Source organism: Electrophorus electricus, chromosome 7 (genome assembly GCF_013358815.1).
Source record: "Electrophorus electricus isolate fEleEle1 chromosome 7, fEleEle1.pri, whole genome shotgun sequence".
Classification (NCBI taxonomy): Eukaryota; Metazoa; Chordata; class Actinopteri; order Gymnotiformes; family Gymnotidae; genus Electrophorus; species Electrophorus electricus.
In genome coordinates this window covers 24,766,663-24,838,751 of record NC_049541.1, presented here as the reverse complement: position 1 = coordinate 24,838,751, position 72,089 = coordinate 24,766,663, and the positions used below count along the sequence as shown (strand labels likewise).

At 47.3% G+C, this 72,089-nt stretch overlaps 1 protein-coding gene across 1 annotated transcript; it reads right to left on the bottom strand.

Annotated features, from left to right (window-relative positions):
• Nucleotides 1–16,677: 16,677 nt before the first annotated feature.
• On the bottom strand, nt 16,678–41,212 carry cdh6 (cadherin 6). Its single transcript, XM_035528341.1, has 12 exons — nt 41,144–41,212; nt 31,550–31,900; nt 29,354–29,648; nt 28,915–29,034; nt 27,607–27,780; nt 26,896–27,089; nt 26,552–26,802; nt 24,099–24,235; nt 22,738–22,859; nt 21,326–21,443; nt 20,941–21,192; nt 16,678–18,984 (listed from the first exon to the last, which is right to left on the bottom strand). Exons 2-12 carry the CDS (start codon nt 31,769–31,771, stop codon nt 18,476–18,478), a joined length of 2,394 nt encoding a protein of 797 aa, XP_035384234.1. The 5' UTR covers nt 31,772–31,900; nt 41,144–41,212; the 3' UTR covers nt 16,678–18,475.
• Nucleotides 41,213–72,089: the final 30,877 nt, after the last annotated feature.

The following is a 72,089-nucleotide window of genomic DNA, read 5'->3' as shown; positions in this document are numbered from 1 at the left end:
GCCGCAAATGGCATAGATGTATGAGGGCACATCTTCCAGGTGCCTGCTCCCTCTAGCATCACGTCAGAAGTGTTGGGAGAACTGGGGCATTAAAGATGCATTTGTGTCGTCATGTTTTATTCAGAGAGATTTCTGCCGCCTGGAACGCTGGCCTATCACTCCCAGATTGTCGTAAAGACAGGTCGATGGTGCTTAAACATGAGTGTCCTACAGCTTTCATGCCGTGTTCCCAAGGCAGATTAATTTTCGGTGTCGGATGCCTTGTTAGGGTCCTGCTTTGTTTCATCTGCAGCTAGTCTGTCATCAGCCCTTACCTACCTCTTTCCCTGGAGGCTTTCCTTAGTTACTAAGAAGTGTCACAGCACTTGTGTTGCTTCAGCAATCACTTTAAATACTCCCGGTAACAGAGGACCGACCTTATCTTGCCAGTGCTTTCGGGGAACCGCGATCTCTTTAACAGAATTACCGCGGCCAATGCAGATCAACCTTGTGGTGACTTTTAAGTGAACTGTCAGCACATCCTAGGTTGTGGTCTTGGAGTCTAATTGGCTGTCCTGAGTGCGGTGCAGTCATTCATACAGATGTGTGTGTAGTGAGTGGGTGTGTGTGTATGCGTATGTGGGTGGGTGCGCAGCACGCACTCAGACTGGCTGTGACTTGTCTATGATTAATGCCGCAGCCCGCTTTGACCCAATCTAGCGATGAAGGCCGAAACTCACTCTGGCCAGGATCATCTTCCTCCTCTTCCGCTCCTCCTCCTCCTCCCCCTCCTCCTCGTGCTCCGGGGAGTCCGTGGAGCCAGCGGCTCTCCGGCTCCCCTCGGCAGCCACGGGTTTGTTACAACGAGCGCTCGCAGCGCCGGAGGTGGAGGATGAGGAGGAGGAGGCGGCCCGTTGCCAGGCAGGCCATCTTTTGTTCAATTATTCTTTGGGACGACTTCCCGGCCCATTCTTTCAAACCCGCGCCTAGAACTGCGCCGCAGACGAGGCAGGTGAGAGAGGAAAAGGGGAGAAACTTTCATCCCCTCCAGTCAGCTCGGCCGCCCCGATGCGTGGCGTCTCGACCGGTGGGGCGGGCCCCTCCAGCCGGAGGGGGAGGCGGCCCCGACGGGTCCCTTGGCAGCACGCGTGCGATTCTCGATGCCAATTATCAGCCCTGACTCCCTGTCAGGGCGTCGCTGAATAAATAATGACGGCCTGATGGATTTCCATGTCCTCTCCTGCTATCCCTCCGCCTCCCTCTGCCTCCTCTCTCTTCTTGCTCTCTCTCCCTCTGTAAAACGAGAGCTGGTCCTTGCGGTATCGTTCTGTCATCCTATTCCACTCCTCCCTCGCTTTGTGCCAGAGGCTTCAATTTGCTATATGTGTTGCAAACTTGTGTTCTCCCACAGGTGCTCATGCCCTTCCACCCCCTCCATGGCTCACTCCGAATTGCAACTCCTTGCAATATGCCGTGCCGCTAAATATTACTGGAATATCCTTCTATTTAGCGAGCCGTGTTATCATATAGTTTCGGCGTGCGGAGGCTCGCTTGCAAGCCTGGTGCCCACTGCACTGGAGTGCGCACACTGGAGAAAGTTGTGCCCTTTCACAGAGAAGCAAGAATTTATCAATGTCAAAGAGCTCCTGGAATCTTTGCAGGTCTGGCCTATTTTTGGAAAGGGAGTGGGGTGTTGAAGGAAAAAAGCTCAGTAGCATATCCTTCTCTCTCTCCCTCTCTCTCTCTCTGTCTGTCTTGCTCTGTCTCTCTCTTACTCTCTCTCCCTCTCTCCCAATTTCTTTTTCTCCATTTCCCACCATGCATTTCCGTCTCTTTCTAACCCCCCCCCCCCACATCACCACCCACCCGTCTCACCCCTCCTCTGCTTTAAAACGCATCCCACATTGCCTGGGTGCCCCTGTCACATCCGACTGCTGCCGCCACGCCACCCCCCCCCTTCCCCCGCTTCCCCCTGGGGCCTTCTGATTGGCTGCAGCTTCAAAGAGTAGAGTCCAGTGCAGGTGAGTGGGCGGCAGGCCTTGACTGGAGAGGGACTGCGGTAGACAGAGGCTCCGCAGCTCTGCTCGCATGCCAGCATCGCGCTACAGGGGGGTGGGGTTGGGGGTGGGGGTGGGGGTGGGGGTGGGTAGCCTGTGAAGTGGGCCAGCACTTGCATCCCTCTGTTCCCTCACCAGTAAGTGCGAGCGTTCTGCTTGGCAGCATCTCGCGGCATAATCGCCGCTCTGTCTCTCGTTCCATCGTGACAGCCGCGCATGCACCCACGTGCCTGGTGTGTCATTGTAACGCTTTACCGCAATGATGCATTTCGGGCGAAAACACGCTAGTGTTATAAGGGCAGAAGTACCTGCAAGATTAGCTGCTGTTCATCTTTAGGCCTATCTAGTGCTACACTGCCAGCAAGTTTGAAATGTGTGTGTGTGTGTGTGTGTGTGTGTTCAAGACCTCCCTACTTTCATGGAATTTCATGAGCCCTGAAGAAACAGGTTTGACTATATTACTGTCAGTCTGGGCTTGAAAATGCTGAAATCTTTTTGCTAAGATTCCCCCCTTTCTGGTTTCCACTTGTGCATGCTTAACTTTGCACTTAATCTGGGGCACAGCCATCCCATGGTCCCTAAATAATTCAGCTGTACAACTTTATCATGTGCGGGAGTCTAGTCCTGGTGTGAAAGTGGATGTGGTAGTCATGAGCACATAGATTTGCCGCTCCCATATTCCACAGCCTGGTGGGGTTTTCACTAACATAATTTGTTTTGCTGGGAAAATCTGGATAACAGCTTGGTTTGAGGTAAGATTTTTTAAAACAGCATGGCAGCGTCCCCGTGATAATAATGACCACATGTAATATAGTGGAAACAGGTGCAGAGGAGGGAAAAAATCAATTGCATGATATGTCGTTTTGATTTATGTTGGTCTTATGATTATGAATATCACATAAATGTATTATAGTCTAAGATGCCATTTTCTTTCATACTGATGGATGGTGTTTGAATAACAAATATAGGGCAAAGGAGCTCGTCTAGTTCATTCCCACACGTTCTACTGCATCACTATATCAATGGAAACTGCAGGAATGGTGTAGAATTCAGAAAATGGCACATGCTGACAGAAGAACAAAATCATTTCACAGGAAACAGGCACTGCTTGATTGGTTGCATATTTGATCAGACCGAACACTGGACACCGATAAACTGTTCTGATAAATTCATAATGGTTTTTGTATCTCATTTTTATGTAAAAGGGGAAAGTAGATTAGATGGATTAGGTTTAAAGTAGACTGAGGTGGGAATACGTCAAGGCTCTTACATCCTATTGTGGTTCTGGGTCATCTGATATGAGCTCCATGCCTAAAATTGGTTGTTACTGATGTAAAATTTTGAAATATTACATAATATGTAAAGGAGACTATAGAAATCCAGTCAGGAATAACAGCTGTCATGCAGTTTTCTAATTCTCTAAACTCAGAGAGTGATAAATATCAAGAACACACCTGACAAACATTACCTGGTAAACACCACCCAGTAAACACTACATGGTTAGCAGTGCTGTACATTTACTGTGCTTCACTGTGAATTCAAATCTAATCACACATTCTTTGCTTGTCTGGCAACTGGGCCATAATTCTAAATGTTTCATTTTGAAACATTTATCCAAGCAGAGAGGCTGCAAAAGAAGAGAATGCTCTTTTTTTTAGGAAAAGGAGAAGCTTTGATCGAGTTTGATATGGAAATGAGTGAAAGGAATGGCTGAGGAGTCATTAGAGGGTGGATGTCATCATGGATGTGTCCACCATGGGCACAAAGGAAGGGGCCAGTTGTTTCAGAGCAGTTGCTTTGGGGAAGCATAATGTAGATGAAGTCCGAACCTCTCCTCTGTTCCTTGCCATCTCTCTCAACCTAGACTTGATCAGGTCTCACTCTCTCTCCAGGTAGATCAATCATGTCCAAACATGCAAAGCTCGGATGAATTTGTTGGTTTTGGAAGAGTAGTTATCACAAGACGAAATGATCTGTATCCGTGCAGAAGAGCTCGAGTTCGTCGACAGTGTTCAGGACGTTTATTTAGAAACCTAACGATACTATGAAATATGTTGTAGATGAATGAATGTCCCGAAAATTTGCTTTCTCACCAGCAGAGGACAGCGTTCGTCATAAATTTGAACTCCGTCACTGAACACGTCTCTCGCGAGCCCTCACGGGCTGCAGGGGAGCGCGGGCAGCAGGATCCTTTACCTGCGCGTGTAAAAAGCTGTCCGCGTTTCGCGAGGCAAGCTAATGGAGCTGGCCGTGCTGCAGCCAGTGCATTAACTTTGGCTATGGCTCAGGAGTCAATAAGTCTAAACCCAGCCGAAGGCTCGCGCCATTGTGCCCTTGAGCACTTAGCTCCGTTCTTTCAGCGCTACAGTCCCGACAGTTGGTTAATGCAAGTCATTTTGGGCGCGTGCCAGCCAAACGACAAAAATGTAAATACCTAAAGCACGGAGAGAAACGTGCTTACGGTAGTCTGCGTGCGTGCGTGTGTGTACATACATATATATATATATATATATATATATATATATATATATATATATATATATATATATATATATATATATATATGTATATATGTACACACACACACACACACACACACACACACACACACACACACACACACACACACACACACATATATATATATATATATATATATATATATATATATATATATATATATATATAAAGTACCACCCACCAAAGTAGGATTTTGCATGTACACCCACTAACCATTTTGACAGGTGACAGAGTAGTGGCAAGGTATTGTTGCTGGAGTGAGTCAGTGTCTTTACCATGCAGCAGTGTCACTGTTGGGTTAAGGGTGCCTGCCACCCATGAATATCCACTGAATGGCCACCGTATGGTCAGAAACGGACTGCCGATGAGGCGCTGAAGGATGATGAAGCGTGGGTGATTTGCAGCAATGCATGCACCGTTGTCACACCCGCGGCGTCTCTATGAATAATAAGCGTCTGTGTCATTCCATAGACCTCTGCTGATAGCTGCCTTGCTTCCGTGAGACCCTCTGGGCCGCAGCTGGGGAGGAGACGGGCGTCGCGTTGGCCCCTCCCTCTACGCCTGCCCCGCCGTCACGCACGTTTGCTGCCCCTCTCCAGCTGTAACTGTTTGGGTGGAAAAACAGTGTCAGCCTGTCTCGCCAACCCCCCCCCCACCCTCGGGCTTGATAAGCAAACGTTCTCTTCTGCTGACACCAAGGGGGTGGTGTGTGTGTGTGTGTGTGTGTGTGTGTGTGTGTGTGTGTGTGTGTTGGGGGTGGATGGCAGAGGGGCAGAAAGGAGCCAGAAGGCATGGGCTGATGTTGAATTGCTATTCAAGCTCATACACAAACAGATGCATTCTTCTCTCACTGCATGTGTGTGAGTGTGTGTGTGTGTGTGTGTGTGTGTGTGTGTGTTTGTGTGTGACCGACTGACAATTAGATGCCGTGGATATGAAGCATGCACTCCTGCCTTAATTTGTGTCCTCGGTCATGTGACCTTTTGCTCGAGAGCCTCCAGAGGACCCAGGGGTTATCAGAACAGATAAGGCTCTTCCAGGCCACCCTGTAGGAGGACATCCATCAGAGGCACACAGGAGAAGTGAGGACAGCGTCAGCCTTCATCCAGAGGCGCTGCTGCCGGCTGCGTGCCCACCGCACCACAACCACCTCACCAGGGCAGCGTTTGGACAGCCACGTGGCCGAGCGTCCCCCATGTATGCGGCGTCCATCGACCGCGTGAGGATGTGTAAATACCAGTGCAGCCAAACCGCACGTTCTTCCAAAATACGTCAAGACTGTGAGCAAAGAGCGTTAAGATTCGAAGCCTCGGGATCAACATCAAAAGGGTTCTAAAGCAATGCTATTTACGTTTGCAACACATGGCGTCATCCGGAGTGACTTATTTGTTTATGAAAATGACGGCATGTGCGCTTCCAAGGAACTGAACCCATGGATTACTAACACCTTGCTCTACCTGCTCGGCTACAGGAGGGCTTAAGAGTTTCTGAGAGTTACAGAGAGACGTAATATCAGCTCTCATATATTACAGCAGAGATTTAAAATTCAATACGAGCACACAAAAGAGCCTGCTCGAGTGGTGGAGTGTAATCGCTCGCTCGAAAGGCCTGAATGACAACTCAAACCTTACCGCCGCCCTCAAATTCGTGGAAATGGATGAAACCCCTTTTTATTCACTTGTCACTGCCAAGGGGGAGGTGTGGGGGGGGGGGGGGTCGCCAGCTCCTGCTCCCTACTTTATGACCCTGGCTCCGGCCGCAAATGCCGTTCCGTCTCAGATGTGGACTCAACCCGGCGGGCTCCGGTTCTCCTATGGCTGTGCCATCGCAAGAAGCCCACTCGTTGTCCACTTCATCTCCCTAATTTCCACACGCGGTGGATGTGTGGATTATGGCCTGACACAGACAGCACCTACTGGGGAGCAGATGGTCCTGTGTGCCATTCTAAGCTCCCCGCTATTACAGAGACTACAGAACGGATCATCTCCCTGATGCTGAATAATATTACATTAATTTCTACTTTCCAAGCGGAGCGCTCTTTCTCCAGCTTCCATTGCCTGTCTGCCACGTGAGTCGGTGGACTGCGTTTCCATTTGAGGATTGACGCAGCGAAGAACAGTTATTGTAATTCTGTGGGCAAAGGCGAGGAAACGTGGCACGCCTAAAGACCAAAATGGGCAAAATGGGCATCTGGGCGAGCCTTTCTCACCAGCCGCATGCCCGTGGATGGCAGCGATTGGTGCCAATGAGGCGGGTGCGTTAAGCGGGCAGGAGGAGCCCTTTGAAATCCTCTCGCACCTTCTCGCGTGCCTTTTGTTTTGCCAAAGCGCTTACGCCCGGCAGGGGAGATGGGGAAAAGAATGGATGCAAACTCAGACGGAGACGTGCTCTCTTGCGAGGAAGGCACTCACGCGCATTTGACCGCGCGCATTAGCACGGCCTAATGGCGCAAGCCGCGGGTAACGATTTCTCCACGTCTGCAATTAGCAAGCCTTTGTGCATTGTAGGACTGTGCCTTCAGCATTGGTCTCCTGTTTCCAAAAAGGCAGAAGTTAAATTTTTTCCATCCACTGACCCTTTTGAAACCATTAATTTCTGAACGCTGTCTGTGCTTCTGAGCCATTACCGAACCGCTAAACCAAATAGCCGAAATTATTGAGAGTGCTAATTTTAAGAAGCATACTTGCCATTTGGCTAATGTTTAGGTGCAGAAAAGTTCAAACAGCAATGGGAATCATGGAAAGATAAAGAATCCTTATGTTATTTAATGTATGCCTGTCCAGTCTATGTTCTTTCAGCAGACCTGTGCTGGTGTCGGTGATCTGCAGGGCCCTAGGTAGTCTCCCCGGAGCTGTGTGCCCTCTCGCAGCTGTGGGCCGGTGACAGGACCGTTTTGGCCGCTCCTGTCTCGGAGCGCGGCCACGTCTCCTCCGCGGAGCTTCATCGTTCGGCGGTGTTCTTTTTTTGCCGTAACACGAGAGGTCGGGGGGCGGAACCGTAGCTGCCAGCGGACCCCTGCCTTCGCGCGGCTCATCCATCGGGGCGTCCGTTCTCCTGCCGCCGGCTCGAGGTTAACGAGCAAACCGCCGTTGCAGAGACCACAGGGAGAGCACAGAACATGCCCGGTAACGCTGCGCTGATCCGATCGGGCCACGGAGTTATTGGAGCTTTCTCAGCTGGGGCCCCAAGCACGGAGGCGTGTGGGGTGTGTGTTTGGGGACGACGACGATTGGAGAAGTGAATACGGGGGATGATGAGAGGAGGAGTCAAGTGCAGGTTTGTTCTCTCAGGGAAAGCTGGGATGGGGGGCGGGGTATCTGTGGAGTGTGATGGATGTCAGGGTGGTGGACAGACTATGACAGTGACGGAGGAGGAATGGCAGCGGTAGGCTCAGATATGAGTGTGTGGGGGTGTCTGGGTGCTTGTGCATGCGTATGCATTGTGTATCTGAGAAACAGCGGAATGGTGTGTGTGTGTGTGTGTGTGTGTGTGTGTGTGTGTGAAAAAGAACGTGTAGGCGTGTGTGTTTGGGCATGTTTAGACTATTTTTCCGGCACATTAGCATGACCACCTGTGTTCATCTCTGTGCCTCTCCCCCACGGTGATAAGGTTCCAGTCTATGATTGAAAACAGCGCTCACATTAAACACAAGATAGTGCCTGCATTACACCTGTTCTGTGTCAATAACTTTAAAAATTCTACAATTTGTTTACCATCCAGCATGACCTTTGTATCTGTGTGCTCGTGCACGTGTGCGCGTGAGCGTGCGTGCGTGTGTGTGAGCGCAGGGCAACACAACCCATGCGTGATTCCCCTCCTCCCCTTTTTTTTTCACGGTTTGATTGATGCAGCCATTCATGCTAAGAGCACGCTGGGATGCCTCGGGGTACGGGAGGCAGAGGGCTACCGCCAGACAATGTAAATCAACAACAGAGCGCTCCTCGCCTCGCCTCGGCGACACCCCTGACCGCACCGCTCTGGAACTTCCAGAGACACACACATGCTGCTTGCTTAATCGCCGCCGCTCTCCCTGACCACACTCATCAGGCTGCTCGCGGCCAAGCAATTAGGACTGGATGCTTAAGTTTTACGGGGAAAATTGGGAAAATCCTTGTGCGGCTTATTTAAGAGTTAAAAAAGGCCTGGACTGCCCAGTCTCTCTGGCTTTGTTCCAGTTCATCTTCCCGATCTTTTCTACAAACCCTTTCAGTTTTGCGACACACTCCGCACACACAAGTGCTTTTTTTTTCATGCAAACCCCTGTATAAGCATCAAGCTCTCTGCATTAAGAAAAAAAAACAAATCTTATTCAAGATAATAAACAAACAAATAAGGCAGGAGTCCAAAGGACTGTGGAGGAAAAGTGATTTGTTTGTACATTCATGTTGTCTGTAGGCCACAGGCTGTGCATCCTCTGGAACAGATTTACAATCTCCCATTTATTGGTTGAATGAAAGAGGCTGATAAGCTACACGGTTGCGGGTGCCACTTTGGCTCTGAGGTGCTTGCTACTGTGCTGTCCAGCAGGGTGCACTAAACTCCAGCAGCGGCTGGATTACAGCACTAATGCCAGCTATGCCGTTGATAAACATCTACAACTCGCGTCAGCGGCATATAAAATAACCAACTGGTGCCAATAGGGAACTCGGTCACGGAAATTGAGCTGGTAAGACTCTGGGAGAAGAGTAAGCTTTGGTTCTGACAGTGCGTATTATGTTCTATTTTTCATAGGTTATGGTATTCAAGAAGACAGATTACTGAAAGGGTAATTGGCCAGCGACGAGGCCTGCGTGTGGGTGGGTGGGTGTGGACGCTCAGAGTCTTGGCTCAAACCGTATCTGTTAGCGGCGCACCGCCGGTGGCCGGGCGGGCTGCTGGCGTGCTGCCCGTGCCCACACAGATAGCCTGCCGCCCTCCGCCGTACTCCTCCCTGAGCTCCCCGCGGGAGAGCGGTCCTGGCTGTGCAAGGACTGCCACCCTCCCTCAAATCTCCATCAGTGTGTCTCCATCCCAATGAGATTAGAGCCCAACTTTGATCTCGCCCGTGCTGAGGTTTCAGACCCACTTTGATGTGTTCCCCCCTTGTTAACGACAGAGGCGATGGTAGATGACAGCATCCCTTCTGGGCAGGGGAGAGGAGAGATTGAGCAGGCCTGAGGTCCTGAGTGAGAGAACATGTTTGGGGATGGTAGACGGGGCAGGGGGCGGGGTGGGGGGATGAGAAACGCTCTCCGGTGTGATATAAAGCAGGCCGGCGGGACAGGACATCGGGACAGATTGATAGGTGCTCCTTTTTGCTCTCTTTGAGTGTGTGTCCCCCCAATCCCTGCTGTTTCTCTCCAACCTCAGGCGTCTCTCGCCAGCCTTGTCAGACCGCCGTGGCATTTTCATGGGCGTTTTGTGGAGATGAGAGATGGAAGCTCTCATTTATTTCATCTTCTATAGGAGATGTTTAAAGTGCTCCTTCGGGGCTAAAGTCTCTCCGTTTTGCCTCTCCTTGTGCCTGATCCCCCCCCCCCCCCAACGCCATCCACCTTTCTTGAGGTAGAATATCTAGAGTTTAATAACCAATCTTTTAGCCTGTGCTCTCTCTCCCCTAAATGAATACGGCAGTAGTACAAAAGATGTAAATAAGCCTACCTTTCACCTTCTGGCGTTCGGCAGCGTGCGCGCTCGTCAAATTGGCTGCGACTTCTGACATTTAAAAAAGATTCGTGCTTCAGAGGTCACAAAAGAGGGCAAAACAATTCTTGAAAACTAAACCGAACCCCCCCCTCCCAAAATAATCCTGAGAGATGCTGGGTTCCGTGGCGACGAGTTGGGGGGGCCGAACAGAGCGCACGTGCGGCTGCTGATTTCTCCCCACGCGACATGGCTGAGTCTGAGAGCCGTGTGAGCACTGCCGGCGCTACGGCTGCAGGAGGCTGAGGCCCTGCTCCTAAGATCTCTTTCCGTCACGGGTCTCTGCGAAAACCTCAAAGTCACGTTCCTCAGCCATCATCGGGAAGCCCACCCCCACTCGCCAATATTTCACCAGCTTCCTCGACTAATTACATCTGCTGTGCATGTCCTCTCCACAAATAATGTGTTTTTCTGATATGTTTAATGGCAGCGTTTTATCAAGGGAGTTTGTGAGTATTAGTGAAATGATTCATTTTATCACTTCATGTGGCATGCAGCATGCCTAATGAGGTATTTTCTTTTCTATGGAGAGTTGGATATTCAAATGTGGATCCTCATTGTGAAACAATGTCATGGAGAAACTGGGACAGTCTCTATCGGCTGAGCGAAGCAGGTTTAATTTTCTGCATTCCTTGCCGCATGTCCTCCACACACCTTATCGCATATAAAACCCAATAACACTTTTAAAAGCCGTGGAACGGAGGAATGGAAGCATTGGGAAACGGCACGGATAAAGACAACGCTCCATTCGGTATAAGAGTGCTGAAAGCAGAGGTGGACAGAATGAGAGGCCACATCGAGGGATCTTATTTCAGAGATGAAACGTCCATGTGCAAGAAGACATGCAGGATATGGGAAGTCACTAGAAGATCTGGGCCACGGCAGCAGATTTCGGACGGAGGCAGGTTGATTCACCGGTGAGACCAGCGGGAAGCTTGGACAGCAGGGGGCTGGACCCCCCTCTCACAGGCTGGACTCCCTCTCACTGGACCCTGATCAAGTTTCCTCACAAGCACCGAGGTCCAGGTTTGCGTCCTCGGTAGTGTGTTGCAGGCGCTTTTCACTGTAGACATGCCTGTGTGCGGAAAGACACCTGGAGCTGCTCTTGTCTCAGGCGATGCTTGTGGGAGATCTCCGGTGTGTGCCGCCCACGTCCGTGCCCTCCGAGAATGGCATGCGCTACAGACTACAAGTGACGGGCCCCGCTGTGTGCCTGCGTCGTCGCATTCCCCTCCCTCGGACCTGGTCGGTGGCGCGGAAACTAAGCGATAAACTCGAAACCCGAGCCGTGGCCCTCTCCCCAAGGTGCAGATTAGATTATTAACGCACTGCTGGGTTGGCTAGAAGGGCGTCTTCAGATGAATCAGTGGAGCACTTTTACAGGCCGCTAGACAAGGACCTATCTGTCATCAGCTGACTTGCAAGGCCCATCAGAAGATGTGAAGCCCTGTAATCCCGTTTGAAGTGATATGGTCTGGATATTAGTTTTAAGTAAAAAATCATGTTAGGCACACAAGATGTTTAATACAAGCTGGAAGCAAATTTTCTCTCTTGTTCTTTTTGAGAGAATTAAATTCAGCGATATCCTGATGATGTAGACCAGAGAATAGCATGTCGGGAATGTTTAAAAGGAATGCGACTTCAGTGCAGCCTGTTGGGGTAAAATAAATATTTCCAAGTGCATAAATATCTGAAATAAGGGGCTATTTCTGAAAGGGATTGCTAATGGACTTCGCTTTTAGATGCTCCCATCGGAATGCCAGTTTGGCTACACGTACACAAGGGAGATGCGGCACTCTCGTCTATCTTCTAAGTAGCCTGTGATCTGTACTCATCCTTTTTTCCCTGCCCATTGAATTATGGATATGGGCATCAGCTATGCCGGAATCGGAGTGACCTCGAAGCCCACGGCCTCTTCGGGGTTGTTCCGTGGTGAGGTCTGGGAGCCCGAAATCGCATTTCACAGGCTAGGCTGGTGCGCATGAATTATTCTGAATTATTTTGGGAATTGGGGGGTGGGAGGTGGGTGGGGGGTGGGAGGGGAGAAGAATACGGCGGGCAAAATGAAAAGTGGCGAGGCAAGTGCGGTGCGCCAGACCTGATGATCTTTCATTTCTCTCCGTGCCGACTCAACCGAAAGTCACGCGCTCGCTGAAGGGAGGTGTTTCGGTGAATCTCCCCACCACTCCGCATTTTCAATGATAATCCACTGTGTGTGATGACAGTGCAGATGGTGGGCTATTCCGCGGCAGCGGGGCAGGAGAAAAGCAAAAGAAGAAGAGGGGAGTTTGGAGAGGAAAATCGATCGGTGCCTCCGTTCGGGTGAATGGAATGAGGATATGGCCTACGGTGACAGGCTTTTTAAGACCAAAATAAATGGTACTCCTGACCCTTTCATCTGGGGTGTAAGACCAGAGCCTACGATCTATTGGAGAAAGATGTTAACACTTCCGATCTTCGTTGTTTTGGAGAACGCTTTTATGTCCGTCGACAGAAAACGGTGTTTGCCTAACCAGGCCGAAAAAGTTCACGAGTTCAAATAAAAGCCCGTGAACTTTTGTGAACTGTGCGCCCCATGGAGCCGAAGTACTCATCGATTCCTGCCTCCTCTGACCTGCTGCGAAGGAACACTCAGGCCATAAACAAAAGACTAGGGCAGGACTGACAAGCGATCACCACGTGATGCCTCCAAGGTCAATTCCACCCAGAGGGTTTCTCTCTTCAGACGACCGAGCTCCACCGGGCTTGTTCTGCCACAACCGCTCTGCCGCTGCCCGATCCGGTTCACCGTACTCCTATAAAGCCCTCGGAAGGGAAGCAGCGGGAATGGGAAGACTCACAGAGAATCCTCCAGACTAAATGCCATTTGGAGAAAGATGGGAAGATTATTCTTCTCAATCCCGGGGTGGGACTTGACCATCCAGGATCATGCTAAAAGGTGCATTGTAAGTGGCAATTTGATGCAAATAAAAGCTGTAAAATTCATTGCGGTCAGACTTGGGGTGACAATAAGAAAAGAAAGAAAGCGAGAGAGAGAGAGAGAGAGAGAGCGAGAGAGAGAGAGAGAGAGAGAGAGAGAGATGATCCCAAGAAAATAGGAAGGAAAAATAAATATTTGGAAGAAAACTATTCAAATGTGAGGTGCACGAAAGGTGCATAAAATTAAGAGATAAATGTTTCACATCTGCAACAATGCAGGAAAAAGCACAATAGTCCACATTAATTAGAGTAATCCATCAAATGCGTTCACCATGACGCGCCCTAATGATCGCTTTGAGAAGTTTTAATGAGCACTATGCACACTACAACTTTGTTAGTTAAAATGTTGACGTGTGACTACACACGATGCTCAGGAGCCCACTTTGGGCCAAAGCCAAATGTCCTTTATGCCACGAAAAAATAATCTCTTGCTTGTTAAATGAGTCAGAACTACAACAAATAACGGCAAATGAGAGCAGCGTTAGCGCACGGTCGTTCAGTGTAAAATAGGATGTGACAGGGCGACATCAGGGGCCCATGGGAGTATAGAAAACCACCTTTCGGGACTCCGCTCCGCCGTGCAGTTGCAGTTGAACGGCCCGGACATATGCAGAGTTTGTGTCGCAAGAGAACGGCGTCGGTTGATCTCGGTGGGGTAATCGGCAGTACGGATTCATTTCTAATGACAGCGAAACGTTCGCTTTGCTGGGAGAGACACCGGTGCAAGCAGCGGGCGGAAAAGAATCGAAGCCGAGGAGTACCGCTGCTTCTTACGGGACACACCGTGTCTGAGATTAGGGCTAAACACAGAGATGGAGCTAATTAAAAAAAAAAAAAAAAAAAAAAAAAAAAAAAAAAAAAAAAAAAAAAAAAAAAAGCAACATGTTTTTTTTCGATTCCACCCGTAATGAATGGCCTAACCTAAGTGGCAGGGCGGTTAGCCGTGATTCAGAGCAAGCTGCAAGACCCCATTGAAACGGCACCCCCACATCAGTGTAGCAAAAAGATTACTGTTAGATGGCTTCACTTTAAAGACTTTCAAATACGTGATATTGGAAATCTTTTGGGAATCAGGCTGCAGTTTTGTGGCATCCCGGCTATCGTGCACCTGATACAGCCTAATAAGGGCCCGACAGCTGCTGTGTTGAATCAGGTGCAACGGAGTTAGGAGAACATTTCATTGTTCAGGGCTCTAACAGGCTGGAGAGCCCTGCATTTTCCTCTCACTTGTTACCTTCGGTCAGTTTAACATCACAGAGAGTAACCAGACAGATTATTATATATATTTTTTAAGATCGCGGATTGCGCGCTCCCGCGATCGTACGCCGGTACCGATCTCGATTCTGCGTTTCACCGGTTTGGCGATCCGGTCTGCTTCCATATGCTCTTTTGTTGCTGTGAGTCGATAGTATGGTTTAGCGAAGTCTGAGTGAAATGGTCCAAGAGTCAAAGTCGCGTTCACATCCCAAAGAATCTGGCGCCAGGATAGCTTTTTGGCACTAACGAGACCAATTTGCCTCAAACTGCCTCACTGGGCTCTCTGCCATTTTTACAAGCAACTGTTATTTATTTATTTATTTATTTATTTATTTATTTTCCGGCAGAAATGTTTCAAGTTGAAGCTGTTAGCTGCAGCAATGGGACATAGAGGGCCGTACTAATTGAGTCAATACCAAACATTATTCATTAAGAGAAGACAACAGCTAGTTGCGTTAGAAGTGTAAATGTTACCATTTGTATTAAACGTGTGATGCCATTTAAAGGAACAATGTCATTTTTACAACCAAAAAATAGCAAACAGTATTTATGAAAGTGATTATTATTTTGGCTGCTCACCTAACATGAAGAATCAAATTGCTTTATAGCCCTCAAATGAACCAGTTTATGTTCCATAGATCATGGCTATATTCAAAATGGCCTACTACTGCATACTCCGTTATGCATACTGCATAACGGTCCCCGTGCTAGTACGCAGTAGTTTCCAGTATGCAACAAACAGAAACATGTGAAGGTTCTGGTTACTTCTGCCTCACTCAAACACAGCCCGGGTCTCCCACATGGAAGTGGCCTTTTATAAAACAGATTTAGTATTGAATCTCGGAACCATCCGGGCTATTAGGAGTCAGTATAATAGTTTCACACTGTGAAGAAGAATCGTTGGAAAAATGACTTTTTTAAAGGAGCAATGTCATTTTTTCCACAGTGATTCAGAAATCTTATTCATCACCTCTTAATCTGCACTTTATAGAAAAATATAAAAATAATAATCACTAAATATAATTATATTTAGTGTGATTAATAGTCATCAATATTGTTTGCAACTTTATGTCGGTAGTAATGACTGCTGTTTAAAAAAGAATTCAAACTGTGAGTGAACAGGATGTTGAAATGCAGTTCTTGGGAGTATATTTATTTATTTATTTATGCTAAAAAGCTAATTTCTGTCATTGTTGCATAATGTACTTTGCATCAACTCAGTAAAAATAGTGTATTAGTTTTTAAAACAGTTTAAAAAAAAAGAGAAGAAAGTTAGTAATTGACTCAGGACCCTTCAGCACGAGTTAAGAGTTCTGCTCCGAAATGTCTTCCTCAGAGTACACCACAGGCACTGCTTTCTTTGTGAAACCTCCAGCCCCCTGTCGCTCAGTCCCGGCCTTCAAATCCCAAACCTGGTCCGGGTTTTTGCAATTTCCGAGCAATTAGCTCAGCAGGCTGGTCACTCTGTCAGCCAAGTCGTGTGTAAAGGCAGGATAGCAAATCTACAGGAAAGGGCCCCTTGAGGGAGGCTTGAGTGTGAGGGCTCCAGCTGATGACTCAAATCAAGGGCAGTGGAGTTGGGAGATGCTTTGCCTCCGAATCACACGGCGTTCCTCGGACCACAGGCAGCATGCCCTCAAATTAAGCCCTTAATACATTTGTACAGAAAGCCAGGCGGTTGCCATGCGAAGCCGGTGCCACCATACATATTTGCTGTGCGCTCGCCATGTCGGGGGCGATTGAGTTAAAATGGGCGTCGTGTGAAATGTCACCATCTGCCTCGCGACGGCTGATCCCCCGATCAATTTAAACCCGAATCCCCCTTCCCCGCGCCTCAAATCCAGTAGCAAGCACCGAGATCTCAATTATAGATTGGTCTAATTAGCTGACATTCTGTGACAGGCAGCCGGCCCGGGCGAAGCTTCCAGTGGCGGCCATGGAAATCAGACCCGTGGAGAATCATGTTTCAGTCATATCGAGGAGTGATAGCGGGTTGATGCCGAGGCCATACAAACCTAAGCTGTTTTCAATCATACACCCAAGTTTAATGATTAATCCATCCTGCAGACACTGGAAACGCGCGACCTGATTAGTTGGGTTTGGTCAGGCGGCTCACGGTGACCTCGGTTTAGTGCAGGTGCTTTAATTTCTCGACGGCCTACTGAACATGCGTCTCAGCAAAAATGAACTTATCTCACAGACGTTCTGTAAAAAGAGAACATTTATTGTAATGAAAGTAATCCATTTGTACATCGTATGAACTGCAATGGATTCACTTTTTAAAGTTGCACACCTCCAAAACACATTTAAAATGGTAATATTGGACAAACATATTTCAAGAATATTTAGTCATTATGTTATGTAATATAAATATTTAGTACAAAATATCACAAGATTTAAAGCAAAGTAGTACATGGACATCGCCTAGTTTCCCAATCCACTGCAACAATGCACTGTTTCATAGAACCACGTTTTTACAAGTTAGCGTCATTTTTACATCACTGACAAAGCACAGGAATATTGGATGTAAAATCTGTATGCTGCGCACGCCTAAAACACAAATATTTACCTGCCCTTGCACTGCTGCAAGCCCAGTTCAATCATATGTATATTTTCATCTTTTCATCCCCCTCGATAACTGAGGTGGTGGATGCAATTCCAGACTCATTTTGCGGCTGGCAGAGAGGGCAAAATAACAGGGCGGTGATTTATTTTAACATCCCGGTCATACCTCACCGTCAGACTGCTGTGATTATCATTCACAGAGGGGATGAATCACCTGTGTTTCATTACTTACAATGGCGGCCGATAGTTTCTTTGAAGAGCAGAGGATTGGCAGAGGAACAAATTTATTAGAGAGCATAGGTGTGGAAAACACTCCTAGCTTTTTGACCTTGTCTTTCATAAATTAAATGCATGGCAACCATATGCATCTCCAAACCTTTATCCTACTGTTTTGGCAGAGCATACTGTATCTGATGGTTTTTTTTTTCTTTTGCTTAGATATTTGAATAAGATAAGTTAGTTCCACTTGTCTGAGCAGTAAAAGTGGGAGAAAAAAACGTATGGATGTTTGGTTTCGGCACAAGTCATTAGGTGAGCACGTAAATATGTTTGTCTTGCGAGGGGGGGATACAAATTTGGAACAGTTCAGGCAGACATGTGCCAAAATGCAGCATAAATCCAAGTAAACCACATTTAGTGCTTATAATGAGTAGATGATTGGATGCTTCTGGCATTTTTTCCAGTGGATGATGAAAACCAGCACCAATCATCAACTACCCCCCCCCCAATAAAAATTCTTGAAGCACGGTCTGCTCTTGAAGCACTATGTACGAACAGATTTAAAAAAAGTAAAAAATGAGCACATGATTGACGTTAAAGAGCTAAACTGTGATCTCAAACACACAGCCGCTAACACTTATATAGAGAAGTTTGTGAGCTGCTTGCCACACGCCGCGGCCTGGTGGAGAGGAGACCACATCGCTTTCGTGTTACTTCCAGACACGCTCGTGGAGATGTCGGTAAAGCTTTGGTGGCAGCTCGCTAGCCAATTCACTTCACGCTGGCTTCCAAAGGCTTTTCAAGTGATGCGACCTCTCGCCGCTGCTAAACTGCTTTCGGCAGCGTTTCTCAGGACGGAGTTCTGAAAACGTATAGTGGGCGTTTTCTAAAGGACATTGGCAGCAATACGAAAAGTAACATGGCCGAGGAGCGTGGCGCGCTTTGCCAATAAAAGTCGGATTATCCAAAAAATATGCCACACAGCGATAACCTTCCTCCCAGAGAATTACGCGCAGAGGAGGAGCCGACGCAAGTCCACGTGGAGTTCTCTTGCACTCCTTAATGCTTTAGCCTTGCAGAGTAAACGGTCAACAGACTGGTCCCGCGGGGTGACTGCCTGTGTGTCGGACAGAGTTGGGGTCTGAAGACAAGGGCACTTTGTTAGTGTGGAGCTCCGTCTGCACGCTCCGCGCTCGGGGGATGGCGCCACGGCTCTGTTAGGAGTCCCAGTCATCGTCGTCCCCCCCGTACATGTCGGCCAGCTTGCGGAAGCGCGGACCCCACTCGCTGAGGTAGTTGTAGTCGTGGGCTCCGTTGGACGAGGCCGAGCCCAACGAGCTGAGCGACTCGGCCACAGAGCCACTACCCTCGTAGGCGTATGTGGCCAGGGAATCGTAGGGCGGCGCCGCGGGACTTCCGTCGTGCTCCTGCACTCGCTGGCTGATGAAGTCCCGCACGTCACCATCATCCCGGGCCGGCGCAGCGGCCCGTCGCGTGACGGCCGGCGCATACAGCGGCTCCGAGGGGAGGATGTCTCGCCGCAGTTTGCTGCACTCCTCCATGGCCTCCGGGTGGCGCAGTGCGCCGATGTCGAAGGCCTGCGTGTCCTCCTCGCCACCGCCCTCGTCGTTGTAGCTGACCACGTTGTCTCGCACGTCCTCCTTGGACATGATCAGGGGCTCCTTTTTCTTTTGGCGCTTCATCGCGGCGAACAACACCACGATCACTGGGGAGAGAGCGAGAAGCTTGTGGTTATTGCGGCAGATAACAGGCGAGCACCAAGGAGAAGAATGCGGACCCGCGGCGGGGTTTTCCCACTTCACCGACTTCTGCATCGTTCCTTTTTTGAAGCCACAGTGGTCAGTCTCCTGCACAGGCTGCCCAGTTAACCGGCCCTGATTAGGAGAAAAAGCCCCTGGAATTACATTCGAACGCTAGATCTGAATACCAGTGGTGTCGAGAAAGAGACAGACACGGACGACAAGGGGAAAAAAAAAAAAAAACGGAACGTGGAGGGTTTCGGGAGAGAGGAGATTTAATCTTTCCTCGCAGCTTCGGAACAGGCAGGCACTGTGCGTGGCAACAATTCAACAATTTCAACAATTATGCCCTCCGTGTGCACGATGGCCTGTCACCTGGGCTGGAGAACCGGTAAAGAGTAAAGAGGCAGGTAGTGCTACCGCATGCGCCTTTAGTAAGGGGCACCGCACAGACGCATAAAATAGGGCTTATTTAATATCGCTGAGAATGAGCTGACTGAGTATCCAAAGGGCTGGGGCACACTTCCCTGCTAAGAGCGGTCTGATTAAACGTAGGCACAAGTGCTTTCAACAATTGGCAAAAATTTTGCTCCGCAATGCAAAGCGATAATATTGCACTTTTTTGTTGAATTAATTTAAGACGGATTTAATTTTGAAATCTAGTCATTGTTCTTCGGAGTCCTGATTCAAGGGCTAACAATGAGCATACGAATCACATGGACCGTTTAGGCGTGCGAGATCTTCTCTCCCCCTGTTCACATTTTGCATTCAGGCCAGATGTGCACGTTTCCGACCACCGGAAAAGTAATTAATCTAATGCGCGAGCAGAGAGAGGCGCAGACTGACGGGCAGGAAGCACCGTCTCCCTGAAGGGAAACTGAAGGATGGATGAGTACTCAGACACGGCACCAACAGATCTGGAGACAGAGAGAGCGAGCAATGATCAGACTGCTAAAACCATAGAAACGGTGGGTTCGGCCCAAGGAGGACGTGGTATTTTGACTGGGGTTCTTATGGGAATACTTGGAGGGGGTGGGGATGGAGGGGGGATTTTTGATTACCATAGCAACAATGCAAAGCATCAGGGCTGTGCCTTCGATATGTCTCTGATGCGACAGTAGCCTTGGTGACAGCGGATCGAACGGTGCTGTGGTCATCGTATTTCAGGATCATTTTTAGCTATGTTTAGCTTCACAAGCAAACTAGTAAATTGCTAGATGTGTAAGAACCCCTCATTTATTTCCTTATCTGTAGATCAGATGACCTCATACTAGTTATCTGCCAAACTCATTAACTGCTTCTTTATTTACTATGCACCTTATCTCTTAATTAATGAGTCTGTTCTCACTGCCTGCGGTCGTTTATAGAATGAAGTTGAGTGATTTCTTCACTAGATGTAAAAAAAAAAAATGTTACCTGTAATTTGCAAGTCCATGGGCATGATTAAAACCATTTACCTAACAATTATTAGTTTTGCACAGAAAGGCGATGGCCTTGTCAGTCCATTTCCACTGACGTAAAGCATGCGCCTGGGTCTATACCAGTGGTCAGAGCCCTCTTCCTGCAGAGTTCAGTTCCTGTCTGCATCTAACGCAAGGTCTGCCTACATCAAACATCTGATCCAACCAATCAAGGTCTGGAGAAAGTACGGATTAGCAGGATGAGGTGTGTGCGATCAGGGGCAGGGCTAAAGAAAGACCACGAGGAAAAGTGCTGATCGACACCAGTAGTCGGATGGTTCTGCATTCATAACCTTTGGCTACACTTAGATTATATTTCAATTTCATAAGATTAAATAGCAGGCAGGTTGTCCAAACGATTAACTTTGCCATATGATACCAATTGTTGGCGAAAGTGTCGGTACACTGGGGCTAAACTCTGGCCGGAGGGGTTGGGGTTGTGCGGCGTGCCGGGCCACTCACGGAGAAGAATGAGGATGCAGAGCAGGATGGCCACGAGCGCCCCGGTGCTGAGGCCTGCTGCTCCCCCCAGGGCTTCTGCGCCGCATGCCTCCATGTTGCCACTGTGGTCGCACGTGCACACGCGCACCGTCAGCGTGCCCGTGCTGCTGCGCATGGGGAAGGTGGCATCCGAGATCACCACGGCGACTGCGTGCGCACTCTGCTGTGTCCGCCGGAAGCCTGTGCGGCGGGTGAGGATGCTGGCGGTGTTGTCTGTGGAAGAGGAGGTGGGCAGACAGGGCAAACTGAAGCGGGTACAGGCTGTAAGCCGAGTAGGCGGGGCTAAGTGTGCAAAGCCGAGGGGGCGGAGCCACTGTAGGGTGATTGTCCTGGACAGGCCACTCACCGTCATTGTCTCGCACAGAGAAGTTGGCCCTCACGGAGCTCTCTGGCGCCAGGCTGAAGTAGAATCGGTGTCCCCCTGGCGGCTCATCCGGATCCACTGCGGTTATTGTTTGGATTTTCTGACACAAACCATCGACAAACATTTTCTTTACGCATGGAGCAGCACGCACACACTTACACAGACACACACACACACATTCTATTCAGCTACTTGCTGAGTTTAGTCAAATGGTTTGGGGGGAAAAAAAAAATAAAATAAATATATATATATATATATATATATATATATATATATATATATATATATATATATATATATATATAAAATTTGTGTCTATATATATATATATATATATATATATACAAAAAGTAAACACAAATAGAGTATGATGAGTCAGGACAATAGTTTTTTCCCACAAAAGTAAACAAATCAGAAAATGCAGTGAAATATTCAGTCTCAACTCCTACAATCTCAACTCCTACAACTGCTCACACGCGCATACACTTGCACAGTGAGTTCATCAGGAAGGAGTAGACAGCTCGGCGACAGAGCTCAGGGTTGTCTCGTGAGGCCACCAAGGGCGATTCGAGGTTAAACGTCTCGCTGCGGGCCACATCAGCAGAAAGCTGGGTCTAAAATTGAATCAGCAGTCCTCCGGTGCTAGGCGGGTTTCTGCCTGTTGGGCATAGCAACTGGCCTGGCTCCTGCCACCACTGGCTTGCTTACCTTCCCCTAGGTGGTACGGCTAGCCTGATCAGTGGGAAGAAAAACATGCGCGCGCACTCCCATGCATGCGGTGGGCCCTAATCAGCTTCCATTTTATGCACAAGCAAAATGCATGATGCTGTGTTCAATCATTACCATCAAATGACTGTTTAATTACATAATTTTTCATTTTAGCCAGACTTGAAGTCTGAATCAGCTGTGGCGCGTCTGGGCGACTGGTAGGAATAATGGCACAGTGAAAAGTGCATTTGCAGGTCTCTTGGTGGAGGAGTGTTTCTGGGGGCCGTTGCCCAGTGGACGGGTCAGCGAGCCATGTGATGATGGACAGCAGGTATGGCGTGCGATGTCAGGCACCGGAGGAGAGGTGGACAGTTATTATAAAGTGCCTGTGGTAAGTGACAGCCTCTGTCATCTACCGTGACACATAATCTCATCAGGCATGACAAAAAAAGGACCCGGTGTCTAATCCGCAGAGGAGAAATACTCATCACTGATCTTTGTCATCACCTGAGGGGGGCACAGAGTCCCACAGAGGTCACACAGTGTTCCAACACTCGCGCCTGCTTTAGGCTGACACGCTGGCCCAGTGGCCAACGGGTTGAGGTGATCCAGTTCCTGCCAATCTTGCACCAAAATTGACACGTTCACCAAAAAAAGCTTAACTGTCTATTTGGGTGGCCCTTTACCTGACCGGCCTTGCCGTTTTCGCACACAAAGGTCTCGTAAACGGAGGCCAGCGTGGGGGCGTTATCGTTGACGTCCAGTACGCGGATGTACACGGGCACTCTGCTCGTCTGCTGGGGGTTGTCTGCCGGAAACAGAAGGGAGTCCTTTAGAATGCGGCACGCCAAATTGGCAGTGCATGGGAACGTCAGGCACAGGCCAGTTAAAACAAGCTTGACGGCCAGACAGTATTTGCACTGCAAATAAGTTGTAATTTCGTTTTGTATATAAAGGAGACAGAGTCAAATATTTTAAAAATGTAAACCTGCAGTTAGGATCATGTTGCTAGCACTAACATGCAGTTTTTTTTCAAGCTAAGATGACAATAGACTCCAGATACTCTAAGCAATATTCAATAAATTCACTTGCTTGACATAATACAGTTAACTAGCTCAGGAAATAATATATGTGCACGTTGCATAGAAAAACTCCCATTTATCATATAACAACACTAATAAGCGAATTAGCAAACTCTTAAAAGGGAAGGCCAGCTAGCAGGTATGCTGTCATTTCTCTGTGCTGCTGAACAGCAACGTTTGGGAAAGGCTTCCCTTGAATACCAAGTTAAAACACCACCTTAAACATTCTTCCAAGATCGTGGGTTCCTAAGACCTCCGCATTCCCTGAACTACAGTGAAGATAATGGCCGGCAAACTTAATATTCCCAGTCACCACGGGGTCAGACTAGAGATGCAGCGCGCCCCGAGGAAGGCTAGCGTCAGAGGATTCGAGCTTCTGTCTCACCCCATCGTGAAATAAACGTGATTGAACGCTGAGTGTCAAGTGTGAGCACCACTCTCTTCAATATTACCATACGGACAGTGAAATAAACTTGTTGTTTTGCTTGCTCAAAATAACATTATACGAGCACAAAGCTCAAAGCCTATGCATCTACTGTGATTATACTAAAAATATTGAATGGTCATGTCATATCATATCATCTCATACGATACTACAGCTCAATAAGTAACAGCAACTAAACATCAAAACCATTATTGAAATCCAACATGCAACTAAGTAACGTAACTGGATTGTATCATGCGATATTATGTCTTAAGTGACAGATCATTCTAATGGCAAAGGATCTAGTCAGTCAGTAGTGTGTTTCTTCGGTGTTCAGTACTTTGGTATAAACTCCAAAAGATCCTTGTTCAGATCTTGACTCACAACCAGCTACGGCTTTGGGTCCGGGCCAGAACTTATGGCTGACTTTGGGCCAGGCTGGAGCCAGATACCCCGCTTTTTCATCTTCTGAGACATGGATTAGGGCAGAGAAATCTTGAAATGAACATCAAGGTGGGACCTGAGTGTGTGCGTGACTTACTGAATTCCGCCGCGATCACAGAGATGTTATGCCATGCAAGGTCCTCTCGGTCGAGAGGTTTCTGCAGGAATATAGACCCGTTCCCGGAATGCACGTTAAAGATCCGGTCCACGTCTGTGTGCCGATCGATTGTGTACCTGGAAACGACACCTTTCACTGAATCAATACTCTTAACTATGGAGTGATGTAGCCATGGTGGTGCATGTGAAATGAACAATCAGGCTTCGTGTTGAATTCCCCCGTGTTAAACGAACAACTGCGAAGTTGAATTAACTCCTCCAGTGCTCATTTAAATTCCGCTTGGCACGAACACAGCTGACGTTGATTCATTGCGGGAGATTTTCACCGGGCTTAGGGAGAGCTGGTTAGAGCCGGCTCGACCATACGGTGACAAAGCCAGGGCGTGGTGACCGTGCCCACCTTTGGACCCGTGCCGTCTGGGATGCAAACGTGCATTCAGATGCAACTCGGCATGGCAGAGCATGCGTTTACCCTTCGGAATCGCTGTTGCTCGGCCCTCTCCTTCGTGCTCCTCGGGGAGCACACCTGTCTGCTCCACCCGTCCAGCGTGTCCCTCGCATCCCTCCACCCTTATCCGGGGTCACGCCAGAACACGCATCTGCGCTCCGCTTAGGTCGGGGCTCTCGCATGCATGCCCCGATCGCCTGACTGAGGAGCCTGCTCACGTATGCACGGTTACCATCCTGAGTGCCCATCTCAGTCACAGTGCCCTCTGTCATACTGGCTCTTTGGTTGGGTGGGCAGAACACGTTTGCCCACCTGGGGTTTAAAGCCAGGCCTGTCTGATGATCTGCTCGCTATGCATACTGAAGTTCCACATACTGAAGTAAAAGCAACAAATAAATAACCCAACTTTAGTAAAAATGTGGCAGGTCGATGAAGTCCTGATACTTCCAGAACTGTACTATACTTACTCAGATAAAACAGTATCTAGGAACACAGGAAGTTAAGTTTGTTAGGCGATGTTCTTTTGATGATATTTTTGGTCTCACATAAACCCACGTAGCACCAACATGAGAACATAATGAACCTCCCCACCACCACCAGTAACAAGTAAAAAGCAGATTGCCTTTCTCCCAAATATATAGGAGTATGACGTAATGTGCTATATTACAATACTCCAAAAAGTAAAAATTAATCAGGATTGTAGTTAAATACTTTAATTACGGAGCAATCACACAGCAATCATATATTAATCACGTTAAGGCTCTGAGAATCAGTGAAACAAACACACACACACACGCACGTACGCACACACACACACACGCACGCACGCATGCACGCACACACTTGCACACACGTGCGCAAACACAGAGGCTGAAGGCCACTCATGCCCTGTGCCCAATTGTTCTCATCTCAGCAGGCGCTCACAATATTGCTCCTTCAGACTCAATCATTCAGGGGGACTGCTCAATTTGCTAATTATCGTCCTGATCTCCGGCAGGGACATGGCTCCCGTGTATGCCCACCCGCCCTGGTGCCTTTCTGATAATTACAAGCCCCCGAGTCCCACTCTCTGTCTGCCAAGGCGCTTTAATTGCGCTTCCGCGCTTTGCACTTATTTACCGCCGTCTCCGGAGGCGAGGAAGACGAAGGGCTCGTTTATTGGAGCGGCGAGCCCGCATCGCCTTCGTCGTTGGCCAGCACTGGACAGCGATAATATCCTCGTTTATTCTTATAAAGGAAGCCTATTACGATTATCTCGACGAGTGCCTGCAATCAAGGGACCTTTCGATTTGAAGTAGCGCGCGGCACGGGCACGCTGTCGGGCGACTGTGACAGGCTGCGGGGCGCAAAGTGAAGCTGTGCAGGCAGAGGTCTCGGGATCGATGAGGACGGATGCTTGCGCACGCTGCTGAGTCAACACTCACATTAATGCACACGAGATTACTGTGAAAATGCTGCATGTAGATAACATTCATCTCACAGAAAACAGCAGACATAAATAATAATAGCAATAACAATAATGATAATAATTATAATTAGCCAGCTATTATTATTCTGCATGTACACTTCAAAAGATTCCATAAAGAGGTTAAAGTACTGACATGGTTGTGAAAGTCGCAGAGGAGATCACGTTCTCAAATCAGGTGGAGTACGCAACTGAAACAAACTAACCAATTTTTGTGATGCTTGTATGTATTAATGACCAAAATGTAAAAAAAACAAAAACAAACAACAACAAAAAAAAACTGATTTGGGATTAGGTCTTCTCTGGTAACACAACTGATGTTCTACATCAGCAGTTTTACTTTAAAACGCTTGACAAATATGACCCATTGTGTTTGTATTGTATTTGCCAAAACACACAGAGCTCAAAATGATTTGACAGTATCTCAGGTCACTGAGACCAGGGGGCTAGCACACTGCAGCTGTGGGAGGGGACCTGGGCATAGGGCCGGGCGGGGCGGTCGGAGCTTGGGGCCGCTTACTTGACGGGGACGCGGCGGATGTCTGGGTCAGCGGCGCTGACGGAGCTCACGGTGGTCCCCACGGCGGCATCCTCCTTCACCTCCAGGACGTAGCTGGGCCGCTCGAAGCGGGGCGGCTCGTCCACGTCCTCCACGCTGATGCGCACCATGGCCAGGTCCTTGGAGTCCACGCTGACGTAGCGCGGGTCCGGGTGTGTGTTGCGCACCTGCAGCTGCAGCGTGTATGACTTCTTCCGCTCGTAGTCCAGGACCTGCAGCGCGAGGGCGGGTGGTTAAGGGCCGCCCTTCTTCAATGGCCTGCAACTCCTCTAAAGGCTGGCAAAGGTTGCCATGGAGTCGCTTACCTTCTTGACGGTGAGGACTCCCTCCTGGGTTCGCCCGTCCGTGGCTATGTCGAACGCGTCCAGGCCGTCGCCGCCGACCACGGTGTAGTCCATCTCGGCATTCCTGCCGATGTCGGCGTCCAGGGCTCGCACCCGGCCCGCCACGGCCCCGGCCCCGGCCGGGGCTAGCTCAGGGACGCTGAACTGATAAACACCTGAGGGCAGAGGACCACGGGGGTGGGGGTGGGGGGGGGGGGTTAGAGGTAGGGAAAAGATATTGAGGAATAATTGGGCTATGCTTGTTCTGTCCATTGTGATCAGCATTATCACCCTGACCCGATGCGCTCTGCGGAAACCGGAATGCCAGCTTCCCCTAGTCAATGCCCCCCTGCACCCCCGCACCCTCTGTGATCCCGAGCACACCCATCATGCGTTCTGATGCTTGTATTAATCAAAATGTACCAAAAAGTAATAAATTGATATTGGATTGAATCCCATATCTGTACCACTAGCGTTGTCCTATATCAGCAGGTTCACTAAAATGACCCATTGTGTTTGATTTGTGCTGGGTTTGCTAAAACACAGAGCCAGCGATTGATCAAAATGATTTAGCAGTATCTGCGTGACTCCTTAATCACTCGTTTAGAAAAGCACATACGGACAGAAAATAGGTAAACTAAAGCAAGACTAAAGAGCCTTCGCAAAACCCCAGTGTGTGTTGTGCGGACTTACTCTGGGAGAACTGGGGGGGGTTGTCGTTGACATCGGTCAGGGTGATGTTGACCGTGGTGATGCCCGTTAGGCCTCCCCGCTGGCCCGCCATGTCCTTGGCCTCGATCACCACCTGGTATTGCTCCCTCTGCTCCCGGTCCATATCTGATGGCCCCAGCGCTGTCCGGATGATACCTGTGGGGAACACACACGGTTTGGGGGATTTTCAGTTATTTTCTGGTTATTCTTTGGAGGTGCGGCATGCACTGTGTAAGTCGTGGTTGCTGATGGAGGATGCGGCGAGCGATGCGATGCTGAACACTGTGTGCTACCGAGACGGATTAAAGCCGTGTCTGTTCTAGCTGAGGCTGGTGACTGAAGGCCCACGGTGCTCCTTGGGGACGTAGTGGCAGACGTTTCCATAGCAGCTGCCAGAACGGCGCAGCGCTCTCGGGTACGGGGTGGTACCAAGCATCGGCGCAGCCCCGGCGTGGGCGAGTTTAACCCAGCGGCAGGATAAAGGCATATAAAGCACAAGCGGGCTTCCTTCAGACCCGCCGCTTTGGACCCGGCTCTCGGAAATAGACGGGAGACAGATGATGGTGTTCTGCTTCAGCTAGCACTCGCCTCCTCTCTGAAAAACCTCTTTGTTATGTGGCGGGCAAAAAACTAGCACTCATGGCGAATGCAGAAAATGTAAGGGCGCGGGCGACCGGCTGTAAAGGTACCACAGGCGTGGACGGTGCGTCTGAACCGTGCACGTCCACAGGAGCACAGGAAAAGCCAAGCGAAGCCGATAACTCCTGCGCTGAATCACGCGTGCATTACTGTTGTTCTCAATGCCGCTAACTCTTGTCAGATTAACCGCGGATCCTGATGAACGTGTGTGCCCCCCCCGGCAGCCCTAAGCTCTTCTAGGACGGCTATGCGATCCTCTACATCGTCATTTGTGTCACATCCTGGCTAACCTGTATCGGTGTTAAACCGCGCGCTAATCTGCCACGCAAGCTTTTGGGCCGAGATTTTGCCTTTGTTTAAAAAAAAAAAAAAAAAGGACCCCACTGGAGATGTTCCAGGGTGCACATTAGCATGATTAAACAAGCGGCGCAAGTCTGCTGGCCTCCGGTGCTCGCGCGTTGCGGGACGTAATGACTGCCTTTTGCGTTGCTGAACTACTGTCGTTCTCTCGTTCTTGCCATCTTTAATTGTCTCTCCTTGTGTTTCACCGTCTCTGCGCGTCTGCGTTGCCTGTGTCGCGTGCGCTGTTTATCTTTCTCTGTGTTCTTCAGTCTGTTAATGGTATAATGGCACAGCTGCGGATGCCCTGACCTGTGTTGGGCTCCACTGAGAAGTATGGGTGGCCCTGGCTAATGCTGTACACCAGTTTGGCACTCATCCCGAACATCTCGTCGTCGGCGTCGTGGGCTGTGACCTGAGTAACTGAAGTGCCTGAAAAAAGAGAAATCGCAGAAAGTAAGTGATTTTACCCAAACAAACAACTCCAGTGCAGATGTCACTACCTGTCATAGATGCAGTGTGTTTGTACATAAACATTAACAGCACATAAATTACACTTAATGACTTGTTCCTTTGTTGTGGTTCAACAAAAGGAAGACAAGGCTGTGTCAGGTAGGTTACAAGGAGTGAACAGAAATATAATTAGAATATAGACTCAAAATATTCTCTGACATGAGAAGCAGTAAATCTGTTTGCAAATATAAACTGTATCTGCTGCATATAAACACGTCCGTGGCGGGAAGGGCCATACCGATATGTGACCTCTCGGGCACACTGGCCATGTAAACCTCCTTCTCGAACTTGGGCTCATTGTCATTGATGTCGTGGAGCTTGACGATGAACTCCGTCTCGGGTTCCAGGGGGACGCCATTCCTCTTGTCGACCGCCTGGGCCCGGAGTATGTAGGACGCCTTCTCCTCGCGGTCCAGGCTGCGCGTGGCATGCAGGTCGCCCGAGGTGGCGTCAATCACAAATATCGTGCCGGCTCCTTCGCCCGTGAGCACATACATCACGGTGCCGTCTCCCCGGTCCATATCGGAGTGGAGCTGGGAAAGAAAAGGCCGTTGAGGCAGTTCGTCAGACACCCTCTGCCTTTGGCATCTGCCTTTGGTTGATAACGCTCCTTAGAATGTGTATTACGTTCAGGATTCTGGAACTTGTTTCCGAGGCAGCTGTTCTTATAGGAAACAACAGAATACACTTAAATTACAAAAAAGAAAAAAGGAAGTCTGCTATCTGCGGGTACTGCAGGGCAATATGGGAAAATGAGGCTGCGGAAAATTGAAATCTGATTGCTTATCACATGAAAGTAAGGAACATCAAATATGCAATTAAGGTGAATACATATTCATTACAAAGAGAGCCATTCCCACCTGCTATCTCTGTCTGGAGCAGACTCTTTTCCCATGAATTTCATGAGCGAAATCAAACAGCGCTTTCCCTCACATCCCTAGAGAGGGGGTGTTTGAAAGCTGCCTCACCCTCCAGAGTCATGACATTCACGCCAGCAGTTTGAGAGAGGGAGCCCTTTTACTTCTGCGTGTTAAAAACCTGGACCTGATTGCTGTCAACAATGGCCTCTGAGGACAGAGAAGGAGGACTGATACTGCATTATCTCCACAGTCTGAGTGGGCCGCTCTGGTGCTCACGTTCTTTAAGTGGGTCTTCTGGCATTAATAACACTGTCATAGAATGCGTCACCCCTGCTCTTCTCGAACCGGAACGTTGTGGTGAGGGCACATTAAAAAGGCAGCATGTTGGCAAATCTGAGTGTGTGCTCAGACAGTGGTCCTTTTTGCATTGCCCTGTTCCCACTCTGGAATGGCATTCCGGTTTTCGAACGGCCCACAGCTCTGTAAGAGAAGGGGTCTTTCCCGGCTTGGAGAGGGTGCGCAATCCACCTCTCTAATCTCCTTCCTGGCGCATACTCGAGGCTGAGTCTCGTGCGGAATCTGGCCTGCCCTCACGTCACCCCCTCCACTCACCCCCCCCGAACGCCCTGCTGTGCAAAGGCCCTCAGCAAAGCAAGACAGACCCTGTGCAATGGCGCTGAAGGGTTGTTTTTAATCATGTATTCTAATCTTTGATCCTTTGTCCAGACCCCTCGTGTCGGTGAGGGCTGGAAATGCGGCGGGAAGGATTTGGCTCCTGCTGTCTCCCTGCTCCTTGTCTCCGACCTGGCAGGAGCCGGTGTGGGAGAGCGCTACTGTCTCCCTGAGCCCACGCGTTTCATCTCTCGCACCACTCGTTATTAAGGGCAGACAGCGGAGAGACAGAGGACAGAGAAAGATGATGAAACTCCCAGCGCTCTCCACCGACTTTTCATTATTCCGATCCTATCCGGAGCCGTATCAGCTCCCGTAATGAAACAAGGATACTCGCATACAGTGGGAAATACAGTATTGGCACACCGATGAAAAATTCAACGCCTTGCTATGGTAAGGCTGTACCATCTGCCATTGCTTCCGAATGTTCCCTAGATGGGGGACGCTTGCAGGAGCCTTCACATTCTTGGTGTTCTTACAAATTGGATAGTGACATTTAAAACACACCTGCACTTGATCAGGCTCGGAAAAAACTCTTCGCTTATCTTCAACCTTGTTATCAATTGCTCCCATCTGCCCATCATCAAAAATCTACCTACATAAACCACTGTAAACTGATGGAAAGGTTGAGTTGAGAGTTTTAAGGTATCAAAGCAACAACATACAGCGGTCGCAATGTACAATATATTGCAACAGGATAAAACATAATGGAGAATGCTTTATGCAACATGGTAAAGACTGACCTGTTTGACCAGAATTTTTCATATTTGCTGGGTCATATGAATTCCCTGAACCATCAAAACAACTACGGGAACGACCACCGTCTGCGCGTCCCATGAGTCTCTCAGCACATCGGCGTGAATGAGAAAAGGTGAAGGGGCCGGCTGCAGGCCATGTCCTACCTTGCCGATATACTGGTAATCCGTGCCGGTGTACTCCTCCTGCAGAAAGAACTGCTTCCACATCCAGCCCCTTCTGGAGCGCCTCAGAGTCTCCTCACCTCCTTCCGGCCTCCGCCGCCCGGTCCCCTCCTCGCCGAGCGTCCCTTCGGGAAGTGCCCGGGCGTGCGCGCTCCGGGCCGCCCATGCACACACCCATAACAGAAACATGGCCCAAGTCCTCATCCTGGCTGGCCCCACCGTCGTCCGCAACTGTCGTTGGTCCTATCTGCCCAGGTTCAAGCCTCGTCCAGTGCAGGCGGCGGCCACCTTCATAGTCCGCTTCGCTGGCGGCTGGCGGCAGGCACACGGTACCTGTAAAACCAGAGAAAGTCAATCTATAATGAAGGCCTCAGACTGGACCGGCCAACAACCGGTGGGAATCCTTTACTTTTTTTTTAATTAGAGGCTGGAGATGACAACCATCTGCTAATTAAAAGATATCGCTTGGAAAAATATGATGGCAATTGGGCCTTCGTAGAGACTTTGTAGAGACTCAGGCGCTGATATCTATATAATTGGTATCCCATAATTTAGAGAGTGCAAAATAGTGCGCTTAAGGCTCTGGTTTTGCAGAAGGCTGGTTAGCAGGAGTGTGATAACTCTGATAATCAGAAACCCCCCACCCCCACAACATACACACAAAAGCCATTAGCTTCTGACTCCAAAAAACTCTGTGCAGCAAGCCAATGGCTCTTGCAAATCTATTATCAATTAATCAATGCTAGTCCACTCTAACTGTCCTGCTTCTAAAGACCGAAACACTTACGTAGCAATCGAGTTAGGAAAAAAAAAAAAAAAAAACGCCAAAAAACCCTCATGTGGCCACAGAAATGTTTCGCGGTAATGGGGGGGACAGTTTTATCGGTGGGCAATGGGAGAACAGCGTGGTCCCACCGTGGTGACCCGTGGATTGGAAAACGTAGAGACAAAAGCATCCCGTCGCCATATAATGATCGGCAATCACCGCGCTTCCCGTGACCGCATCAATCATAAGCCCCGTCTGCTGCCCGCCGGCCAATCGCTGGCCCTCTTTATCGAGTGGATTGCAAATGTGATTGCGGTGGGTAGGCTGTGGAGGGCAGACAGCCCTCGCCGCTGTGGACCGCGTTTAAGTGCCTTTTGGATTTTGATTTACCATATTGCCAGTGACATTTGCATGCGTCGGCCCATCGATACGGGGCGAGAGAGGGTCTCCCCGTGTCTAGGAAAGGGAGGGGGGCGTCGGAGGGAGGCGACGGCGTCGGGCCACGGATTGTGCTGAAAAGGCGGTACGGTGCTGCTTGTCTGCTGCCTCAGTACGCCTGCCAATCGGCGGCATCTCTCCGCTGAGCTCTCCGTTTTGCTCAGCTTTATGAATTGGCTTAATTGAATAAGTTAACAATGGATACTGGGTAGTATTGATTCCGCTGTCAAAGCAGATGAGCTCGAATGTACCATGGGACCCCTACGATGCATATGTGTGCAATTGGCTGTGTGCATTTGTGCGTGTGTGTGTGTGTGTGTATGTGGGTAACAAAGAAAGATAAAGGAGATGCAGGCTCTCCCGTGTCGCGCAGCCCTAGTTTGTGGAGGCCGGTCTTTATGGATTTCTTGGGGTCCAAACTCCAGAGAAAGGGCTTGGTGAACACATTAGTCAAACCCAGGGAGCCATTTTGCACAACTCTATGACCTGGCAAATCCTCTGACACAGTTGTGGTGGGAGGGGCCGGGGGGGGGGGTTAGTCAGCTAGATGTTGGGATGTTTTTGTGGTACTAAACTAAGCACACAGAGAGAATCAGATCGGTCTCTAGTGCATGCTGAGTAGGTACCTGGGCTTTATGTCCTAACTACACATGCTTTGGCAAGTTACGATAACAATAAATGTATTTTCATATCCGTAACACAAGCTAATTAGTAAGGGTGGCCTATCCTGTGTCTCCACTTAGACTGCTTTTGTTTCCAGACAACTTAGCATGTCGTCTGACCTTGAGACATCAGCCGATTCATTTTTTTTGTGTGTCTTTTATAAATGCCTTGTTTTTATTCCCCCTCAAAGACACGGTCCCCTCCGTGTCTCTCGGGAACAGCCGAGAAGGGCTGGCCCAGAGAGGTTACGGGGACTGACAGGAGAGAAGAAGACAGTTGGGGTGGATGGATGTTGTGGGTGGTGGTGGTGGGGGTGGTGAAGAGCAGCGACACCTGTGGAGGACGCAGGGAATCGAGGGGGGTGCGCGCGTGCGTGCGAGAGAGAGAGTTCCACGGCGCTGCCCTCTGCGGCAGACAGCCACGCCGCTCCCCCAAGAGTCCCGTGGGGGCAATTAGGAGCGGGAGAAGGAGAATGTCAGCCACGGGTGGCGACAGGTAACGAGCCCTGCTGTGGGAGGCGCAGCGGAGGAGGGGGTGGGGGTGAGGGGGCTAGGCATGATGGGGCCGGCTAGCACCGCGCACGCTGCCTCTCAGTCTTCCCACATAATGAATAACGCGCTGGAATATCGCCCGTCAGCTAGTGCGCCGGGGCGCCATGCCTCTTAAATAGGCCAGCCGTGTTTTGTATGCCTGATCCCACGTGATAACGTGGCTTAGTTTGATGTTTGATTACCTTGTATTGATATACGGATGTTGTCCCCCCCCCCCTCCCCCCCGCCCGAAGGTTGTCATGCTGGCCACGTTGGCTAGCCCTCAAAACGAAAACGCAGGGGCTGCAGGTGGGGTCCTGTCTCATCACGCTCATGCGTCACGCACAGAGACAGGCGTGCCATGCTGGATGGCGGCCGGCCCCTCTCTCTCAATGCCGAGCGCCGGGCAAGGGGAGGATCAGGTGGAGTCAATTGACTCGGGGTGCCACGCTCGAGCAGAGCCGGGCCGATCCTGTTTCCATTCCATGGACTTGCTGGCCAGGCAGCCAATCCTGTGTCATTCCCCCAGGGCGCTGGGGGCGATCGATACGCATCGATCTGTCTGTTTGGGGGGGAAAAAGCTGTCTAGACAGCTGGGTTTAGGGATGCTAAGGTATCATTTCTACTGCGTTGCTTCTAGAGAATGGTGATTGATTTACTCACCTTGGTCATCAGTTTACCACGGTGGAACTACTGTCCATTTCCCACACCTGTTCGTACCGGCCTGCCGCCATCCCCTTCACGGTTACACCCCATCTGCAGAGGCCCGATGAAGTCGGTGGTGGTGGGGGGGACCTACTTCTGGCGGGGTCTGGGGACGCGTGTTCCCGTCGCGCTAGCGGTACATTGCTAATTCTGCGCTTATGACCACTTGTTGAAGGTGGAACGAAGCCCGGAGCGTGCGACTGCTGGTGCGCCACACTGCCAGCCCATACGAGGCGTAATCCTGTGGCCTGGTCCTGGTCTCCGAACAGACGCAAGGGTCCCACAAGTCCCCCTCCCCCGCTAATCTCCTCCACAACATGTTGTGGAGGTAATGGATTAGAATGTTTGAGATGCTCCCTCCTTCTTCTTTCTTCTTTTTTCTTTTTTTTGCTCAATGGGACGGTCACATGCGCTAATAGAATTAGTGTCAGGGAGTGTTGCCTGGGCCAGATGGGACCGCTTAATTACCCAACGCAAGAAGCCGTAATGGGGTGCGTGAATGACGCTGTGACTGTTTCTTCTGCTTGGCCTGTGAAGTGGTCTGAAAGAGCTCGCTTTTTAAAGTGCACGCCCACCGCCTGGCGAACGGAAACAAAAGAATTCCACCCTATGTGCTAAAATCCGGCGTTCCCAAAGTGCCCATTCAGGTGCGTGGCATTCATACGCGCGAGGGGCCCTACCACAGTGACTAGGGGCCAACCGCAGTCGGAGCCCGTACACTGCCATTGTCTGTCAGTGCTGTTCAAACAGGAACCGCGAAGCCCCTGTTAACCTGTGTGTGGTTGAGCGTGTGCAAGCCCACTGGTGCGCTTCCCCTGTTATCCAGAGGCTGTATTGTGGGTTGTTTGTTTGGGAATGTCTGAGTAGGGGTGGGGGGAGGTGTGGGAGACCCCCATGAGAACCGACGCTTTCGTCTCTGTGGGAGCTCTCGGGTCAGCGGCTTCCCCTCAGCACCGTGCTTCTGCGCCAGAATGCAGTTCCCCTATTGCAATGCAAATGTGCCTCTCTCTGTGTGTGTGTGTGTGTGTGTGTGTGTGTGTGTGTGTGTGTGAGAGTGCACGTTTATTTGTGTATTGCGCGCTTGCTTGTCAACTTCCACCCCACTGACAAATACGCAAATCAGGACTGCACCCTGCTAATAGAGTTGTTGACGTAGTCAAAGTCAGGGTAAACTTTTCACGGGTCATCGTTGATATTTATTGCGTGCGTTTCCCGCAGGACTTCGGCAGTCTGACAGTGCCATTAACTCATCCGAAGACTCTGACCCATCTCGGAAGTTTGGAACTTCACTTTGGTAATCACAGCAGGCCTGCACGTCAGAGTGGCATCTCCATAACTATTCCTGCGTAGGAATATACTTCAGTTTATGGGAGAGGATTTGGTTGGGGATACCTGAATGGGAAAGCTTGCACTTTAAGTAGTACCTCTGGAATAGTGAAAGTCTATAGCTCTTGTTTTTTTACACCCTTTAAGACTGTATGTGTTTTTTTTAACAAAGTAACAATGCTTTCATTTTAAAAGGTCACGCAAAGTCATCTTGATTGCAATCACAATATAGTCTGACATTTTGATTTTGTGCCTTACAGTTTAAGCTCCAGAAGAGAGAGAGAGAGAGAGAGAGAGAGAGGAAAGAAAAACATGTATCAACAAAATTAATCGATAATGGCATTTATTGACATTAACAACTAAAGAAATAGAAATAAAAACCCCAGAGCTCTACAGCTACAAATAAATGAAAGCCTATGGCAGCATTTGGGAAATTTCTAGAAATAAAATGTGCCAGGGTTGTTGGAGGCAAATCCAGAAGGGAGGTTAACAGATCTTGATTACACTGTTTTGTCCTGTTCTCCTGTCCCCCGTTCCGTGGCTCAGCCGCAGTTGTCAGGCTCTGATGTTCTGTGGGAGAGCTGAACGCGCTGATCCTGGACTTTTCGGGTTATTAGTTCGTCCTTGCCTTGCCACCTCGCGTACAAAAGAAACGCGTTTGTTCTGCCAGGGCCCGAGCTCATCCGCTGAAATAGGAGCGCGAGTGGCCCGGCCCGCCGACGCGTGTGGGTGGAGCCGTGTGACCTCCGCGCAGCTGCGCTCCCGTCTCCGCCACGGCAACCAGCCTCCGGCGGCTGTCAGTGCGCGAGGCATCTTTCTGTCGCTGATAGCAGACACGGCTTGAGGGGAACAGTTCAAGCGAAGATATACAGAGTGCTGTACCGTAAGGACCTCGTTTAACTGGGATTTCGCAGCAATAAGCACTTCCTTTCCTCTACGTTTTTTTTTTTTTGGCGAAATCTGGCCTGTTGTACGTAGGGTTCACCCGATACCCTTTGAGATTCACCACTGCACGGCACTGGGTGAGGTGTCACAGGCTTGGTGAGATTCGCTAGTCAGTCGTGCCACGTGCCGCTCATCCACTCTCAGCTTGAGCTGACTCGTGCAGTCAGAGAGAGCAATCAATTGACAGATCAAAGCCAGGAGGGAGGCAATCTTAAGATAATGCCATTAGGCTAGGCCTTTGTCAGTTGAGACTGAATGGGAAACGAACAGAACTGGAAATTTGCCTTTTCACAGCTGCAGCTTTGAGAGTAAATACTTGCATACATTCCAAACTTGGCACTGGTCTACCACAAACTTCTATATATGCAAATACGCAGTTGGCTACGTGAGATTGTTTATGTGAGATTGTTTTCATGGGGATATTTCATTACATACTTTTTTATCTTTTGCAAGAGACATGAAAAAGCTTGTTGTAATTAATATATTAGTAATTAAAATGATTCATATAATACTAAGTACAGACAAGTATATTCATTAAAACTAAAAAGAATAACTCTGGTTGCCAGAGGATTAAAGTGTGGAGAAGTCAAATATCAGTGAGATAATAAGAGATGAGATTTTTTTTTTAAATGCTGTTTTCATTACAGTACTGCAGGATAGTGTGTGTGATAAACCTATAGTCAGGCTTTTCTAACAATCCTGGCTTTGTCTGTAATGTTAAACATGGTAAGCATATGAGGACCTAGAGAGCTTGAGCTTCCTTGAGAAGAAGCGGATGGCTCGGGTAGACCCAGGAAGTCTTGGACGTCCGGAGGCGGCGTATTCGTTCGAACCCGCAGCCGCCCGGGCGGATCGCTTCAGACTCGGCTCGGCTCCTCTGCCCGGTCCCGAGCCTTTCCGCCATAAATCAAACTATCCGTGAGGAGAAAGCAGCCTCTGCCCGCCTCGGCGATCAATCTTGAGGTGACAGGATCAAGGTGCCTTCCGTGATAATTTGGCTACGGTTGGGGGTTTCCTGTTTGCCTCGTAACCTCGGGGAGGGGGCTGCGCAGGAGGAGTGAAGCCAGGCTTTTCTTCACACGCACGAAACACGTGGGATGGCTGGACCGGCTTGGCCCTTAATCGGCGACGCTGTCCGGGGGTCACGGCAATTTCCATGTAAAACCCAGCGCCTCTGAGGTCACCCGTGTCGCATGTTTGGTGACCAAATCGCGTTAAAGCTGACCGAGATGCAGAAGACTTTCTGACCTGGCTGGCTGGCACCATGACCCTCCCACTCCCTACAATCAGTATTCCTATTTGTCCAGGCTACACTATTCACAAAGAAAGCTGGCCCTACCCTTATATGTTCCAATACGCAGGCCCGGAATGGCAGAAATATTCATTATGCATTTAGAATTCCGTTTTAAGTTTGTTTTTCATCATCAATGCCATTTTTCTCCTACTCGACTGTGATCTGCCCTGTCTCTTTGCTCACCGTGCGATGTGAGCAGGATGGAGCGTGTCCAAACCCTTTGGACTCTGTGCGAGCTTTCCTGTAGGGATGCTGCAGATGAAAGGAACAGGGCCAGCCATTGTCATGTGTCTTAAAATGCAAAAATAATAGATGTGGCATCTGTTCTGTCTGTCCAAAAAAATTAGAGAGTGTTAGAGATATCCGCACCTCCTCCCCAAAAAGCAGAGCAAGAAAACAAACAAACAAACAAACAAACAAACATCCTAAGTAATGTTTTTAGTGGGAGTGTCTGGCCTGGGCCATGGGCTCTTGCAAAGATTTCAGCTTCCTGAATGAAACAAACTGCCACTTGTTTGTGAGCCCAATGATAACAACCACCCACCGCCACTCAGCAAATCCTATCATGGCCTTCTGTGAGGTGGAGAATTACTAAATATTGCCAGAAACTGATAGACAGGCAACATACAATCAGCACCCATGTTTTCAATAATATTCGGAAACACTTTTAGTCAAGCGCCATTTCCAAAAGTCACACCAACACACCGAAACCCTGGAAAATTCCGTTTGAAACTCTAGCTGTAGGAACGTCGCTGTTTCTTTGAAATGGCTGCCAGTGTGTTGGGCCACTCATTTATTGCTATCTCAAAGTGCTCTTCTTTGACATTGCAACAACCATGAAAAATTCCATTAGTGACGTAATGGCACTACACATGGCTTCATAAATCACTCTGGGGTGAAATTAATTACAGGCGTCTGCTAATCAGTGCTATCCAATTCCATCTTCTGCAGCAAACACAGCTGACTGTAGGCTATTGTCATGTCAGGTGACAACGGGCACTGATCTAATTAGCATACAAAAGTACTGGGAGCATTTGCATACAGACATTCTTTTAGCCTGGATGACTGATTCTTCCAACCGTTTGAAATAGAACAAGGAAAACTAAAGAAGTAAATACATCGGTTTGAAAATGCACACAGTTTCTATTTATTTATTTTAAAGATATGTACAATTTGCATGGTGAGGTCCTGAGCAGTTCAGGTCTCCAGAATGGCAGAGTGCTTAACATCTACATGCTATAGTCAGAAAAGTATGAACCAAGTACTGTCACATGTCATAAAAAATTAATTGAAACGTTACTCAAGGTGTCTTGTCTCTTTCATATCAAAAGTGAGTGAATGAAAGTAGATCATCTTCTTTTTATTAAATGGCCATTTTAGATTGATAAAGATCATTATGGTCAATTGTCCAAATTCAAAACATAAGTGTAAAGATCTTATGGGAGCGCTCTCTCGCTCTCTCTCTCTCTCTCTCTCCCTTACACACACACACAAACACACACACACACACACACACACACACACACACACACACACACACACACACACACAATGAGTGCAAAATCATGCATGCTTCTTTAGTCTCCAGTCAGTTATTTTACATATAAACATTTTAAAAGCTGACATGCTGGAAACAATGATATACTCGCTGCAAACCAACATTCAAAATCCCCAAGTGTTGAATTAACAGTGCTGAATGAACTTTAACCGTGTTCATTTGTGTCCAGGCGGACATTCATTATATCAACTGTAGCTGTTCTGTTCAACACTTAACATTTTGCGCTGTTTCTTTCTTCACAAGTATGTAAAGGATCACATCAGGTCTTGAGGCCCACAAATCGGACCTTCCAGTAGTTAGACGATAAAACGCAAACATGGGATAAGACATACTGTAGATACGTGACAGTAGATATGCCAAAAGTGTTCACCATAAAAAAGGGGATGATAATAATATAACGATTTGACGCACAGTATAATCTGAGGAACGTTTTATATTGCGTAACCACGAATGATCGATTCATTATCATTTACCTCTTTATTAGCCATTGACAGCTTCATCTTCAAATCGACAGGTATACTGTGCATGTGTTGTACAATTCACCGGGTGCACGAACGTTTTCTGCGTTGATTAAACAAACTTGGTCTATCATAGAATTACGACGACACAAAGGCAAGATTAGACAGATATAACTGCGAGATATTGCAGGGCCTCTCATCGATTTATAGGCCTAATTCTGTACAACTGTATCTCTGTATGAAAGGAAGACCGGGGATATGTGGGCCTCGTTACAAACGGACTAAAATGAAAGGTTGCAGCAGTTCCACAGAACTACACGGTGCATGTAACAGTGAGCCGTCGCAAATGTTATTCTTTATCATCTCTGCCAAAGGAAGAGTTACTTCCTGCCTTCGCAGTCAGCAAAAAAACTTTAAACACGCATGAAAGAAGGCATATTTACCTACATACAGCGTGTTAAATGTGGTATATGTGCAACTAAGCGACGTAAAGTGACACATCGACGTAAACTCTTAAAATGATGACTAGTTTATTTATATATTCCATAATCCCGAAAATCCAACATAGTCTCACAATATATCCTCCAGTTAGGTACCCATCATATGTCTATGTAACATAAAATTAAAACTTCCGAGGAGTAGCCAACTGCGATCAAACATAGCCGAATACAACTTATTGGTACTTTATCAGTTTAATAGACGGCGTGTTCCACAATACCTCGCAGCCCACACAGCAACAACAGCATCGCGGACGAATAAAAGTCACGTTAGGCTACGGTGAACGGTATCTCCTCCAACTGCATAGTGGATTCGGTTCTAAAGTGCAGAACTGGTTAATAATTTAGGCGCAAAACAAACAAATAAGCAGCAAAAAAAGCCCCTGTCAGACTCACCGCAGTGGCGAGCAGTCGATGGTAGTCCGGGGTTTTAGATGCGTATCCTTTGGATGCAGCGCAGAAACTGTTGTTGCGAGCGTCGCTCGCCTCTCCCCCTCGCGCTTCCTCCCCTCCTCCCTTTTCCTCGCGCGCAGCATCACCGGCTCGTTCCGAAAGCCGGCGGAGTCGAAACGGACACAGCCTCTGATTGGCTGTCATCCGAGCCTCCGCGACTGGGGCATCGTGGACCTCTGCCAATGTGAAAGTAGTTCGGAAGTAAATCCTTAAACTGTGCCGTGCTTGTTAAGAGATTTCAGCGCGAGAGTTTTTAGCCCCTCTTTTTCACTTATGCAAGAGGTCACGCGAGGTGCGTGTTCCGTCAGCTCTTTTGCGGGTGGCGCGTTTGATTAACGCAAATCAGCAGTTTGACCGAACTGCTTACTTTCTAATGCTCACTTAAAGAGCTTTACTCCCCCCCCCCTTGCGCAAAATCCATAGTCCACCGGTCCGTGCTGAAAACGGAGCATGATGAAATATTCAATCCATATTGTCAGCCTTCAGCGCGGGGTGAACCGAAACTGTGACCGAGCCAGTGGCCAGCGCTCGCCCTGGAAAATTCATGCAGCGCGGCTGCACAGAAGGAATACGACGATACGTTCACGGGACCGCCTCTTCACTCTCTGCCCCTCTAAAATTGGGCTTGATGAATGAATAAGAATGAAAAAGTGTGAAATTCTGTCCTATTAAAAAGTAAAAACAAAACAAAACCGAATCAAACAAACACACTGCCTCAATCAGCGTTCGTGCTGCATGTAGTGCTGGAGTTTCCTAGGCACGCACAGGGTGGGCAACACTGCAGGGGATGGCAGCCTTGAGGAGCCGTGCGCGCTGAAGGATGCCAGCGGCTCGGGGGGACAGGGCACTGCAGGTTAACGGAGCACCTGGGAAGCGCCATATTGCGTTCGGGGCAGGAGAGGAGGGGAGGGGGGCTCACTGAGTAAAAGAGATTATCTAGGAGTCGCTAGGAATCAACTATCGCAGTACGGAAGCACCAAAAGGAAGGACATTGTAGTCTGGGATGTTTGTGTAGCCTAAAAAATATGGTCTGTATATTCCCATATGTAGTAAATAGATGCCTAGATCAGAAGCGCTTTAGTCCACACTTTTCTTATTTCATGCCATTAAAAGTTCTAGAGTTATATGCTCCCAATTTATCATTGTGTAATTTACTTTGTAATTCAATGTGTACTTCAAGATGGAATTCGTAAAATATCACTGACGCATTGAATCCTAATGGTGATTTGATCAGATTTGGTTGTTAACTGCTGAGCTCTCCATAACGAACCCTAAAGGGCCTGCATGTGCCCCTTGGAGTCTTCTCACTGACTCTCCAGGGTTAACGTTCAAGAGACGAGAGTGCTACAGATACCAGCACATTCCTCAGAGGCGGTGAAATTCCACTCGGCGTGAAGGTCCTTCATCAGTGGGGCGTGTGGGAGAAAGGCGCATGCGGAGCACAGTGCATGATCCTCGCGTCTCTACAGGAAGATTGCTCATCGCATGCTTCACAAGGATCTAACAGTCTAGCACTCATATATTCATACCATGTCAAATATTTACTTACTGAATGCTGAAATATATATATATATATATATATATATATATATATATATATATATATATATATATATATATATATATATATATTTTTTTTTTTTTTTTGTAACAAATTGCATGCACAAGGTTTTAGAGAAAGCCTTATGGAGCAGGAACACAATCATTACATGCAAAGGCACGGACCTCCCTAGGAATAGCAGCACTGCAGATTGTGCACAATAGATGTATTCTTTGTGATGTCATTGTGGCATGGGGTACTCTCAGACATGGCTGCTGCTCTTTGTCGGGCTTGCTGACTGCTGACAAGGTGGAAAGTTGAGTCAGTTCATAAATGATTATTCACAACCATGGGGGGAGACGGGGGGGGGGGGTCACGGGAGGTTAAAAGGAAGAAACGGAAGTGAAATGACATTCAGTTCATTCTGTGCTGATTTGAAAAGATGGCTCCATGAGCACAAAATTGTGATGCAAACACACAGGCTGAGGAAATAAAAAGAGGCTAATAGCGCAAACTGTGTAGATTGCAAGCAGGAGTCTGTTTTTTTCCTCATCTCTGGCTAATAGTCCTCAGAGCTTCATCTACTGGACAGAAATTGACATTTTAGGCCAGATTACCGCAGTCATGATGGGATGATTCAAATGGGCCTGTGAAGAAGGGACAGACAGTCCACATATTCTGAGTTAACAGCCAATCTCGTGTCGTGGCAGCTGTTCGCGTATATATTGCTTTAAGTGCTATATATCTAATGGAAGCTAGTTGACATGATGCACATTCACTGTCATCCTGTCATATATATGAAGAAAAATGACACAGAATGTCAAACGAGGCCTGATTGAGGGAAATGGAAGATGTCGAGGACTGTCAGAGATGTCAGTACCGTATGTCTTCTGAGGAACCAAACAGCCTATATGCACACTAAAAATGACTGTTGTCTTATTTTAATCCAGGTCTGCCGATGAGAATATTTTAGAGGATTCTCCAAATCTTAGGACAACATGCCTTAATCCGCTTTGAATCAGAAACAGCATATTGGCGGAGGCTTATCTCTCGCTCCCTCTCTTTTTACACCACCCAAGACAGAGTTAAGGAGCACATGAAAATAATAAGAGTAGATCGGTCACAAACTGCTCACTAATGTGATGGGAAACACGGAAAAGGGACGTGACTGCCCAACGCACAGCGTATATGCCTACGTCCTCGACTCTTCAGCTGTACAAAGAGGAACACAGGCGCGTCGCTCAGCCAGGCCAGTGCTGCGGCGCCCCAAGAGGCCGATTTCGTAAGCATCCATCCAGCAAGCGTGCCGTTCACGGCCGTGACTCCTTGGTGAGCGTTGAAAATCGGCAGGGCTGACTCGGCTCCGTGATCGGAATGAGATTACCACTCTAGGCAAGGGAGTGGGTCCCAGTGACCCGGGGCAATGGCTCTACGGTAAAGGGGAGGTGATTTATTAGCTGGTCCTCTCAATAGACTTTGTCATGTCACGTTTGCAAAGTGATAGGGGAAGGTAGGGAGATGGGTGAATTAGACTGTCAGCCGTCAGCTTGTTTCATTGAGTGGTGATGAAGAAATACTCTGTAGTACTGACTGGATGCAACCGTATGGCAAGGTTGAATACAAACGCTTCCAAATGTCTCAAAACCAAGGGCACTCCTTCATAAAATGAACCGATTAAAAATATTAATCTTCAATGTTTATTTCGTCGCAGAACAGACATTTAACATTAAACTCTTGTAGCTTCTGAATTTTGCGGATAAAGATGTTGAAAAGTGTTATAAGCCATTTGGGTAAATTAACAGGCAGTTAGACTAGGTGGAGTATTTGCTGTGAGACCGCTGAAGGTTGCCAAATTAATCTCATTTGTGTGTATAAATGGGGGCTCTTATGCGACCTGTCAGATTTGAACAGTGAGGTGGCTGTCAAATAACACTCGTCTGACACAGGATAATCTTTCTCAGTTTATTTGAAAGAACGGAAAGAATGAACAGCAGCTTTTCAGGCCACTAAACAGATTCCTTCATCGACTGTCCCTACTTCCCGTGCCTCATGGAGCAGAGGAGAGGTGGCTTGTGACCCCCTGCAATCTTTTTCCCCCGAGCCCACCCCACCCCACCCCACCGCCACTGCACAGCCTCAACACTGAATCTCTAAGTGTTTTCCTGGATGGCTTGTGAACACTCCAAGAATCCTTTGTAAGTGCCTGTACATTCCAGAAAAAACCCCAGAAAATACCTTAGATGCTGCATATGCTGTTTAACTGTGCACTGATCCTTTCCTCGTTCCTCCAACGATCATCCAGAAATCTGAGACTTGGCCAGTAATCTATCTGAATTACTCTTTTTTTTCCCCGGAGGATTATGGGAGTGACAGTTTCAAGAGGAAGGAAAAATGTAATGCCCTGCCTAAGCCTTTGGTCTCATTAAAAGACAAATTGTCCTCCAACATCAACACGAGTGCAGCTTCCCTTGCTAAACATTTCATAAAGTTGATGGATTTTCTAAATGCAAATAGGGGTATTTGTGTACCGTCCCTCAAGAAAATCACTTTTCACACTCGTATGGTTTTGCCTCTCCGAGGGGTGCGATTAAGTACTTGGCATTTTTAAGAATCTACGGAGCCCATTGGGTTGATTAATCCCAGAGGTATGCTTAAATCCAGCTCCGAAATTAGTGAGGCAAAAATGAGAAATTCTTTAGCAAGACTCCAGTGTGCTTAAGAGCCTTTTCAGGTGTCAGTGGTTTACAAAGCCACCAAACGTAATCCTCTTCTTGAGCAGCCTAAGGTCTGTCTCTCCTTGCTGGTTTTGAGGACCAGGTCTGAGGTAAAGTGGAAATGAGGGTAATGACCCACAGAGCTTTTGCTTCAGACAAAAGAAAAATAATTAGGGGGGAGGGTAGGTATGGCCATGGAGGGGTGGGGTGTGTGGAAATGGTACTTTTCAGGTAAAATAAAAAAGCCTGGCTTAGCAAGAGGAGGAGAAACAGATTTCAACCTATAGTAACCTTTATCCATTCTGGAAAAAGCCCTGAGAAAAAAAAGAGTAAAAGGCACTAATTCACGAGTCACTGCATTATTCTCAGACGGATGAAATCCCACAAGGAAGACAAAATAAGTTTGGGCCGCAGTAATTAACTTTGGTGCAACCTTTGGCCGGAGAGCGCACCCGACCCTGCAGTTCTTTGGGCACAGCGCCTGCAGCAGCGTCGGTATCAGGCTCCCCGCAGACCGGCCCCGTAATGCTGCTGCAGAGACTGACCACGCTCGCCACCACTTTATCTCGCGCTTCCAGTGGAGTTTCGATCAAACCCAGTGGAGTTTCGATCAAACCTTTGCAGAGTATCACAAACCGCCACAAAAAAAGCTTTTCAGGAGTATAAAGTACAGTAAGTAAAATGAGATCGCAGTGCTTATTTTATTTTTTTGTACTCGTGGAATTTTGTGGCGTTATCCCCCAAAAGATATTCTGAAAGTCACCATATGTCGCTATGCCTGCTGTTTATCTTACATTTCCTCGAGCTTAAACGCGCGGTAAAATATTACTGCTTTTTTTGGCATTAGTTGCATTTTCGAGGAGCCTTGCTGTCAGGAAGCTCTTACTCAATCCCGTTGCACCTCATCCAGCCTTGCAAAAAACAACAAAAAAAAGAACGTATGCCAAGGTATTTGCGTGCCGTGTCTAAAGCCCAGTTCGTGCACCGGTCCAACTCGGCTGCAGCTCGTGTGAACGCGGAGGCTTGGAAGGGCTCGCGTATCCTGTAATCACCTCTCCCTTTCGCGGTTGCCTTGTTAGTGGGTCGGTATGCTGATTCATCAGTGTCGCCTATTTTAAACGAGGCCCCTGGTCTAGATTAGGCCGTAATCCCGAATAACTCATTAGGGGTGTGCATATTTCAGTCTCATTCGTTGGGCCGGTGTCACTACGGTGAGATGCTTTTAAAGCTACCTCGAAACCCTTATTGCTACTCGACTAACGCTGGAGCAATTGATACGACGCTGCACAAAGCGTGTCTCTCGTGAAATGTAGCACGCGCGATTGCCGAGGCCGTGGGCGTGCCTCTCCCGGTACCCATCCCCCGCCTTTTATGCACGAGTTCTCACCGTTGCGGATCTCCGTCTCGCACAGCGAAACAACTCCTGCTGCGTTTCCCACCGAGAGCCAGACCTTGCAGGTATAACCCTGATCTGCTTGGACTTCTAACCTACTGGCTAATACCGCACTGGAGAGATTATCTCAAGAAGAAAAGACCACCGGCGCGCCACACTAATTTCAGATTTACAAGACTGTAATCAGCAGTGCTTGACAATAATGTAGGGATCAGGGTAATATATATATAATGTACTATCACGCATGTGCACAGTGATTAAATGACTTAGGTAAGACACTCTGTACAGGTATTTGTTATGCAACACAAGTAATTAGATATTTAAGGAAAGCTTGTTCTATTATACTTTGCACGTTATGGAGTACGGTCTCCTCACGTCATGCTGCCCGTACACTGCCAAGTGTGGAACGGCGTTTTCGCATCATGCATTGTCTGTTTTTTTGTGTCCCTCTTATTTTTTCCTCGAGCGTCTGTGCTGAAATCCCATCGGCTGAGTTTAAAATTTCCCGACTTACGCTGATCTCCCTAAATACCAAGAGACCTTACTCTAGATGCCTTCCTTTTGGTTCTTTCCTGTCTGATAACCGGGTTGGGGTGGCGGGGCGTTAGAAGCTCTGCTGTGTTTACCGGGCTGAGGCAGGCTGATTTATCTGCTGTTGTGTTGCGAGACTCCCAGTAAAAAGAACAGGAGGAGAGGCTCTCTTTCCGATAGGAGAACCGGAAGAGGGGCCATGTGAGGACGTCGGATCTGACGCTCGCCGCTATCAGCGATGACCAACTGATCTCTGTGTCCCTTTGTCCCCGACAGGCGATTAGCATTGTCTTTCTTATCTTCACCTGATGATGACACGATATTCCTTATAACCTGTGGGGAGGGGGGAGTTATGAAACACTGTTATCAGCTTCTATTAAAAAAGCATTGTTTGCTCTGGTTTTAAAAAGTAATCATGTCTTTAAAGGATATGGAACCTCCCTCCCTGGACAGCACAGGGCAGCTACGATATTGCACTGGCCCTCTTTATGTAGGCAGCTAAGGGCCACGATCCCTTGAAGGGCTGTACCAACTCCATACGGCTGCCCACGGATGCTGCAACTGGCAGGCAGCCTAACTCTCCACCCCTACTTTTTTAGACCTCAGTGCCAAGCTCCCAGCGAGCCATAATGCATGCCGGACCAGCGGCGCACGGAGGCAGCATCTCTGGCCGCGCTGATCTGGCCTCTTCCTCCCAGACCACCGTTAACTCTGCGGCGCTCGGAGAATTTTGATTGCTCGTGCGGACTCGGTCGGCTTACTTCTGGCAGGAAGTCGGCTCGCTTGCGGATGTGGTGTGCGTAGGGAGATGGGGGATCGGGGCCGTTAAACGTCAGTCCTGCAGGAGCTCGTTTTGCATGCTAGATCGGCGAAGCTGAAAGCAACCTCACACCAGACCGGTTCTTGGCAACCTCGGCAGTCAGTTGTGTGGAAAACAGAGAGGAGTTTGAATGGAGCCATTAGAATGAAATAGTCCATATATTAGTTTCTAAGCAGCTACATCAAGGGAGCAGATTTCATCAAGAATGATAACATTTGTGTAGCATTAGGAACTTGACTGTCTCCGCTGTCTCTCTGTCTTCCTGAAACGGAAGCGCAGATGTGATGGGCAACCCGGTTCTCCAGAGGAAGAAAACCTCCTCACTAATAAATCAATAGCTTCCACGCTGATGAAGACAAATATCAGATGGCAGAGTTTTGAAGTGCCGTGATTAGACGGAAGAACCCGGGTGGCGAGCACGTTTTTTGCCCGTTCTGTCAGCTGTTTCACTGGACTATCACCAAGAGCATCCGAAATGAGGCCTGGACTTCGAAGAGAAACTTCAGAGAGAGGAGGCTTTAATTACTCATGTCTCCTAGGAAACTGTCAAGATGGAAGCCGGATTGATAGAAATTTTCCCAGTCAACATTTTGCATTAGTCAAGAAGGGAGAACAATAAGGTTCGTGTCTTTGTTCAGACGTAGTCATCAAGGTCAATCGAAGCAAATTAGTTAAACTCACTTTTTGTCACGACTTAGATGAACACGAATCCCCTTAAAGGACATGTTTTCTGCCTTTTAAAACTGTTCCCTTTCTTTAAACATTCACAGCATGACCTTGCCTTTGCATTTAGGATTGAGAAAACGTACTGTTTCAGTGTAGTGGCACAATGGACTTCAAAAAGGTGCTGTGTGCTTTTATAAATGATGGCAAAAACATTTTAAAGGTAGGGGCTGAAGAACAGCGAATCCGTCCTGTAGTTCTTGTGTCTTTTAAACTATCCTTAATACATTTTGCTTACGCTAGGCATATGCTTCCCTAAATCTGATCACTCTGGTGTGGTAGACAAGAAGACAAAGTTCAACCTCAGTATCAATGTCATGATCTCTGTGTTCAGTAGTAAAGTCTAACTGTTGTGGCTGTAATTTATTTATACTGTTATTTTTTTAACTATTGGGATATTGTTGAATCTAAGACACCTGTAATGATATGATATAGAATTAGATATTCAGTCTTTGATGTTTCCAATATGAGTTCATCTCAGTATACATCTGAAGACATGAGGGTCTCCCATGCACGGCGCATACCTTAAACAATAGCATGGCCTCTATTTCTGGAATATTGCGCTCCAGACCAATTTGGAGGGAACATATGAACAAGATCATAGGACAGAACCAAAACAATGCCAGTTCCTTGACTGACTCCAACCACTTGGTGAGCCAATAATGAAGTGTGAAATTGAACTGTCAGTGCTCTGTGATTGTGTGTCTTCTGTCGCTGGCGGAATCACATTGGAGCTTGATAAAGCAACGCGCAACGTGGCATCTGACACCTAGCTATTGTAAACACTGCCTCCACCCCTGGTCTCCACCTATCTTCACTTCCTTTCTGGAATTACCGGTACGACAAAAGCACCCCCCCCCCCACCCAACACTCTGTTGGCTGTCATATCAGATGCCGCGAGAGACTGATAATCCAGACGAAACGCTGATGAATCTTATTCGACACCCAGAGGAATGACATACTAAAGGGGGTGTTGATGGAGCAATCTCTCCTTCACCATCCCCACCTCCCTTCTCCTCTTGTCCTGTTGTCCCATTCACAACAAAAAGCAGCTGTTGGCACCATGTCACACTTATTCCGTCTGCCGAGCCCTGGGTGATGTTTGACTCGCTTGCTACATGAATATTGTAACATACGACTACTGTTACATATTCATTCGGAACGTTATTCTCTAATTAGAGACAAATTAATGATTTTGCGATGAATGATTAAAGAAGAGGCAGTGCTGCGGCACTTGCTCTGCCTCATGAAAACAGAAGGGATTTATTTATTTTTTTTCATTTTAGGACAAACTCTTTACCTGCTTCCTCGAGACTTCACAATTCGGTGGTGCGCTATTTTGAATAGGACTCCAGAAAACGGATGAACCCTAACAGTAAGCAGACAGAGAGGGAGACAGAGCGAGAGCGAGAGAGAGACAGAGAGAGGATTGGAGGGAGAGAAAGCCAGAGAGAGAGAAGTGAGAGAGAGTGAGAAAGGGGGGGGGGCGGAAGGGCGGGTGAGCGAGCATCTCACGTTGCCTGGTGTGCCGCTTCTCGTCTGATCCTGTGGCCGCGGTCTTCCTGTATTTGGTGGGTTTACCCCGCGCTGCGGTTGGCAACGATGCGTCGTGGCCTGCCAGGACACACTGACACCCGCCCCACGGGAGCCCGTTTCCCCACACGACCCCTGAACTGGGTCCAGCCAGGCGCGAGTCTTTTATGAAAGGAGCTGTGCCCCCCCAAAGCCACGTCACCACGGTCGCCCGGGCAGGTGTGCTCTGTCCAGCATATGTCAGCTGTCTCATACTGTCAGCTGGAGGCCAAGAGGAAAGACAAACACAGTGATGGGAGGTTTGGCGCCGGGTTCTGGGATCGGTCGCTGGGACAGGATAAATTCTGCCTCTCACTCAGGCTGTAAATTGACTGTGACATTTAAAACGCCGCATGAGACGAGATGTTTGCATTAATAAGTCGAGGGAGCTTCCCTCTAGCCCGGCTCCCTGCGGAAAAGTGCTCATTTGCACTCCGGCTGCCTAATTCCAGCTAAACGAAGCAGCCACAGCTCTCCTCTGGCAGATGTTGTTGTTGTTACCGCCGACGCTGCCATTGTTTTTTCACCTCCCATTTAGATCGCAAATTCCTTTCTCCCGTGACCCAAATAGGTGTGTGACTTTTCAAGACTGCGATTGATTGGTGTTATTGCAGAAACTTATAACTGTTAATTAACTTCGGCAAATGTCTGCCACACTGCCGGATAGATTTAATTCGGATAGATTTGAAACGCACACGGACAATGCGGACACCGGCGCCGTGCTGGCAATGTTGTGAAAGTCGCGCCTTCCTCTCTGGATGGGCTCAGGCTGCTCCACTCCTCCGCGCGGATATTTCCGGTTGTTCCCGTGTGCTTCTGCCCTACTCCCGGCTCCGTTACACCTCTCCAACGCACGAGCTGAAACCTATGGCTGCGAGTCGACCACAGCGAAAGTTGTAAGTGATGAGGTCAGCAGAAGGTACTGGGTAGCGAGCCTTTCTGGAGTGACCTCGTTGTGGTTGGTCATGCGACCATGGTGAAGAGTCACGCACATGCCACGGTGTTCTCACCGTAAATGCCACTTGATCACTGGTAAGTTAAGAGCTAAGCTTGAAAAGACAAAGGCAGTGTTGTGCAATAGTGAGAAGCAGGACTGTGGTTGGGCCCAGTGACAGACAGGATGCAATGGATCATGGAAGCATAGAGAAGCTGTCTGGTTCAACAACCCCTCCTCCCACAAGCACACACACACATACACACACACACACACACACACACACGCAGCACAGGCATCAGTGTGTCTTGGAAGCATGCAAGGTAGAATTGCAACATTGTAACCTCTGCACATTCATATTTATGTGTGTGTCTGTGTGTGGGTGTGTGTATGCGTTACACACGTATCATTATAAGAAACGCAGGTTTCAGATGATGGAAAATGTGCGTCATCATCATCTTTTTTTTGGTTCATGTGTCCTGGTTTTGTTGCCATCCTTTTTGCAGGAAACATCTGGCATGTGATGCTAGATTTACCGTGGGAGCAATAATTAAACACATCACAGATAAACCCATCACTACAGAAAAATATGAGAAAGAACGAGAAAAAAGATAAAGTAAAAATGAAAAACATCAAAGCGGTGCAGAATCGCGAAGGGCTCGATCACATTCAGAAAAATCAACATGGTTGCGGGTCATGGAGTTCCCAGGGCTCAGTGGATTAGTTACTGCACTCATCAAACTGAACCGAAGAACAACATGGTGAAAATGAGACTTACCCTACTGGTTTCATTACCGTGTCTCTGAGCAGGACTGGACCGATAATGATGTCCCACTGTGGGGATGTGCAGGACCGTAATTGTTATGTGAGTGGTCAAGCAACACACGTGTGTGTGTGTGTGTGTGTGTGTGTGTGTGTGTGTGTGTGTTGTGGGGGGGGGGGGGTGCTTTTTGTTCTCTGATTTGAATTATCCATCATGTGTCCTGAATTTGTTTAGTACAGGATTTAAAACTGACACAGACAATATACAGAAATCAAATGTGCACACGCACTCAATTTAAAAGTAAATTAAAAAAATAGAAATCAAATGTGCACACGCATGTTTCAAGTTTCAAGTTTCAAATTTGGTTTATTTGTCACATACATGGTCATACACAGTATAACTCGCAGTGAAATGGTTGAGAGTGCTCTGTCCAAACTGGGGAAAAAGAAAACAGAGGTGCATAGAGAAATATATATTCTATATATGTACAAAAATATATTAACAATGTATGTACAATATATGTATATTATGTTTATATACACAATGTACAATGTATATGGTTGTGTATATATGTATGTACACAATGTACAGAATGTACAGATCCATCTTGTAAAATGACATATTTACAGTTTTTATGTTACATGGTGGTAATTGAATATATATACAGTTATGTTACATGGTGGTGGTGGTCCCCACAGTTTATCAGTTTCCCTGATTCAGGGCCCGAATGGCCTGTGGGAAGAAGCTCCTCTTCAGTCTCTCTGTCTTGGTCTTCAGGGATCGAAAACGCTTCCCTGACCTCAACAGAGAGAAGATCCTATTGTTGGGATGGGTGGGGTCCTTCACAATCCTCCTGGCCTTGGTCTGGCACTGCTTGTAGTAGATGGTCTGCAGGTCAGGAAGTTCCGTGTGAGTGATGTGCTCTGCTGAACGGACTACCCTTTGGAGTGCTTGTCTGTCCTGTTTGGTGCTATTCCCAAACCAGACTGTGATGTTCCCCGTGAGGATGCTCTGGATAGTGCAGGTGTAGAGGTTCCGCAGTACCTTGGAGGGCAGTCTGAAGTCTCTTAGGCGTCTGAGGTGATAAAGACGCTGACGAGCCTTCTTTGCCAGGGAGTTGGTATGGCAGGACCAGGACAGGTCCTGCGAGATGTGAACACCAAGGTACATGAAACTATCTACTCTCTGCACCGTGGTTCCACTGATCCTCACAGGTTGGTAGTGCTGCTCCTGCTTCTTGCTGCAATCCACGATCAGCTCCTTTATCTTACTGACGTTTAGGAGGAGATTATTTTCCTGGCACCAGTTTTCCAGGTGTTTAATCTCCTCCAGGTAGGCCCTCTCATCGTTGTCCGAGATCAGGCCCATGACAACGGTGTCGTCAGGAAACTTGACAATGATGGTAGAGCTGGAAGTGGCTGTGCAGTTGTAGGTGTACAGTGAGTAGAGCAGGGGGCTTAGGACACAACCCTGAGGAGCTCCAGTGCTGAGGGTGAGGGTGGATGAGGCACAGTTGCCCACCTGTACTGATTGTGATCTGTCTGTTAGGAAGTTGGAGATCCAGTAGCACAGGGATGTGTGCAGTCCTAGATCCTCCAACTTAGTAGTGAGTAGGGAGGGGATGAGAGTGTTAAATGCTGAACTGTAGTCGACAAACAGCATTTTAACATAATTACCCCTCCCTTTGTCCAGGTGGGTCAGTGTGCTGTGGAGCAGATGTGCAATTGCATCATCAAATTGCAGTGGGTCCATGGAGGCTGGCAGTGAAGATGTGATGAAGTCTCTGACTAGCTTTTCAAAGCACTTCATCACGACTGATGTGAGGGCAACAGGGTGGTAGTCATTGAGGCCGGAGGGTCGAGGTTTCTCCGGGATGGGGACGATGGTGGATCGCTTGAAACTGGACCGAGCATCAGGGAGAGAATGAAGATGTCGGTGAATACCGGGGCTAGCTGATCTGCGCAGGCTTTGAGGACCCTCCCGCAGATACCGTCTGGTCCCACCGCCTTCCTGGTATTCACCCTTTTAAACACTCTCCTCACGTCACTCTCCGTGATGATGAGAGGGCGCTGTTCTATGGTGGGCTCTGCACATGCACCGTTGGCTGCGCCGATAGTACCATTACTATTAGCACTAGCGCTGTTAGCATTAGCGCTGCTAAATGTAGCCTCGAAGCGAGCGAAGAATGTATTCAGCTCGTTCGCCAGAGACTCATTCGCACTCATCAGTCCGGAGGGTGGGCTCCTGTAGTCCCTGCCACATGTACTCACACATTTAGATACACACACATACACACACACATGCACAAATCGCACAAAAACCTCTGAAAGTGAATTCTTTGAGAAAGCTTTGATTCATTATATTAGACAGACTGCACTCTTTGGCTACAAGTTATGGCGAATAAACTGTCCCAAAGGAGTGCGCTGTGAAAGATGCAAGTGAAAGGAGCGCTGGAGATCTCGTTCAGACGAGCGCGACAAAGGAGGCGGGGTGAAACGCGCAGGCCTGCGGAGACGGGCGAGCTTCAGTTACAGGCCGCTCCGTCAGCAATTTTCCCCTTAAAAAAAGTTTGAAATTCTGTCGTGAGATACAAGCAATACGACAGGTGCCTGAATACACGCATGATCGCTCCCTCATAGCTTGCAGTGTTGGGCAGTACCGAGCTGCGGGAATCATACGCTGACAGGTTGTGGGAAAGGGGAAAGGAGGTTGTGGGTAATCCGGCTTTGCAACCAAAATGTTGCTCCCAGTGTGAAGAGATCGAAATCTTCCATTTGATCCTATAGTCTCAGTTCTCTCAGAGGTACAAGACATCATTTTTAAGCGCAGAGGAGGAGAGAGACAGACATACTTGGGGCATTTGGGTTGAAGGACTAGTAGCTTGCTGTATAGCCAGACTGTAATTACTACTCCTCTCAGCAGAGAGTAGTCATGTCTCATTACTGTCACTGCATGATGCCGTTACTACTGGTGACCAACCCAGCACATTTCCATGCTATTCTCTCTCTCTCTCTCTCTCTCTCTCTCTCTCTCTCTCTTCCCCTCCCCCCCTCCCCCCTGCTCGCAAGTTCGCTTGGAATCCTTTTTCATGAGCGACTCCCCCTTTTTAAGTCCCTCTCCTCTGTCATTGAGCCTCTCTCTGGGAGAGCTTGTGTCTCAAAGACTCCAATTTACTCTAATTCAATTCCATATCGGACAGCTCATTCGCTATGAAATAATCTCTTGTAGAGGAGTACAGCGCTTTAGATCACTGGCACTCTGACGCACCTTATTACCCACGGGCTAACTTGTCATCACTTTGATTCCACTCATGCTCCTCCCTTCCTTTGCGGGTGTCGGCTCGACCCGACCCGTGTTTTTTAAAGGGGACGTGGCCTGCGAGTGCTTGGGCCCCTCTTACTGGAAGTCCCTGGCCCCGCCACCGTCAGCTGCATTCGAGCGGATTATCCGTAAACGGTGGTTTATGTCCCGGACATAATGCCTCCCTGGGTCAATTGCGGCTCCGGGCAAACAGAAATTTGTCTTCCCGTGTTCCACCTTTACTGCTCCTAGTCCATGCGGAAATGAGTCTCCTTAGAGAGCAGGGTCGAAGTGGGATCTGCCGTATATGAGTTTTGACCATTAGCTTTTTTTTTTTACCATTAGCGGGTTTAACGTTGATTTGACTAGTGGTTTTAATAGTAGATTAAATGGATTTTCACAGTGGAGCTCACTAAATCTTTGCAAATTGCAAACAAACCAACAAACAGACTTAACTGCCTGCTAATCAAAATTTAGGGACTTATTTGGCATACATCGAAGCATGGCTGGGAGTAGATATTACAATATTACAATATCACAATATTATCATATTCTTCATTGGTAATAGGCTTGGGCTTTTTTTTCTGGTATAGAAGTGGAGTAAGCTTCTAGCCTCAAGCTGAGGGTTTCGCTATAACACCAGCACTGTATTTTCATCTGCAAGCCTGAAATCGAGATCAAGCTTTGTGTTTTCTCCATCAGACAAAATGTGCTGATGTAACCCCTTGACATGCTCCTCGAGAAACAGTTTATCTACACTAGTGCAGCATTTAAGAAGAAATGCGCTTCGGCTCTTGCCAACCTCGTAATGTAAAGATTTCGAGCAAGGCTGAGTGATGTTGCAAAATCCAGCCTACATGCGGGCGTGTTGCGGCACGGTGGCCAGTGTCTATGGTTGGTGGATGACCTCGCCTGGCCCTTCAACACAACGGAGTGGCCAAAGCTACAAAGTCTGAATGGAAGCAGCCCCAACGCTGTGCTCGGGAACAGGTGGGAGCGAGCCCGTCGGTAACAGTCCCCAAGGCAACCATGCCTGGCTGGGGATGCAATTGGCCACGGGGCCGCGAGGCTACGGGCCGAGGGGCCAAAAGGCCAATGGATCGCTGACCTTGCATGCGGACAATCGGAGCAGTGTGCAGCCCTTGAGTTCTGCTGCAGGAGTGCTTTGATCCAATTATCTCTTCACGCAAGCTGTCCATCACACTACGTCGCGAGGCTGCAAGACGTCTGGTGAGACTTCTCCCGTGCAATTCCAATTCAGGGTGAGGATTTCAGACTGAATGCAGGACATTAATTTGTTGCCAAATAGCACATCTGGGCCAGCAGCTGGTTCTCATTATACAAAACAGAAATCAGGGATATTACTGGATGTGTTAACATATCACCCATATCTGTGTGCTTGCTAAGTGCTATATCATTCATGGAGCAAAATTTCAAATAAGATAGAATATGGTATTGTAAACCAAACCATGCAATGAAAGAAACTATATCTGTTGTTGTTTTTTTCTCAGCAGAGAGTTAAACCAAAAAGACATTTCATCCATTTACACATTTTTCTGCTCTCGTTCTGTCTCTACTTCCGGCTTCCTTATTCATCTCTTTTTGCTGCCCCACCTTCTATTATCGCAGTTTAAGCTCTTTGTACAAACCAGGTGGCCCAAGATACGGGGAGTTAATTTGCACAGAACCCAGAATAACAGAATAACACTTTCAACCGTTACCTCTTAGCTAGTGAAACATCTGTCAAATTTAATTATGTTGTTGTTGGAAGATATTTAAGACAACGCTCTTTGTTGCCATTAACTGCTCTGGTCTGACACACCTCAACAGATGTTTGCAATTAAGCTTTCTCTTTGACAGACCTAATGTTTGTACCCAGTCTTTCCTTTCGTGAACACACCAGGCTCCCTTGGACCGCCTAGACAGTAAGACTCATACCTTTGATAACATTCGGCCACGACGCGAATTAAACTGCTGAGACGCTGAGAGTAATTCATGTCCCGTTTAAAAAAGGAATGAAGAACTTGGAGACGTACAGCCAAGCCAATGATTATTTCAGACGGTAGGGAATATGAGGTGGGGGACCAGAAAAACAAAGATCGCTGCCCCAACTAGTCCGCACAGACACCAGCAACATAAATTACTTAGAATAAAGCACCTCATCTCCATCGTTTACAGTCCCAGCAGAACAGGAAATAATGATTGAAAATTCCAGCTAAGGCCAGCTAATGAGGTTTTCCTTGAATCCATAAAACACGGATCGACAGAGCTTTAGCGTGCGATGTTATGGGTCATGCAAGTGCATACCGAGCTACAGAGCAGGCTTTAGGTGCTAACTAACTGTTAGTGCGCATTTGAAACATCACATTCAGACACACGGGTCATGGGGGATACTCGTTCCCTCAGTTGCGTTACTTTTCGGGCTTCGTCGAAGGTTCTGAAGGAGTCTGGGAAGGCTCTTCACTTACGTAGCCCAAGGCCTCCTGGACCACGGGAATGTCCAAACTCCTAACGTCTGGCTCACGTGGGCTGAGGCTGGGGAGCGCACACACGCTCTGCCAGATCAAAAAAAAAGGAAATCCTTGGAGTTAATCACAAAATATAGCCGACCTATAATGAATCAGCTCACAAAATGATGGGAGTTCAAAATAGTTCAACTTGAGTGTCTCCCATCAAGGATTTAAAAAGTGCAGATGGTAATTTGCTTCTAAGCCACATGCTAGTACTATAGTACCACCAGCTTTGAGTGGTAACACATGTCCTGTATTGATTTTTTTTTCTATCAATTGGTCATTTATGGGACTTTTTGGGGTCTTGAGGGTATGTTGGTGCTGGCAACAAATGGTTCTAAAATTACCCCAGTTAAGTAAAAACATCTGGATAATTACTCTTAACTGATTATGCCTCGCTTCTCTAACCTTGACATATAGATTATTCCACAGTAATTACAAGGGCACTCATGTTTGCCATGGAAGGTTATTTTTGGCGCTAATATTTGGCAATGCAGGGCTGGAGGAGACTGTAAATCAGATTTTTTTTTGTCCCTTGTACTCCTCATTCTGATAGCTGGACGGGCTTCAACCCATCCAGGGATGCTCAGTGCAGCTCAGATCTGTCTCTGCCAACGAAGAAGGTTGGCGTCTCGGAGCATCGGGTTGGCCCTGGAACATCTGCGGCACACGCGCGTTTTATACACATCGTGGCTGATTGCCTTTAATTGGGCATAATTTGCCAAGCCCAGACAGTCGCAAGGCCATTAAATGTTGGACCCTGCAGGCCTGTCGTCGTTGAGAAATCCAAGCCCACGCTTGGTGAGGATGGACAGACCAGCCAGTGTGACACTCGACCAGAACAAAAGCACTTTTCCAACAGGCCTTACCGTGGGCTCTCTTTTGTACAGGCGGTGTCGGGTCTTCCCGAATCCTTTGATGGCAGCTCCGTGTGGCTGACATTACGGTGTTTTCCATCCCTGGCGTGACTCAAATCTGCTTTTGTGGTACTCTGCCCTCACACAACTGGGCCGTTTCGCACACATATGGCCGCTACATATGGCCGATGCGTATGACTGTTAGAGAGTGAGAATCAGAGGACTTCACGTAAATGCTGTTCGTCTGAGGGGATACATGCGCTTCTTTTTTGGCAGATGCTCTGAGCCACATGTGGAAGACATAAATGAGCCACGCCTGTCCTTCTGTATGGCCTCACGTGGCTGGATCTGCCTGTGTTCTGTTTCTGTTTTCTCTTGCTCAATCAGAGAAGGATTGTGCTTACACTCCATCCTGGCTCTGACACCCCCGGAGGGAAGCCCCACGCCCCCCAGCCCCGCCGCTGCCGACTGCGAAGTGGTGATGCCAGAGAGTTCAGACAAGGACATGGGGACCCAGGACATGCCTGGTCCCTGTCCGGATACAATGAGAGGGAAATTGAATCACTGGCAAGGGACTGAGGCTCAAGAAGGGATTAAGGGGCTTTTGTCTCATTGGTCAATGGCTGGCCAAATCAAAGGGTGCAAACGGGGAGAAGTCCTGGTGGGTGGTGGCCCAGTGTGAGTACTCACGGGGGTCAGCAGGAGATTAACTCGTCAGCATGTGGGTGTATGTGCGCGTGCGTGTGTTTATTTGGGTCTTTCTATGTGTGTGCACTTTTCTTATTTTTATCTGTACCTTTTACAGCAAAGAAATGTAATAATAAACAAATAAATAAGTAACATCTAAATTGCGTGTATTTTTCTCCCATAATCCCTTCTCCTCTGGAGTAACCAGTGTCCTGGTTGCTAGTGCCCTCCATCTGTTGCCTGTTTGGCATTAGGAACGCAGCTCAGCATTTTAAACCTGCCTACCCGCAATAATTACCCAGTCGCCTCCAAAGCCCAATCACGGATTTCTTGCGGAATTGAAACATAATCCAAGGAAGAATATGTCTCCAGATTTTCAAATAACAAAGACCACATGAGGATTGGCCACACAAAGACTAGCCAGAGAATGGTGGCCGTAACAGCATCGTGAAAGAGAGAGCCTGCTCAGAAACAATGGACAAGAAATTGGAAAGTTGATATACAGTCTGTGGTACAGTGAGGTGGAGAGTATGCGACAGTGACAGGCCTATGTTTGCACTCCGAATATAAAAAAGTGAAAAGGCTCCAGCCTTTGTACTTTGTTATAAAGTCATTTGTGGTGATGGATCTTTCAAAAGATAAAGAAATGATAACAGAATATTGCAGATTCAGAGGAGACTTAGAGATATGAGTGCGGATTCCCTTTCACTACCACGACTCCTTTACCCTTGCATAGAATTTCTCTTACAACTCGTATACCATACATAGCTTCCTTTATCAATCTTTCACCTTAATGGCGCTGTGCTGTTGCTATTGGTACAACAGTCAATATATCATATGGAATAATCTGGCCGGCACATTCCGCTGTGACTTCCCGTCCAATTTCACCTCCTTGAATATGGTTGCCATGTTGACTCTGAGGGAGCACAGAAGACCTCTACCATGGTCTTCAGTAAAGAATACTATGAGTCTTCCAAAACAAGAACAAGAACATTACTGAACTGTGTTCAACTCTGGCCATTCAGGACCAGAACTGAGTCCTGAATCGCCAGAGTCCTGAGGTGAAAAGTAACTTGAAGAAGAAAAAGGTCTGAGATATTCTTATAAAGTTAGTGACCTTCATTGTTGTAACTGTGGCCAGCAACAACCATTCTGTTCAAACAATAATGTTACTTTTAGTTATTTCCTTTTTTTAAACATGCTGAAAATAATATATGCACTTTATTCCGTTGGCAGAAAAGAATGTGAAATATTCCCAGAACAAAAGCACTGTATCTGTAACTTCTCAAGGGATGAGGTATTCAAGGTTTAAGCCATTTGTGTACCACATGCTACACAATATAACATTCATATTTTTACCAAACAGAGAGAGGGAGAGGGAGAGTGAAAGAGAGAGAAAGGGGGGATTTGCCCACACTTCCTTCACAGAAGGAAGTGGCTGCACCCCTCCCAGCGGCTGTGGGGAGTTGAGCTTGGCGAGCTGACTGCTGAGCAAGTAGCTTTGGCCTGACCGCGCAGGTGGACAGATTTAGGGAATCTAACCCCCCCCCCCCCCCCCCCAGTCCCACAAATGTTTAACGAGCTGGAGAAATGCACTGCCTCCGCCCCCGCGTGGCGAGGCCCACGGCCGCCAGATGAACTGCGGCCCACTTGCTCGTCTGCAGGAGCGTAAATCACTTTCTGCTGCACCGCCGAGAAAGGGTAGGGTGGTGTTGGGCGCTCGGAGCTCTGAGTCAGGCTGGTAGAGAGCACAGCCTCGGGCTGTGGTCAGCTCCACACCCCTCTCCCCCTACGGCCATTATCACCCCGGTCTCAATAAGATAATTATCGCGTGTGCGCCGTTACGGGAAGCCACGACCCCGACCCCGAACTCTCCGCTCCTTCTCATAAAAGTCATGAACTCAGGAGTGCTCGAAACACCCACTGACATTGTGGTTCTGGGCTCGGAGTTTCCAGATGATCGTCGTCAAGATTCTGACGAGGACAACATGTTGGTGTGATAAAGAAATGCAAAGAAATGTGGGTTTTTTTGTGGGGGGGGGGGGGGGGGGGGATGAAAATTCCACATTGCTGGTTTGTGGCTACAGGACCAGAATCCCAACAAACAGAGAAATGGACTCCTTAGTTTCCTGATCTACTTCTCATTAATGTGTTACATTCAAAACCTACCATCAAATACTATTTCTTCTATGTGGTCCTTTCTAATAATTCAAGTTTTGGGGAAAAAAAAAAGCTACTTATTATAGCTTTAACAGTGTATAAACACCCTTATTCTACTGCCTCCATGTCCCCCACTTTAATTTGAAGCTTATGTCATAACAGTGTGCATGCCAGTATGATTCTTTTTTACTGTTGTGTCCTCCGGCAGTTCTATCTTATCCTGTGTCCCCTCAGGACAACATACGGTTTTGATCAATTACAGCAGATACACCTTGGTGTCCGATATCACGGGTGTTTGTCACAAGGGTTCTCTTAAGACGATCCGTCTCACACTCCAAATTAGTCCTTGTCACGACAGCATACCGTGGAAAAGAAGACAGAAAGTGAACTGGGCAGATATATATATATTTTTTATAGAAAATGGCAGTTGTTTTCAGATTTATTATAAATAAAATGAAAAAAAAAGTTCAAATAGGCCAGAGACGAGATTTATTTCATGTTCTGCACGTTTCTTACAGAATGTATTTATGACTTCCACTGGCACAGCAGGTTCATGAGCTCTCCTGAGCACACTTGCTGAGAGTTTCACATGCAACCCATATTTACACACACACACATGCACACACACACACACATGCACACACACGCACACACACGCGCACACACGCAATCACGCACACACACACACACACACCCCTCTGTCATTTCAAACACGTTGTTGATGTCTTAAAGCACCATTCCCTCCCATCTGGTAAAAAAGTCCAGACTGATAAAAAAACAAAAAACAAAACCCCTTGCTTCTTTCTTTCTCTCTCTCTTCCACACCCTTCTCTTTATTTATTTCACACAACGGATAGTAGAATATGTTTAACTTTGATAATGTATTGCAGATATTCTAAAGCACAAGGTTATCAGTCAGAAAAAGGTCGTTCTCCCTATACGAGCATGACAGCGGTGATGGAGTAGGCTAGGACAGAACTAACCAGATAGCATGTCCCCAGCGCCTTCGGAAACTAAGGAAAGAGAAACACAAACCAATGCATTTAAGAAGCAATAGCGTGCGCTATTAATCATGCACCCATTAGCGCCGTGCCTTTCTGCAGATCCGGCGAAGGCTCACACACTTATCGCAGAGCTAAGCCGATCCAATCACTTCACTAAGCTAATGGGGAGTCTGAGGATGCGGGGCAGTATTGGTCAGGAGCTCCACTCCGACGGTCATTTGTCTGGATTAAACTATGCTGCTCTTACGTCCGCGCGGGGGATTCTGTGACCTACATTGCCTCATTTAAATAGAGGTGGGGTCAGAGCGTAATGGGATTTACAGTGTGAGCCTGAGACTATGGTACTAACTGAATGGACAAATGAATAGAGGACTTCATCCTTCAATAACACTTCAGAGATCTTCTCCCTGTCCATCCTGTTTTTGTACGGTCGTTTGGGTTTTAGGGCTTTCTTCACTGAGATTCACTGACGATTTAAAAAAAAATTTTTTATTGCAAAACAGATGGAACCCATAAAACCCTTTTCAAATGAAAACTGGGGGGAAAAAAAGCATTCTCTCCCACTGCTTAATATAAAGAGTGAGTTCTTCCATTCTTCAAATAAAAGGGCTTCAGAGATTCATTAGAGTAACACAACAGATGGGCGATGGTCAAACGCACTTGGCAATCTCCGGTCCGCAACCCAGTATATTATTACCTTGGCATGACTGACATATCTGTTACCCTAAGCAATAGCACACGAATGTTTATCACAGGCTCTCCTGCTAACAGCAGACGCTGTAACAACCGAGCGACAGCCGAACGAAGCGGGACACTGCTGCGTGGGCTCTCACTGCTCAACGCTAAATGAGTGTGACCTTGAGACGGGCCAGACAGAGCACACTGGCCCGGCGATTACTGAGGAACTGGGGGATTTAAACGCTCTTGGCGCCGCCTGGGGTTCGGCCATGACCTTGAGCGAGGTGTGCCCCCCCCACTGGTGCGCAGGCTCACAACCTCCGAGCCCACCCTCCCTCCCGGCATTACACGTGCCTGTGCAATGGCTCTCCGGTTAAGCTGGAGTAGAAAGCAAAGAAACCTGCAGCACTTTCGGGGAAATCTGCGTGCCGCCATCAGTCATCGGCTTGTCGTACTTTTTAATCGACAAATGGCGATGATGGTATCGGGTGATGTAATATTTCTGAAGCAGAAATACATCCCCTTCATTCTTCCAATCGCATAGAAAAGTGGGAAAACATAATAAACAAGTTGGAGTTTAGCCTGCACAAGCTTTGCTGTATCATCCTTCAATCACCCCCCCCCACCACCACCATTTGACAGTTCTGCTATTTGTTAGAAGTGTTTGATAATGGGCACGTCAAACCATGTACCCCATTCTCCGGCTCTTCTGGCTCAGATAAGAGATGGAAGCTCAGAGTAAGAGGACGATGAAAGTGCAGGAGAGGTTTCTGTGTTCATCCAAGATAACAGCGTAACTCCCCCCAGACAAGGATATCACCACTCCTTCCTGCTATTCCCACTCACGACAGACGCTATTGCAGAATACGCGCTATTTCAAAACATGAACTTTACGAACGCTCCAGAAGTGCATTTAAATCACATTTCCCGCCATAATTTTATAAGCTGTATTGCAGCAATATTCACGGGTGCCAAAACGCATTGACCACTTGCTTAATTCGTAGCGAAGTGGTCTCTAAACGGATATCACAATCAGTTTAGCAGAAAATGCAAGGCCAGATATTCGTGGCTTGTCTCTCTACCTGCAAGCTAACCACGGATTTTCAGGTCACCGTAACCTCTCTCCGGTTTGTGGCAGGATTTGCTTCCATACTTGGTCACAATTGCACAAAAAACAGCTGGGAGGGGGGGGGGAGGGAGAAAGACTGAGTATGCCGAGAGAGACTGAGCAAAACTTGTCACGTTGTTAGAGAAACCTTACTTCTTAGGTAATGGGATATCATTGGTAAGAAAGAGGTTGTGATCCAATTATTAAAATTGCCAGAGAAGAATGATTGTTCTCTCTGATTTGCCTCAGATATAAAACTCTGATATGGATAAAATAGCCTACATCAAAAACCTCTGAGTTCTGTGAAGGAAGGGTTCAGTAGACTAATGGCGTTTAATACTTGTAATAGATGGCAGACTGCCTTATGGCAATGAATCAGACAGACAAAGTCAGCAAAGTCTAGACTAAAACGTGAATATATAGCATCTCGCTACAGTGAATGTGGCGTGCTCAGTTCCTTTTGATTAGTTTTCATTTCTCATGTAGATTTCTTTGGCGTGTTAGATGCAGTGAAGTGTTTTGTAACAAAGGCTTCTTTTATGCCACGTATGGCATGTTTTTCAAACACGACGTTATATATTTTTTTTCTTCAAATCAAGGGTATACTTTGTTCTCTACTTACGATAGCACAAAAGGATTTCCCCAGAAACAAAACAAACCAAACCTATTTTGACTGAATCATCTAACTCACCAAAAAAGCTGATGATTTCAAATTGACTCAAAGCCTGTTTACAGTTCAAGGTTCTGTAAAAGGTTTTCTCCATTACAGCTTATTCACTGGAGAAATGGAGAATTCCAAGAGAGACAGGGGAAGTCTACCCGGCGGCGATGCGCGGAAAGCGATGGTGTCAGAGAATGAGCCACACCTGTGGATCCGGCCTGCACAACACAGGAAGAAGGCGCTGACAGCTCAAAGTCATCCCCTTTGTTGGTCGAACAACAGGAGGCTCATTGGCCGAGCGGAGGCCAAGTCTGGTCAGCACCAGGCGGGAGGCCGAAGCCAGCCGTAGTCCTCATGTGCTCGCCCTGTTCCAGATATTACCTTTCCCGCCGGTCATGGTCACTTTCCAAACGTGCCCTTTATCATCTGCCTGACATGCATGAACCACTGTTATTTATTTGTTTGTGTATTTGTGGCTTACTAGGGGTCAGCGTAATAAGAATGGGAATGAGGCCTTGACCCAAACGTCTTTTTTCAGAACAGAGTGTTTACTTGGATCCTGCAGTATTTGATTGGCCATTTGAAATACAGATGAGTATTCCCATTCTCGTTCCTGTGAACACACAACCAAACAAAAATAAAAAAGTCAGTAGGTGTGTTCAAAGTAAAAATCTCCAATAAAACCTGATGCACTGTTAAGAAATCTAAGGAATGTGAATAGACTTTAATGTATTGAATGTTATATGGTGGCAAGAAATGGAGGCTAATGGTGATCCTCATACAATAAAGCAATGAAGTGCACAGCATTACTGTGGGTTTTGCCCTTTGTGATAACAAGCCCCATTGTATGGTTACTCATACAGGTAGCAGTGACTTACAAAGCATGTCACTCTCACTATAGTCTATACCATACTCTATGACTATATATTGATCGCAAAGAAATCCCACCATGTTTAGTTATCGCAATACATATTTCAAATGAGAATCTTTTTTGACTGCTTCTTTTTCAAGGCAGTGAAGCAATTAGTGGATACCACAATGGAATTCACTGCAAACACCCAAAATCTCTTTTACCCGAGCCATTTTCACTATTCACACATTCAGACCTTCGCAATTTTTTTTAAAGAACTTCTTTAATCATATCAAACCGGGTGCATTGAAGAAAACCGAAAAAAAACGAACCTTGCACCTTCATAGGCCTGTGAAGGAAACCCAATTACCTATGATCTAGACACATAGAAAATGAGCAATGCACTAACACCAGCCTGCTAAAACATCATGGAAACCGCCTCTCGCGCAGGAAACGCGGCACCGAACAAGCAAGCGACATTATCCATTCATGCACATTATTAATGGAACTGTAAGCTGCTTTGGCTCTTTGTGCTGCGTTCCTCCCCCATGGCCGCATGGCTGGCTTCAGCGGGAGCAGCTCGAGGTACAGCAGTGATAACATCAGAGACCCCAGTGGATTTAGCTCGACAGAATGCGGGGCTGGAACACGGGGGCCTTCCTCCGACGGCTCCTCTCCGTGCCTCTGAGGTTAACAATCGGGGGAGGGGGGAGGAGGAGGGCGAGGGGGCTGCAAGAAAATGAAGGGAGAGTGAGCGAGAGAGGGATAGGAGAGAGAAAAAAAACACATTAAGTTTTATAGAAAGTCTGCAAGCTCGAGAGAGGAAGCAGAATGCGGGTTCTCTCGCCCCCCCCCCCCCAAAAAAGGATCAACACTTGGAAGATTAGCCTGGGTCTGTGGCACTCGCTCATGTCGCCTGTCCTTTTCTCGTCAGGCAGCCACTGGAACCCTGGAATCTGTGAGTGAAAAGGGCTCCCCTCCGGGTCGAGGCCTGACATTAAAACGGAAAAGCAAAGGCGAGACGGAAACATGCCTACTGTCAGCCGGGGAGGCTCCACACCCGCCCGGCATTTCATTAGGAAGGGCCGTGTATCAGAAACACCATGTAGGTTTTCAATCAGAAACTATAGAGAGTCTGTTGCCGTGCATAATTTGCATTAGCCATCGTCATTGGCTTCGCGTCAATTGTCGGTTTCTGATCACAAGACTGCTGCTTCAGCATTCTGAACACAGCTCCTACAGTAATATGGCAGTGGCAGGTGTGTGTTTTTTTTTCTGGTGTATGTATCAGGCACAGTGGTGTTACTGTAGTTTTCATCATTTTTCTGTTGTTGCTAGGTTGAGGTAGGTCTGCCATCTGAAGAAAGAAATAAGAAACCGCGACAAACATTAGCTAAACAAAAGCTATTTAGTGTCGGAGCTGCTGAAAGCTATTTAGAATCACAACTTCGTATTTTCAGGAGTGCATATGAGGTTGAATAAGGTCGCTCCAAACCAACACACACAATCAACACACACAACATAGACAAAGTCAACACAAAAACATTAAATGCTTTAAAGACATTTCTGACATCACCCAGGAAGAGGGCAGTCAAGCTGCTCACCCTCTCCACGCAAGGATGAGATGGTGTCTTTACAAAGATGGAGTGTCTGGGGCTTTCTCCGCCATCAGGCTGTTAATGAAATTACGATGAAGGCCCAGATAACGGTCAGAGTTTCGACTGCTCTTTGTTGATACAAGATCCTAGTGGCCTGCCAAAGAGATCAAGCCTCAAGCTGAAAGAGGAGGTGGGCGTGGCAGAGTGGGAGGGGAGGATCTGTAAGATGTTGCCATATGTTCCCCACGGTGAGGTCGTCATCTGAGTCATACTCGCTGAAACATTGCTTCCCGGCAAGACGTGCTGAACACACCCACGTTTTGTGGTTGGTGCAATTTAATGGCTGTTTAATTTCGAAAGCCTTTCTCCTTGTACACAAAATGACAGACTCTTTTGACCTTAGCAGAGAGGTAAATACCATTTTGCCAATAATAGCATAATCCCTTTGTCTCTTGTCGGAGACAAAATGTAATTTAGCAAATGGTATCAGAGCCCATTAATTTCTGAAATTACACCGCTCTCACAGTCACTCATTTTAATTCACAGTGCTATCACTTTGTGCACTCCAGATAGTGAGACTATTAACAAGGTTTAAAATGATGTTATCCAGGGATTTATGAGTGAGAATGAAACCTCTCTGTATTAAATTGATTCCGAAAAGCCAAGAGCATTTGCATTCCGTTTAATCTCTGCAGAACAATTATACCTCTATAAGAGAACTAAGGTTGGCAAAGGTGAAGAGATTGCAGGATACAATTAAAACACATGGGACACTGAAGCTGTGCTTTGGGGCATCTCTGGTAAATGGAAATCCTGGGGAATATTTTCACAGCAACAAAATGTTAATACTTTTATACACAGCAGTTTGTCATAACTGAGCTTCAATGTAAACTGAAATGTTATGTGTTTATGAGTTATGTGTTAAATAAAAAAAAAAGTACATAAAAACAACATTCCATGCATTGATTCAATGTCAATAACTAGCTTTGTAATCCAACAGGGAAACTCAGTAATGACAGCAATTCGAGGCCGGTCACCCTCAGCCCCCCCCCCAAGCTGCCATTACATCTTCCCTGAGACACACAGTGAGTGAGGAGGCTTTCCACAGAACATTGTTAGCTTCCTAAGGACCTTCGGTAACACTCATCGCACTGAAGAGAACATTGTTATAACATTCAGCATGAGCTGCTGCTAAAAAGGCATTTTACACAACCCCCCAATTAAGGCATTTTATACCCCCCCACAAAAAACAAAAAAAAACAAAAAAACATTTAGAAGTATTTGGGGCCCCTAAAGCCGTCCCTGTAGGGGAAACTGAGGGGAATCATTTAGGGAGCCTTAAAGATACTTTATAAAGTTGGGAGCCTTAAAGATGCTTTATAAAGTTATCCTCCACACGGATGAGACTAATGAGACATGTGGTCAGTGTCCCAAATTGAACTCCAGCCCAACACCATTCTATTGATAACCATTTTCTATAATCAACTTGTGATTTTTGATTGTCAATGTGAGGACCATACTTTCCGTTAAAGTTATTAAAATGCCTGCATAAAAGGCGTTGTAGTGTTATAATTAAAATAGCACTAACAATGACATTATGTAACACATTTGTAAACTTGCTGTGTAGCAATACAAAATACATCATTATATCTGCCTATAAAATGTTTTAAGGAATTTTTGCTGTTGAAGTCTTGTTTTTGAGAAGGCCTTGATGAAACTGATCAAAGTTGCATAGAGAGGACTACACAATTATATGTACTGCAGTACATCTGAACTTAATTGGCTTCCCTACAATTAACAATTTACTATTAATGGCGAGTTGTACCGAGGTACTCTTGGCCCCACTCTTGCACTCTAAAGTCAGTCCTGTATTGCACAACTTTACCGGCGGCTTTAATCACTGACCTGGTTTTGACCAAAGGGCAGGTAATTGCTGGATGCTTTTAATATTCATATACTCTGCAAATGCACCTCTAAATACTGTTTGTGCATGCACAAATGAACACACACACACACACACACACACACACACACACACACACACACAAAAAAAAAAACTACAGTGTGTGTGTGTGTGTGTGTGTGTGTGTGTGTGTGTGTGTGTGTGTGTGTGTCTGTATAAATATGCTTACACGCTCACACACAAAATATACATCTGCCTTTTTACATCTGGAAGGTCACTTGTAAAAGAGACTGCAAACAAGGCACAACAGTGCAGCTGTGCATAGAGTACGATTATATTTGAAAGGGCTGTCAGCCTAGGCATGGAGTGGATCTCTCTAATAAACTTTATATTCCACATAGTAAAATCTTACTGCTCAAAGGTTGAGCTTTTATGGCTCAGGATACATAAGATGAATCTCACTTATATCTGATTTTAGTATCACCTTTGTCAGAAACGTCCTTAGGAGAAACCACATATGACAAAAAGGAGGCAAATTATTACTGAGATAAAGCGAGTGAAAACTGCAAATTTGGTTTGAGAAAAATATTAGACCACGGAGATTTTTCATGTAATGCTTTAATCTTTGCCAATAAAGAATCGACAGAGATTAAAGCAATACAAGAAAAATCTCTCCAATGGAGCAACGGCAGTATAAAGTAGCCGAGAGAGGCTACTTCTGGGTATATCTTACAATTCAATTAATCTCTCCCAAATGTATAAACTATTATACAATAACTATTTGACAACATACTATTCATGTTTTTTTTTTTTTCTGGACAAACTAGAGAAACACACTATCCAAATACTAGAGAATATAACAATTAAAGGACTGCAGACTTGTATTTGAATTGGCAACAGAAAAATCTTGTTGAATTCTAGATAGCTGGTTTCAGTGTTTAGAGAAGTAAATGTTCCATCTTCACAAACATTATGTTGACCTTTCAAAATACTCTGATAAATTTGAACTCAGAGTCACAGGCCAATGCTAGCTAGATATAGGCTATGCTAGGTGTAGGCTAGCTAGATTTTAAAAGCTGTCTAGCTCAATTGGCCAGTGTTCAATAATGACAATTATTCCTATGAACTTCACACGTTTTAAGATAAGCTGACTATCTTAGCTTACTAATGCTTAGCTTACTAATGTTGAGGCTATGATCATCTTAGATCTCCAGTGTCACTTTAATGGTTTTGTCTTTAGCTTTAAGTCTTAGACATGTTTCCTCCTCATGAAAAAACTAATTTTGTTAACTAGCTATCTAGCTAAACTAGGTATGATAGCTAGTTAAGGTGTACGGTAAAAGGTGGTTAGGGTTGGTTTTTGTTCTTTTTTAAAATGTGCCCACGAGTTTCTCATCTTGACAAATCTGAACACGGTAACTATGTGGCTGTGCTGAGATGGGTTTATGGTGGCCTTTTTGCTCGGGAGAAAAACCTGAGAGGCAGGAAACTTAATCAAGTCCCCAATTCCTTTCCATCATATCTTATCTCTGTCTAGGAGAGGCACTAGAGATATTAAAGAGATCTCTTTTCTGATTTTCCTTTCTCTCCCAGTGGAGAGATTTTAGTTTGCATTCTTGTGGAACCACGCGTGAACCCTTCTTTATTTTGTTTATTGTAGTAGCCGCACTTTTAATTCCAAGAACAGAAAACATTGATTAATTGTTCTGTAACTATTTCGAAACGTCGGTTGTCTCACTGCGGACAGAAGCTCACCGCTTTACTCTGCAATTATGCATTGGAGCGCTTGATGTTGATGGTACGCATGGATGGCGAATTGGATGAGACAGCACAAAGCGATGTCAAAAGTCCCACTTCATTTAATAGTGGGATGCGCTGCATATCGCTCGCTGTCCTTCACACAGCGAGCTTGAGGGCACTTTGGCTAATGCAGACAAACTCATGACAAAGGAGCTTTCAGAGGTTTTTTTCCCCCTTTCCCTGTTGTTGACAAACCCTTTTATGGGGGAACGGGCATTGTAACAGCCACAGAAAGGAGGAAGTTCACGCTTGAGGGAGGGCAGGGTCATGACAGGCAGCTGAAAAAGAGGCTGTGAGTGGTGGGGTTTAGGGGAGGGAGAGAGAGAGAGAGAGAGAGAGAGAGAGAGACAGAGAGAGAGAGAGAGAGAGAGGGAGAGAGAGAGAGAGAGAGAGAGAGAGAGAGAGAGAGAGAGAGAGAGAGAGAGAGAGAGAGAGAGAGACAGAGATGGCCCAATCTGGTGTGGATGCAGTGTGTCGATCCACAGCAGAGGCTGGAGAAAGGTAAGAAAATAATGACAAGAACCTGGCAGGCATGACATACTGTTACCACTGTGCACTGATTTTAAGGGCTGCAGCAAGTGCATTTATAAGAGAGTCCATGACATGATATGTGTAATTTTCTTCAGCAGTTAACTGAATGGGCTTGGTCATATTGAAAACATTAACAATCTATAATAGTATAGGAGGTGTGGTGTTGGAGTTGACTGTATGTGCCAATAGAAAGCATACAAACTCGCGCGCACACACACACACACACACACACACACACACACACACACAGAT

Coding starts and splice junctions, on each gene's coding strand:
- cdh6 (XM_035528341.1), bottom strand. CDS start 31,771: ATGAGGACTTGGGCCATGTTTCTGTTATGGGTGTGTGCATGGGCGGCC. Junction 27,781..28,914: donor CTCAGTGGAGCCCAACACAG/GTCAGGGCATCC, acceptor TGTTCCCCACAG/GTATCATCCGGACAGCGCTG. Junction 26,803..26,895: donor GAGTCCTCACCGTCAAGAAG/GTAAGCGACTCC, acceptor CTCGCGCTGCAG/GTCCTGGACTACGAGCGGAA.